This window comes from Dasypus novemcinctus, chromosome 26 (assembly GCF_030445035.2).
Source record: "Dasypus novemcinctus isolate mDasNov1 chromosome 26, mDasNov1.1.hap2, whole genome shotgun sequence".
Lineage (NCBI taxonomy): Eukaryota > Metazoa > Chordata > Mammalia > Cingulata > Dasypodidae > Dasypus > Dasypus novemcinctus.
The window spans coordinates 56,895,281-56,956,228 of record NC_080698.1 but is presented as its reverse complement, the minus strand read 5'-3'; the positions used below and the strand labels follow the sequence as shown (position 1 = coordinate 56,956,228).

General features: G+C 58.0%; 1 protein-coding gene across 4 annotated transcripts; it reads left to right on the top strand.

Moving 5' to 3' along the window:
* Nucleotides 1-1,149: 1,149 nt before the first annotated feature.
* Nucleotides 1,150-16,192, top strand: TPRA1 (transmembrane protein adipocyte associated 1). 4 transcript variants are annotated; one of them, XM_058288121.1, is made up of 12 exons: nt 1,545-1,811; nt 4,933-5,072; nt 8,820-8,961; nt 9,092-9,224; nt 12,681-12,767; nt 12,883-12,955; nt 13,072-13,151; nt 13,632-13,742; nt 13,868-13,928; nt 14,133-14,235; nt 14,317-14,397; nt 15,563-16,192. In XM_058288121.1, the coding sequence occupies exons 3-12, from the start codon at nt 8,837-8,839 to the stop codon at nt 15,825-15,827; spliced, it is 1,119 nt and encodes a 372-aa protein (XP_058144104.1). In that variant the 5' UTR covers nt 1,545-1,811; nt 4,933-5,072; nt 8,820-8,836; the 3' UTR covers nt 15,828-16,192. The 4 variants fall into 4 exon arrangements, with proteins under 4 accessions (XP_058144102.1, XP_004461238.2, XP_058144104.1 ...); XM_058288119.2 differs by lacking the exons at nt 1,545-1,811; nt 4,933-5,072 and adding an exon at nt 1,150-1,319 and having other exon boundaries at nt 13,632-13,718; XM_004461181.5 differs by lacking the exons at nt 1,545-1,811; nt 4,933-5,072 and adding an exon at nt 1,153-1,319.
* Nucleotides 16,193-60,948: the final 44,756 nt, after the last annotated feature.

Here is a 60,948-nt window from a genome sequence, read left to right as displayed (position 1 = left end):
CCTGGCAGCTGTAAGAGCCGTCCGGGGTTTCCCACGGCCCACTTCTGGCCGCCGTCTTTGATGATCATGAAGGCATGGATGGGAGCTCAGCCTTCCCTGCCTAACGCAGAAACGGAAACGTACACAGCGCACCCCTGACTGCAATCCAGGCTGGAAAAGGCCCCGATCCACCAAGTCCCAAAAGATCACAAGGGGGTGGCATCCTAACCTCCCCGTTCGAGCACAGGGGCTAGAAGACTGGGGCCCACTCTCACTCCAGCCTCGATGTGCCATCACAAGGCGTGTAATCTCGGGTTACCGCCATAATCGGGCACTTACACTTTGTGACAGACACTGAGTGAACCCTGGGCTGCGGCCGGGAGTAAGACAAGCTCAGCCCTGCCCTTGCAACACTGAGGATGAACTAGGAAGCAAGTACATCCATCCAGACCATCATTTTAGATAGCATAAGTGCTCTGAAGGCAGTAAAGGAGCCTTCCATGACAGGGGCTGGACAGCTACTTGAGGACGGGTGGCAGGACAAGATGGAGGTGGCCGCCCTGGGGAATTCCGTGTGAACACGGTCCAGGCAGGGGGGGAGATGCAGAGTCCCGGAGGCAGGAACTAGCTGGTGGTATTCAAGGAAAAGAAACAGAAAGAGGAGGAGGCGGACAGGAGAGAGGGACTCAGAGGCAGGTGGGGCCAGATCCTGCTGGGCCAGTGTGAGAAGAGCTAAGAGGGTAGGATAGATAAGGGAGGGGGGCAAGGGCAGCGTCAATCAGGGAAGGCTTCCCGCAAACGGTTGCGTTGGAGTGGAGGGCTGAAGTTTGAAATTGGGGTGGTCATTGTGTGCGCTTCAAACCCTGGCGTCCTGGCTTTGTCACTTCCTAGTTGAGTGGCTTTGGGCAAGTTATTTAACCTCTCTAAGCCTCAGGTTCCTCCTCCAAAACGGGACTCATTAAAACCACCCGGAAGGGCTGTAGTGAAGATGAGTGCTCCCCGAAAGCAGGCGAGTGGCCCTGGGGGCGGACGCTCAGGCGGCGTGGGCACGCTGAGGGCAATGCTCCTCCAGAGGGAGGGTTTCCCGCACTTCCTCCCTCACCCTCGCGGCCACAGGTCACCAGGAAAGGTGCCACCGTGCCGCGCGGCAGGCGGCACGCGAGGGGCGGTCCCCTGGGGCTCCTCCCAGGACTTCTGGGGGCACGACTCCCTCTCCCGCCCGGTTCCCCGGCAGCAGCCCGGCTTCCTGGAGGAGGGGCGCTAGGGGCAGTGATCCGGCCGGTGACAGCTGTTGGCAGCGTCCTCGGCTCCAGGGCCCGGGATGCCGGCCCGCGTTCCGGGTGAGAAACGCCGCCGCTTCCCTGCCGGTTCTCCCGGGGCTTCCCGTCCCCGCGGGGCTTTGAAGCGGCCTCTTTAAGAGGCCAGCGAGGCGCCCCGCCTCCTACGAGTCTGATTGGCTTCTTCCGTCCTCTTGGCGGCGGCGGCCCATTCCTATAGGCTCCCGGCGGGCGCGGGGCGGGCCCGAGTGCTACGAGGCGGGGGACTGTGGCTGTTTTCGCAATTTGGGCTGGACGAAAAAGTCGGTCCTGCCTTCCGGGTCGCCGCTGCCCGGAAGGGCGGCCCGGTGTCCAGGCCCGGTGTCCAGGCGCCTTGCCTTGCCTTCCCGGCCTGTACCCCAATTCCCGCGGAGCCGGCCGCCCGCCGCCCTGGGGCGACGCTGCCCAGCCCCGCGTCTCCTCCGGGCGCTGGGACCGGAGCCGCGGGTCCTCGGAGCCGGTGGCGGCGGATGGGCGGCCCTGGCGGCGGGGCCTGAGCGCGCCCGGGGCTCTCGGGTAAGGAGGGGCGCTCGTCCCCCACTCCCCCACCGCGAGAGGAGCCCGGCCGACAGGGCGCCCCCTCCCCTGCACCCCGCGCTGGGTGGAGAGCCCGCCAGGCTCCCTGGAAGCCCTGGGGCCGCCGCCAGATAAGCCAGATAAGCCCACAGCTGACGGGGGCCCAGCGGTTGCCTCTCCTTCCTGCACAGCCTCAGAGGACACCCCTGGGAGGTCCGAGGGCCCCTGGTAGGAGGACCTGAAACGGAGGACCCCAAGGAAGAGGGGACCCTGGAATTGCAGTCCCATCCGGGTTGGGGACCGTGGAGTGACCCCCCAGCCAGTGGCTTCGCTGTGGCCTCGGGCAACCTCAGAGGGCGGGGGTGGGCGTGTGTTCGCCCGCTGGGGCTGCAGCTCCGCCAGGGCCATCTTGAGGCTTCAAGGTCTCTGCTTCTGCAGGACTCAGGAGGGTGGGGGGTGGCCGTGCCTTCCTGCCCCTTAGTGGGGAGGGAGTTGTGGGGTGCTCCCAGGCAGCTCCTTGCCCTACTGCAGGGCTTGGCCACACTGCGCTCGGGGTTCATTTGGTCACAGCTTATTTCCCATTTTGTTGAGAACTTCTTACGTGCCAAGCCCTGTCCTAGGGGATTGGGCTCATGAATAAGACTGACAAGGACCCCGTCTGATTTAGACAGACAGTAAACAGGTGAACTGACAACCAGGGCAACTTCAGACCGAGGCAGAGAACACACACACGGGTGGGCTGGCCTCTGGTGATGGTCAAGGAGGGCTTCTCGGAGGAGGTGGCTACAGAGCTGAGCTAGAAAGGCTGGGGGAGGGGCAGGCAGAGGGAACAGCCAGCCCAGAGACCCTGAGAAGGAACGAGCGTGGCAAACTTGAAGGCCAAAGAGAAAGCTGGTGGCTGGAGAGTGGACCGCAACAAGGCGGGGGCCAGCCCAATGGGGCTGAGCCTTGAAGGCCAAGGGCAGGGGCCCAGGCCTCCCCTTCTTCCTGGGGGGGGGGCTCCTGCTTGTGCTGCCCACAGCTTACCTAGCAGCAGCAGCCTTCCTACGACATGCCAGCCTCCCCCCTGCCCACGGCTGAAGGAGGTGTGTGTTACAGGGGACTTGGTCTCTGTCCTGCGGCGCCTTCATCCTGCTTCCCTTCCACGCTTCGGAAGCTCACCTCTCTCTGGGGACCATCCAGCCACCATGAATAAGTCCAGCCCCTCTCCTCTGCTATTTTCTCCAGGGTTTTCCCTTCCCCTAGCCCTGGGTGAGTGGGGGTGGGTTTCAGTCTCACTGCACAGATGAGAGACAGGAAAGCGGAGGCCCTGGGACGGGACGGTCCGGCCATGGCCCACAGGGTCCCCCGTGCACCTGCATCCCACTGCCGGCTTCTGAGACTTTCTTTTCTGACGTGGTGTCCTCGAGGCTGGCCACTTCCCCTTCCCTTGCTGGTCTTAGCTGCCCCGCTCCCTGTTCCCGGCCTCAGCCAGCCCTCCCAACTGCCCCCTTGTCCTGAGCCTGTGGCCCCTCAGCTCTAGAGGGGCCTGCCCGCACCCCACAGGTGGAGAAACCGATGCTCAAAAGCGGGGCACCTGGCAAGGTGTTGATGGGGGGAGGATGGGCGGCAGCCTCTGGAGACAGAAAACTGGATTCCAGGCTGGGCCGGTGATGCCCCCTGTCTAAGCGTCTGTACAGCGGGGGTACCATGAGGCCTTCCCTCATCCAGCTGTTTGTCCCGTGCGCCGGGCCGGGTCCCCTGACCGCCTGCTCTGCTCTTGTGGAATCAGCAGCGGGGGTGGGCTGGGGCCGAGAGCGGCTGACACCCCTCCTTCCTCATCTCACACACCCGGCAGCAAACTGGGGCTTCGAAAGGCGTCCTTGGGCTTGTGGGTCCAGTGCCCGCACGGACCCCCAGCCCTGCGCTGGCAGGAGGCAGAGGTGACCCTGGTACTTTGGAAGCAGCGGTGACCTTGGTACCTGGGGTGCTTTGGAAGCAGCAGTGACCTTGGTACCTGGGGTGCTTTGCGGGCGTGGACTGCTGGGTCTTGTTTGCACCTTACAGCAACCTGGTTAGATAGGAGCTCTGGTCCCCAGGACAAGGTGAAGTCACTCTCCCAAGGTCACACAGCTAGTATGTGCAAGAGCCAGAAGTGCAACCAGGTCTGCCCCACTCTGTGACCTGTGTTTTCACTGTAAGTTAGAAAAATCAGACTCAAACGGACAGAAGCAGGAAGGGGAATTTGTTGGGTTAAATATGTGAAAATTCCGGGCGGTAGGACTGGCTTCGGGTGTGGCTGGCTCCATGGGCGCCAATGTGATGACCGGGACCTGGCCCCCTCTGTCCCTCAGTTCCACTCCCTCCGTGCTGGCCTTCTTCTCAGCTGGGCTCTCCGACCGCCGCCTCCGCCATCTCAGCAGAGGGTAACTGTTTCCCATAACTTCACCCGAAACCCCAGGGCTAACTTTGATTGCCCAGGGCGGTGGGCCCCCTGATTGGCTGTCTTGGGTCACATGCACATTCCCTGGGCTGAGGGGGCGGAGTCAGCTCTTCAAACCCTGGAGGCTGGGACCGGCAGGGCCCACCCTGCAGGACCCACCCTGCCCCTCACCTCTGGACATGCTCCCTCGCTTCCCCACCTCCCCCGGGTTTAGGGGCCTCTGATTCCTCTCTGTTCCGGTTGGGGGCCCAGGAACCCTGCCCAGATATAGGGGTTGGGTGCGTGGCCGGGTCCCCCAGGCCTGGCGACTGGGCTGCCAGGCCCAGAAGTGACTCTATCAGGCTCGGCCTTGCCGCAGGGCGGTGGGGAGCGCGCAGGAGGAAGCTTTGGGTCAAAAATGTTCTCAACTCAAAGTGACTTGGGAAGGGTCATCTCGTGTCCCCAGAAATCCAGAGGGAGACGGCCATACACAGAGAGGAAGGTCCTTTCTCCCTGAGGGTGTCTCTGCTCTGGGGAATCACGTTTTCCAGGAGCCTTCTACCGTGTTTCCCTGGCCGGAATGGCGCCACGGGCCCCTGCTCTGGCAGGAGGAGCACCTGCTGGCCTCCCTGCCTTGACCGGGTCCTCTCTGCAGGGCCCCACGTTGGCGATTTGGGAAAGGACGGTGGTTCATTTTGTGACGTGTCCCCCAAATAGCAGGGCGTTTGGCAGCCCTGGGCCCTGTACGCGAAATAGAAACACCTGCTGCACTCCCTCTTGCCCCGCTTCTGCAGTCGTGTCACACTGCCTTCCAGAGGTGGATGGTGCTGCTCCACGCCTGCCCTGGTCCCCCACACAAGGTTAGTGGAGTCAGCTCTACGCCCGGGTGGGGCCTTGTGGAGATTTCCTTGATCAAAATACCAGCTTGATAGCAAGGAAGAAGGGGGGCAGGGTCTGGTGGGGATACCACCACCTGCATCCTCACAGTTTCAAAATATCCAGTGGCTCAGACCAGAAATCCTGTGACCATCATCCTCCCCTGCTCCCGGAATTTGATCTGTCAGCCATCTCATTGGCCCACCCTCCAAAAGGAGCCCCACACCAGCCCCCACAGCGCCGCTCCACTAGCTCACGCTCCTTACTATGAGCTCTTACCCGGACCTGTGCAGTAGCACCTCGGAGGGGTCTCCCGACCTCCACTCCTCCCAGCTTTGGCCTCCACGCAGCAGTCAGAGCGATCCTCTCCGCCGGTAAATCAGACCTATGACTTGCCTTCTTGCTACATTGAGAATTAAGTCACACTGCGTGGGGTCATGTGGCCCACGTGACCTGGATCCTGCTGACCTTTCTGATTGTATCACAGCCACACTGGTTCAAAGTGTTTGTACCTCAGGACCTTTGCATTTGCCATTCTCCTCCTGGAATGCAGCTTATCAAGGTCTTTCCAAGGCTGGCTCCTCCACTATTTAGATCTCAGATCAAATGTCACCTTGTTGGAGAGGCCTCCTCTGGCCTCTGCATTGGGATTAGGGCTTAGCTGTTGAGATTAGGGCTTAGCTGTTGAAAGGAAGACCGAGATAACAAAGTGGAAGGCTATTTCAGTCTGTGATGTGACAGCCTGCTTGTGAGCTGCCCAGGCTTTGCATGACAGCTCCGTCAGGTCGGGGCCTAGACAACTTTCTTTGGTTGTTGCTATTCTAGAACTGTTACTGCTGGGGGAGGTGGGCTTTAGACCAGTACCAGAGAGAATTAATATCACAGGTCCTGTTCTTTTTGTTTTTTAAGCAGTTTTATTGAGATATATTCACATACTGTACAGTCTGTCTAAAGTGTGTAATCAGTGGCTTTTAGTAGAATCACACTATTGTGCATTCATCACCACAAAAACTTCAGAACAATTTGATTACTCCAAAAAGGAAAACTCCACATCCCTTAGCAGTCACCTCTCAATCCTGCTATCCTTCCTCAGCCCTACATAACCACTGATCTAATTCATCTTTATAAATTGATTTATATTTACATTTATGTAAACGGAATCATATAACAGAGTTGCTTAGCATAATAATTTTTTTGTCTGATATTGACATGTAACATTAACATACATTTGGTTTCAAAGAAAAATAGTCTTATATGTGCTATATTATCCATGTTCATATTTCCCATGAGGATTTACTATGCTATACAATCCCACATTACATTTTTAGCTTTCCTTTTAGTAATATACATGACCTTAGACTTTCCCTTTCAACCACTGTCAGACTCATATAATAGCAGTGTTAGTTACAAACATTATGTTGTGCTTCACCTTTTCATTTCCAAAGATTAACACACATCTTTTTTACCAATTCTGCTCAACCCTCAGCTTTCCATTCTCTAACCTCATAGACAATTTATACTCTTATTACCCTCAACTCATGGCTTGTCTCGTGGCCTCAAATGGCTGCTCCTGCTCCTGCCCCCACATCCTAGTGCCTATTCTAGGCAGTGGAAAGGGAGAAAGGTGCAACCTGAAATTGGCCAACGTTACTTTGCTCTCATCCCATTGGATAAAGCTTGGCCATGTGGCCATACCCAGCCGCAGGGGCAGCTGGGGACAGCAGTCGTTATTCCTGGAAGCCACGAGCCAGCTAAAATCCAAGGGTTTTACTTAAGGGAAAGGTGGACGTTGGGGCACCCCTAGCAGTCTCTCCTGTGTTCTCCACCATTCTGGTCCACTCCTGTTTTACTTTCTCCTTGGCACTTATCGCCAGGAGAAACTTGCCTTTCAGTAAGTGGGGTTTCGTGCTCGTTACCAGCTTCATTCTCTAAAGCGAAGGCCCGTGAGCATGGCCTTGTCTGGCCTCGGCACCTAGACCTGCACCTGGCTTGCAGAGAGGAAGAATGAATGAATGAACCACCTTCTTTCTTTGGACCTACTATGCGCCAGGCACCTCTTGTCCTCTTGGCTGCTCCCTGTCCCCCGTGGAGGTGTCCCGTCCTCATTCTATGGAGGGAGATGCAATCGCACGGGTAGCGCAGGCCCTGCGGGGGAGAAGAATGGAGGAGGGGGCTGACTGGGCCCTGGGGCTCCAGCCCACCCCCTTCTTTGGAGGCTTTTCCTGCGCTCAGCTGGGGGTGGGCATCACGAGCAACTTCCTGCCTGGGGTCAAGCCGTGAGAATGTCCCTAAATCTCCTGCAGTCCTGGTGCAGCTTGGGCTGTTGCTCGGGGCTGGGTGTGAGCAAAAAACCTGGGAAGGGCTCCTGCTGGGGCGCTGCCAGCTCTTCTGGCCACAGGGTGCTCGGCTCCTGGGACCGCTGGCCGCCAGGGAGGCTTGCACTGTCCATGGGTGCAGCGTTTTAATTCTCTGTTCATTCATCGCACCCATCATGGGTGTGTGGCTTAATGAATCAGCCCCCAGTAAACACACCTGGGCACCGCCCCCCAGCCCAGGCCGGACGATGGTAGGCTTCCCTCCGGGACTGCCGCCTCCGCCCTCCGCAGAGGGGCCAGGGTCTACGCGGGCCTGGGCCTGGCTCTGCTCAGCACCGTGCACGCGTGCATGCTGCAGCTGAGGGGCTCTGGTGACCCTGACCGTCCCAGTGCCCTCTCTGGCGCCCCTGCACGTGCGTCCCCGTCAGGCACGGCGGGGCCATGTCACCAGGCCCCCGTTCTTTCAGGCCACCCATCGCAAGCGTTAGCACCTGGAAAGCCCTGGCGCCCCGGCCTGGCCCGGCTTCCCCCGCCGGGAGCCCCACTGCTGTCCTCTGAGAGGACCCCTGTGTCCTGGCACAGTCCCCCAGGCCCCAGAGCCTCGGCTCTCCTGTCTTCCAGGCTGCACCCCCGACCCTCTCCATCCCAGAGTGGACGTACCTGTGGGCAGCCCCTGGGCCTTTGCACACACTGTTCCCTGTCCTCTCGCCCACTTGGAGACCTGGTGTGCATCTTCCAGGCGTGGCCATCGTCCCCTCCATCTGCGTCGACCTCCCCAGAGCAGCAGCCTAGGGGGGAGGAGAGCCGGAGGGGGCGCTGAGGGGCACTTCACCTGCCAGCTGGCCGAGCCCACTTCCGCATGGAGGGGGCCACAGCCAGTGGCCACCGAGAACCTAACGTGCGTGGGCGCTGCGGAGGTGCCCACCTGACCCTCACTGCAACCTCGGGGGGCGGACAACTGTCATTCCAACCATTCCCCAGGGGGAAGCAGGAAGTGGGGGGCCGAGCTGGGGCGCAAGCCGGGGGCTGGCCCCAGAGCCCCTGCCCCTAACCACGCCGCTCCCTTGCTCCGGAGCGCAGGGGTTAAATGGGGGCGACGCCAAGGAACTTGGATCGCTGTGCCGGGCACAGGGGCATGCTCAGTCAGCGGTGGTGGCTTCGGTTTTCATTGGGAGGTCAGGAGACAGGGCCTGAGAGGAGGGTGGGGGCTCCTGCCCAGGGACTGCGTGGGGACTGGGTGGTGACGCACACAGAGGCTCCGTACCCGCCCTGCACCCAGCAGGCCCTGGAGCTGGACTGCCCCGTGGGGCGTCAGGGGCGTTTGCCTGGGCTGGGAGGGTTCTGCTGGGGGCCAGGGACCCTGGCTCCCGCCCCCCAGCCTCTGCGCACTAACCCGAGTGGCTCTGCCGTCCCCAGGGCTGGCTGCTGGCTGGATGGACACCCCGGAGGAGGTGCCACGGGCCAACGGGAGCACCACGCGGCCCCCACCCCTGGCGCCAAACATCAGCGTGCCTCACCCGTGCCTGCAGCTGCTCTACGAAGACATCGGCACCTCCAGGTGCGCGGCCGGCCCTGCCGGGAAGCTGGGCTGTACGCGCGTGGGCTTCCCAGCGCGCGTGTCGGGGGGCTGCGGGGGGTGGGGTGCGCATGTAACCCCGCTGCTGAGCCAGCTCCGTGCCCATCCCCAGGGTCCGGTACTGGGACCTCCTGCTGCTCGTCCCCAACGTGCTCTTCTTCATCTTCCTGCTCTGGAAGCTTCCGTCTGCTCGGGCCAAGATCCGCGTCACCTCCAGCCCCATTTTTATCACCTTCTACATCCTGGTGAGTCCATCCCAGTCAGTGGCAGCCAACCCAATTCCAACTGGCTTAAGTGAAAAAAAGAGAAAAAAAAAGGGAATTAAGTGCCTCGTGTATGGAAAAACTCCAGCTTCAGGTATGGCTGGATCCAGGGGGTTAAATGATGCCATTAAGAGAATGTCTGTCTGTCCCTCTGGTCTCTGCTCTCCTCTGGTCTTGTCTCAGATGAGCTCTTCCGTATGGTGTCAAGGATGGCCAAGAGTAGTTTGGGGCTAATATTCTGCCTCCCTCCTGCTGCTACCAGAGAGTACCTCTTTCCCAGTAGCCAGTACAGGCCCTGCGTTCCCCCTGACTGGCCCAGCTTGGGTCACGTCCTCACCCCTGGCCTGGCCAGTGTGACCAACAGGGAAAAGGGCACTTTTGGGGCTCGGAGGGTGGGGCCAGCCCAGCCAAACCAGGTGGACCGCATTGGAGAGAGGCAGGTGGGCCTGGAAAGGAAACAGGGGAAACTGTTTTTGGAGAGAAGGGAAACAGATGCTGGGCTGGGGGAGATGTCCAGTGCAGCCTCCCTCTGTCCACCGTCCCCTGTGTCCAGCCATCTATACATCCCACGAGACCTCGTGGTGCAGGCTCCTTTCCAGTTGGGTGAGCCCGTGTGTCCGTCCTCGGGCTCTGGATGTGTGTCCCCTGCTCTTCGGTGAGAACCCGTGGATACCACTGGCCGAGAGCTGACCGGCTCCCAGGGTCCCCCTCTTTGTAGCCTGGCTCAGAACTTCCCAGGTCGGAAGGCGGGTGGTGGGTGAGCAGAGAAGCAGGGGAGGGGCTGGGGGGCCCTGGCGGCCATGGGTGGGGGCTCCTGGGGCCACTGGCAGCCTGGAGTCCCCTCCCACCCCCTCCCCTGCGATGGTGTGGCAGGCACGGGGACTGAGGTCTGCTCTCTTCTCTGCTCCTCTCCTGCCCTTCTGACCACACCCTCGTGTACGTGTTTACTCCTCAGACACTGGGCACCTCCGCAGGCCAGGCAGGGGCCGCTCTGGAGTCACGGGCCGCACCTGCCTGAGCTGGTGGCGTTCAGGGGAGCCGGGAGGACGGTGGCGCTCAGCAGCTGTCAGCCTCCCCAAGGCCCAGCTGCCGTTTTCATGGCACGAAGGGGTGGGCGGCGTATGAGTCTGGGCTCTTGTTTCAATATGCCGGGAAACCCCGCTTAACCACACGGAAGCCAGAGGGGAGGAACTGAGGCAGAAACAGCGGCCCCCGGGCTGCAGGCCTGGCCGCATCAGGGCGCCCATCTCCCTCTCAGCTGGGTCTCTCTCCGACATTACTCTTTGAGAAGCTGCCCTTGTGGCAGCAAGACAGTCCCAGGGGTCCCAGGCTGGTACCCCATCAGCTTCCTTTCCCCAGGGACGGGGGGCGGGGCTGCACCGGATGTCCTGGGTCTGCCTTCCACCCCGTATCCCTGAACCGCGTCTGAGGCCAGGGGAGCGGCGAGCGCCAACTGGCCCGTTCCCAAGGCCAGGCTCGCTGGGAAGCACAGGGACAAAAGCGAGGCCTCTGAAGGCCCCCTCCAGAGCCGCCCTCTCCCCAGCCCCCTGTCTCGGGATTAGCGCATCAGTGACAGCGCTGAGGCCAGCGTGCCCTTAGTCCTCGCTGGGTGCCAGGCACTCTCCTGCTGCATGTATTTCCCCCCTTGCTACCCCAGCAGTCAGACGCGGCAGGTGCTCTTTTTACCCCCACTTTCACAGATGAGGAAACTGAGGCCCGAAGGTGCAGTTTACTTGCCTGAAGCCACAGAGCTGGGATTTGAAGCCCGGCAGTCTGGCTCCACCTCGTCAAACTCTCCTCCCCCTTCTGGCCCCTGTTTCATTTCGTCGGCCTGGGATCCAGGATGTCAGCTTAGTGGGGAAACTGAGGCCCAGAGGGGCGGGGGGCTGGGCGGGAACGGGCAGTCCTGAGGCCGCAGAGGGTGTTCGAGCCTCACCTCCTGGAGACTCCTCCTTGCCTCCCTGCCTCCCTGGAACCAACGTGCCCTCGGGTTTTTGGCTGTTTAGGTTGAAATCCTCCTGTGCTGGAGGACGGGTGGCTCCTGCAGGTGCGGGGGTGGTCTGTGGCCTGCGATGCCCAGTGTCCCCCATCCCCGGCCCCGTCTGGCCTGCGATGCCCAGTGCCTCCCACCCCCGGCCCCGTCTGTCCTGCGATGCCCAGTGCCTCCCACCCCCGGCCCTGTCTGTCCTGCGATGCCCAGTGTCCCCCACCCCCGGCCCCGTCTGGCCTGCGATGCCCAGTGCCTCCCACCCCCGGCCCCGTCTGGCCTGCGATGCCCAGTGTCTCCCACCCCCGGCCCCGCCTGTGGCCTGCGATGCCCAGTGTCTCCCACCCCGGCCCGTCTCTCGCCTGCGATGCCCAGTGCCTCCCACCCCTGGCCCTGTCTGTCCTGTGATGCCCAGTGTCCCCCACCCCCGGCCCCGTCTGGCCTGCGATGCCCAGTGCCTCCCACCCCCGGCCCCGTCTGGCCTGCGATGCCCAGTGCCTCCCACCCCCGGCCCCGTCTGGCCTGCGATGCCCAGTGCCTCCCACCCCCGGCCCCGTCTGGCCTGCGATGCCCAGTGCCTCCCACCCCCGGCCCCGTCTGGCCTGCGATGCCCAGTGCCTCCCACCCCCGGCCCCGTCTGGCCTGCGATGCCCAGTGCCTCCCACCCCCGGCCCCGTCTGGCCTGCGATGCCCAGTGTCTCCCACCCCCGGCCCCGTCTCTCGCCTGCGATGCCCAGTGTCCCCCACCCCCGGCCCCGCCTGTGGCCTGCGATGCCCAGTGTCCCCCACCCCCGGCCCCGCCTGTGGCCTGCGATGCCCAGTGTCCCCCACCCCCGGCCCCGCCTGTGGCCTGCGATGCCCAGTGTCCCCCACCCCCGGCCCCGCCTGTGGCCTGCGATGCCCAGTGTCCCCCACCCCCGGCCCCGCCTGTGGCCTGCGATGCCCAGTGTCCCCCACCCCCGGCCCTGTCTGGCCTGCGATGCCCAGTGCCTCCCACCCCCGGCCCCATCTGGTCTGCGATGCCCAGTGTCCCCCACCCCTGGCCCCGCCTGTGGCCTGCGATGCCCAGTGCCTCCCACCCCCGGCCCCGCCTGTGGCCTGCGATGCCCAGTGTCCCCCACCCCCGGCCCTGTCTGGTCTGCGATGCTCAGTGCCTCCCACCCCCAGCCCGTCTGGTCTGCGATGCCCAGTGTCCCCCACCCCTGGCACCATCTGGTCTGCGATGCCCAGTGTCCCCCACCCCCGGCCCCGTCTGGCCTGCGATGCCCAGTGTCTCCCACCCCAGCCCGTCTCTCGCCTGCGATGCCCAGTGCCTCCCACCCCCAGCCCGTCTCTGTCCTGCGATGCCCAGTGTCCCCCAACCCCGGCTCTGTCTGGCCTGCGATGCCCAGTGCCTCCCACCCCGGCCCTGTCTGGCCTGCGATGCCCAGTGTCCCTCCCCGGCCCGCCAGGTGTTCGTGGTGGCGCTGGTCGGCATCGCCCGGGCCGTGGTGTCGATGACGGTCAGCACCTCGGACGCTGCCACCGTGGCTGACAAGGTGCGTCCGGGCCGGCCGCGCAGGGGTGGCGCGGGGGAGGGCGCGGCCGGGGGCGCCGGGTGCCGGGGCGTGGGCTGGCCGGCCCGCCCGCTGACGCCTGCCCACCTGTGTCCAGATCCTGTGGGAGATCACCCGCCTCTTCCTGCTGGCCATCGAGCTGAGCGTGGTCATCCTGGGCCTGGCCTTCGGTGCGTGTGCCCTGGGGGCTCGGGCCCGGGGCCCGCGCTCTCCCTCCCCGGCGGGGGCGGCCCCTCCCGGCGGGCCGCGGGCAGCTGCCGCCCGCTGACTGGCGCGTTCCTTCCAGGCCACCTGGAGAGCAAGTCCAGCATCAAGCGCGTGCTGGCCATCACCACGGTGCTCTCCTTGGCCTACTCGGTCACCCAGGTGAGGGGACGGGGGCCTGGAGTGCTCCCGAGCCCCCCGCTGAGGCCGGGTGAGGGCGGGGCCCGGGTTTGAGGGCTTACCAGGTGCAGTGCTCCTGACTCTGAATGCCAGAGAAACCCCCTGGGGTGCTGGTAAGGGGGGGCCCTCAGGCCTCCCGGGGGCTCTAGCCAGCAGGCCAGGTGGGGTCCAGGAACCATCCGGGCAGTGAAAACGTGGGCCCGGTGGCCCCTCTCTCAGGGGGGAGCGGAGGCCACACCTTAACCTTCTCTGCTCCCCCCTGCCCCCATCACGCGTGACTCAGGCGGGCAGGGCCTGGCCGGAGAGCAGGCTGGGCAGGTAACCGAGCCGGGCCCCGCGGAGCTGGAAGGCCAGGCCGAGAAGGGTGGCCTTGGCGGATAGGGGCCCTCGGGGCGGGGCCTTTCCCGGGGGCAGGGCCTGGCCACACCCTCCCCTCGCCCTTCCCCCCGCCCGCCCCCACAGGGCACCCTGGAGATCCTGTACCCAGATGCCCACCTCTCCGCTGAGGACTTCAACATCTACGGGCACGGGGGCCGCCAGTTCTGGCTGGTCAGCTCCTGCTTCTTCTTCCTGGTGAGGGGGGCCCTGGTGAGCCTGGCTGCCTGGGTGGGCAGGGTGAGCCTGGCTGCCTGGCCCTGGGCTTGGGGTCCTCCTGGGGTGCCCCCGCCTTCCCCCTGAGCCCTGCCCTGCCTCCGCAGGTCTACTCCCTGGTGGTCGTGCTCCCCAGGACCCCGCTGAAGGAGCGCATCTCCCTGCCGTGTGAGCTGCTGCGTGGCTCTGGGAGGGGCGGGGGCGGCTGGGGGCTCCGTTGGGGCCGTGGAGCCTGCAGCCGGAGAACCCCGGCCAGGGCGGGGGTGGGGGAGCCTCCAGGGGACCCCGGAGAGCGTCCCTGATCCCCCGCTGGACGGGGGGAGGCAGAGCCTGGCCCGGCACCTCACGGCCCCCTCCCCTCCGGGTCCGCAGCGCGGAGAAGCTTCTACGTGTACGCGGGCATCCTGGCGCTGCTCAACCTGCTGCAGGGTCTGGGGAGCGCGCTGCTCTGCGCCGACATCATCGAGGGGCTCTGGTATGTGGTCGGGGGCGGAGGGGGGGGGGGCGTCGCGATGGGGATGGGCCCCCTGACCCGCCCCCTGTCCCCACCCTGCAGCTGTGTGGACGCCACCACCTTCCTCTACTTCAGCTTCTTCGCGCCCCTCATCTACGTGGCCTTCCTCCGGGGCTTCTTCGGGTGAGCCCCCCTCCCCCACCCAAGGACGGGGTGCGGGTGCTGGCCTGGCCCGGGTCCTTGCTCCCTGCCGCCCTCCGGCTCGATGGCCGCGGCGCCCCCGTGTGGCCTCCGGCGGGACTGCACCTTCCGCTTGCTCCGCGCGTGCGCGCGCGTGCGGGGCTCCCGGCGCCGGCCCGGGCCAGGTGGCGTGAGCGCGCGGTGTGTGTATATAAATACCTGTACATGTGTCTGTACACACACACCCATGCACACGCAATCCACGGAGCAGCCTTGCACACTCTTCCGCCTTGCTGCATTTCACTTAGCCGTGGATCCCCTCCCGCACGCAGCAAGCAGGCAGCCTGCACACCCGTGCCAGGCACGGCGAGGGAAAGTGGGCACAAGTTCTGGCCCTCACGGGGCCCGTGTTCTAGCTGGGAACGCCCGGGGAGGAGAGCGGGTTTGGCGTGGGAAGGCCAGTGCAAACTAGAGGAGGTGGGGTTGGGCGGGGGTGCACTTTCGTACGCATGAGCGCGGGGATGGGGGCGTGCCGGGAAGCTGGGGTGCTGCGGAAACGCGGGGCGGGGGTCTGGCTCCCAGACTCCACCGGGGAGTTTGTCCCCCAGATCCTTCGTTTCCCGCTTGCCGGGCCTGAGGCTGCGGTGGGGGGCGCCTGCCTCCCTCGTGGGCCGCGAGGCGGCCTTAGAGCTGGGCGGGTGCGGATTTTCGGGTGGGGGGCGGACTTGATGGACCCAGCCCCTCCGCGGCCCTGGTGGGCTTGACCTGGGGCCCTCGCCTTTCTCTCCCCGAGCCGCAGGTTCCCTTTTGTAGAAGGGTGCCACCCTCCCTGTTGAGTGACAGATGGGGCGCCGAGTGCGCAGTGATTGGGGGGCTGGGGCGGTGGGCACGCTGGGGCGCTGGTCAGAGGCTCCTCGTGTGCCTGCGCCTGCCCTGCACCACTGCGCCCTGCCCCACGAGGCTGGGGAGGGAAGACACCTGACACCACGTGCCCCAGCTCGCCGGCAGAAGCGGGAGGGGCCAGGCCTGGAAGGAGGCCTCTTTGACTCGCTGGAAAGCCCAAGCCACGGGGGCCGCGGGGGTGGGCCTCCGACTGCTTTCCCCGCCCGGCGCCCAGAGGGAGGCCCCGTCCCAGCTCACCTCCCGCCGCCCCCCTCTTCCCCACCAGCTCGGAGCCCAAGATCCTCTTCTCCTACAAGTGCCAAGTGGACGAGGCGGAGGAGCCGGACGTGCACCTGCCCCAGCCATATGCCGTGAGCCGGCGGGAGGGCGCAGAGGCCGCGGGCGCCGGGGGGGCCTCGGCCGCCTGCTACTCGAGCACGCAGTTCGACTCGGCCGGGGTGGCCTACCTGGACGACGTGGCGTCCATGCCTTGCCACACTGGCAGCATCAACAGCACAGACAGTGAGCGCTGGAAGGCCATCAACTCCTGAGCGGCTGGCGGGAGCAGGCCCCTCGGGGGAGCACATGGGCCTGGCGGAGAAGGGCGGGGGCGCGGGCTGCCGTCACCCCAGGCTGCGGGCCTCTCCGGCCCAGCCGCCCCCGGCCAGCGCCCCCTGCCCCTCACCTGCTCGGGACCTCGGCCCGGGCCCTGACGTCCTAAGGCCAGGCCTGCTGCAGCAGCCCCAGGGCCCCTCCTCCCTCCCCAGTGTGGCCCTGCAGGACTGGTCTGGCCTTCCTCGCCCCCCACCCCGCTCCCCACGGTGCATCGACCTCCTCAGAAGCCCGCCGTGACTGATGGGCCAAAGCGTGTATATTTTCTTGATCTATTTTTTAATAAAAAGAAAAGGAGCAGGAAGCGTCCACGTGGAGGTTTGGATGGAACTTGGGGCTGGTTCCCTTGGGCGGCCTCAGGGCTGTGGCATCCCGGGGACCCCAGCACGCCCCTCGGCGTCCTGAGCCCTGGGAAAGGCCGGGGGGTCCCTTCGTTGCCGGATGCTCGCTGGTGCCTGGGCCCTGGGCTGGCTGCGGGGGAGGTGGGGGGAAAGCAGGTCTGGCCAGCCCTGCCCTGCGGGCCCTGCTTGAGCGGAGCAGACGGTGGAAGGAGGGAGCCTCGGCTTTCGGGGCGGAGGCCTGCCCCGCCCTGTAAGGAGACGGGCTTTGGACCGGCCAGCCCAGGCCCGGCCTCTCCCTTCCACTCAGTGATCTTGGCCCAGCACGTCCCCTCCCTTGGCTCCCGCTCTGCCGCCTGTGAAATGGGGATAAGCACACCTGTTTTAAGGAGTCTGTAAGGATCAGAAGACGGAGAGCAGAGACAACTAGCACTGGATAATGAAACAGTTGGCGCCAACTCTCTTTATCTTTGTCACCCAGTCTAGCACTTGGCACATCGTAGGCACTCACCACACGCATGCGGCCTGGGGAGTGACGTGTAGAGCCAGGGTGGGCCGAGGAGCTGAAACGGGAATGAATGAGAATGAAGCCCGGGGGTCTGTAAAATGTAAAAAGGCTGAGAAAGGTATCTTGCTATCGTAGAGGCTGCACCTGCAGTTCCGCCTGGAGTTTTCTGGCAGCCGCAGGGAATGGGGGACACACCCCAGCTTCCCAGAGGAGGCTGCTCGGTGGGCGGTGGGGTACTGAGGGCCAGCCCTGGGATCTGGTCCCACGGCTGTGGTCCTGTTCACCACAGCGTGCCAGCCCCTGGGGTCCAGTGCCCGAGGACTGTCGATGCCCGCAGGTGTGGGCTCCCGGCTGGAGAGGTTGCTGGCACGGGCAGCTTTCACTGACCTGAACTGAGCTGAACTCCTGGGCAGCGAGGACTGGAGAGGAAAGGATGGGGCTGCCAGAGTTTGCTGGGAGACTTCTCCCAAAGGGCATCTTAGCTAGGGCCTCGTTGCTTATGTAGGAGCTAGTTAGGCAGGGCAGGCAATCCTATATCCTTTCTGAGCAGGGCGTTGGGGGTGTGTGTACGTGAGCAGAAACAGTGGGTGTTGTGAGGGCAGAGTCTTGAGCAGTTCTGAGAATGCCAGAGGTGGGCTCACCATCAACAGCCTTTGACCTGCGGGCGGCTCTCTTTCCAGATGTCGGAGTGCAGCCTAGATTTGCTTAATGCGTGATTACTGAGGAAAGAGCTAAGTCAGCAGGAACATGTCCATGAAAGTGGGTACAGGGGAAACGGACTTTGGCGCAGTGGTTAGGGCGTCCGTCTACCATATGGGAGGTCCGCGGTTCAAACCCCGGGCCTCCTTGACCCGTGTGGAGCTGGCCATGCGCAGTGCTGATGCGCGCAAGGAGTGCCGTGCCACGCAAGGGTGTCCCCCGCGTGGGGGAGCCCCACGCGCAAGGAGTGCGCCCGTGAGGAAAGCCGCCCAGCGTGAAAAGAAAGAGCAGCCTGCCCAGGAATGGCGCCGCCCACACTTCCCGTGCCGCTGACGACAACAGAAGTGGACAAAAGAAACAAGACGCAGCAAATAGACACCAAGAACAGACAACCAGGGGAGGGGGGGAAATTAAATAAAAAAAAAAGAAAAAAGAAAAAAAAGAAAGTGGGTACAAGTCTGCTATTTTCCTTTGTTTCAAAAAGTTACATTAAAAAAAATAGATAATATATATATACATGGTATATTTCATACAGTACAAGGGGTGTACAGTGGGAGATGAATCTCCTCTTCCTTGACACTGTTTCCCTTTCTCCCTCCCCCTGAACTACCAGCCAGAGATATCTGGAGTGTGTACACACATCGGTATATGGATTACCTTTTTTAAAGAAACATGCTCTGTAGCTTGTTTTTGTCACTTGCTGTTTGATCTTGGAGCTCATTCCATGTCACGGTGGGAGAGCTGCCTCACTCTTTAACAGCTGCGTATATTATGGATATGTAGCAATATTTTTCACCAATCCTCTTATGGTAGACATGTAGGTTGTTTGTAATATATTTTACAACAGCAGACATTGCAGCCACAAATAGCCTTACAAAATATTTGGTAACTCATGCAAGTGGGAGTGCTGGAGCACACAGCTCTACTGGCAGAGCCTAATACTTGTCACCAATATTTGTTCTCCTTTTCTCCTATTGCCATAGCCTCCCTGATTTTTAGCTGGATGCAGAGGTGATGGAATAAAGACTCCATTTCCTGGTCTTCCTGCCAGGTAGGTGTGACCAGGTGACTAAATTCTAGTCAATGGGATGTAAGCATGTTTGCAACTCCCTTAAAGAGAGGGTAAGTTCTAGTCTTCCCTGCTGACTGGGATGTGGTTGTAATGGCTGGAGCTACAGTAGCCATTTTGGGCCGTAGGGTAATCTGGGGAATGGCAGCCTCTCTTGGCAGCACAAGACAGAAGCAGCCCGTGTCCCTGACACTGTGGTGATCCCTAATGTCCTTGGACTTTCTACCCTCAGGTAACTTTTTGGATGTGTGAGAGAAATAAACATCCATCTTTTAAAAACCACTCTGAACCTAATATGAACCAATTCACCCTTAGAGGAGGCAGCAGCAGTTTTAATTCCTACCTGCACCTCCTCACTGCCACTGCGTGCTATTTAAACGGGAGTCTTGCTCACGTTTGCTCTGCTTGGACTACACGCAGTGCTGCGTATGGGTGGGCAGAGACGTCGCGCAGAGGAGCGGCAGGACGTGGAGGGTTCTGGAAGCCCGAGGAGGGTGACCGCTTCAGCACAGTGGGCCGGCTTCTCGTGCTGCCTCCCTGCTGCTGCCCACTGGCCCTCCGCGAGTCACGCCTGCTCTCTGACGCAGTTTTCTTATCTGTAACGCGGCAGATGGCTGGTGTCCGTTCCTCCTTAGTAACCACACCTGGCGTTTCACGGATCAGGTGGGGCACCCAGCTGAAAGGTGGCATTTCCCAGACTCCTTGCGGCCAGGTGCTCGTGCGATGTTCTGTCCCGTGGGGTGTTAGTAGAACTACGGGAGCCTTTCTTCATCAGAGGCCGCTTACGGGAGCCAGGAGGTGTGCTTTTTTGTCCCCCCCCACACCTTTCTCCTTCCTGTGCCTGGAATGCAGATGTGAGGACAGAATCTCCAGCAGCCCTCTTGGACGATGAGGCAATTTTGGGAAGCTCTTCACTGAGGATGATCAAATGGAAAGACAAAGCAAGTCTTACCTCTAATATTGGTGTTAGAATGCTACCACTAAGGTTTTTTTTTTTTTTTTTTCACATGAGAGAGAAACTATTTTATTTAGGGCAAACACATGGTGGTAATAACACGCCCCTGTTTTTGTTTGCTAAAGGCTGCTGGAATGCCTTGTAAAATGGCTTTTACGATAGCGATTTATTAATTGAAAAGCTTACAGTTTCAATGCTGAGAAAAATGTCCAAATCAAGGCTTCATCTGGCGATGCTGTCTTCTTCCTGAAGGCCAGCTGCTGGCGCTCTGGACTCCTGCCACACGGGCGGGCACGTGGCTGTGTCTGCCGGGCTCCCCCCTGCCTCCGGGCCTCCTGGCTTTCGGCTTCCCGCTTCGTGGCTTGCTCCCTGCTTTTGTGTTCCATTGATTTCAGCTTCTGGGGCTTTCCCTGTGCTCCTGGGTCTCTGTGGCCCTCTTTCTCCATATCATCCCGTTTATAAAGGACTCCAGCAAGAGGAGTGAGACCCCCCCTGGGCACGCCTCGCTGGGGTGATCTAATCAAACATCCCACCTGCAGCGCGTCCACACCCACAGCATGTGCCACCTTCAAGACCAGCATCTCCTGGGGTCCACACGTCTCATCAGGGCCCTCACGGGGTTGCTGGGAGGAAGCTGGGTACTATTTCAAGATGTCAGTCTGCTCTTGCCCCCTCCGTTTCAGCAGGAGGCTGGTCCTGGGCTTCCTGCCTCCAGGTCGGCCTGCAGTCGGCGGGTAGTCGCGCTACCTCGGCCTCCTGACTCTTGTTTCCAGGGCACCGAGGGCAGAAGGGGCTGGTGGGAAGAAGCAGGCGGGGGTCCCTGTGGGTGAGAGGAGAGGAGGTCTGTGCCCTGAGCCGCGGGCACTCAGCACGGGCAAGTCCAGGCTCCAGGGAAGGATGGCACCCTCGTGAGTCTGGGGAGGCAGAGCCCGGCTGGTGTGTCCCTGGCCCCGGCCCGGGGTCTCCCAGCCGAGGCCGGCGCCGAGGCCGCAGGGTGCACTTGGCCAGGAGCTCTGATGACCGACGTCCTTAGGGAGCCTCTCTCCCTGACCTCCTGACACCGTGCAAGGTCCTGGCACCTTGGCCAGATATACCCGTGGAACAGGCAGGAACCCCCACGAAAGCCCGTGGTTGAATCTTCCACCCGCTCGGCAGAGTGGGGCCAACTCAGAGACCAAGCAGAGTCCTGGAACATAGCTGGCTCCTGGACGCCTGGGCTGTCACAGCTTGTCTGTCCTTCTGCTGGACATATGTAGGATTGCAGGTCCCTGCCCTCTTTGAAGACGGGCACGAGGCCACGTGATTGACGTTGGCCAATGACATATGAATAGAAGTGGCGTGCGTCACTTCCAGGTAAAAGCTCCTGATTGCCAGAACTTTGCTCTGTCCTGCCATGGTCTTGGTGGGAGTACGTGTCAAGATGGAGCCTGTGTCACACTTGGTCCCCAAGAGACCTCAGCGAGAAGAGCTAATCATGTAGCCAGAATGAGAAAGAAACCTCATTCTTTTTTTTTTTTTTTTTTTAAAGATTTATTTTTATTTATTTAATTCCCCTCCCCTCCCCCGGTTGTCTGTTCTCTGTGTCTTTTTGCTGCGTCTTGTTTCTTTGTCCGCTTCTGTTGTCGTCAGCGGCACGGGAAGTGTGGGCGGCGCCATTCCTCGGCAGGCTGCTCCCTCCTCCGCGCTGGGCGGCTCTCCTTATGGGTGCACTCCTTGCGCGTGGGGCTCCCCTATGCGGGGGACACCCCTGTGTGGCACGGCACTCCTTGCGCGCATCAGCACTGCGCATGGGCCAGCTCCACACGGGTCAAGGAGGCCCGGGGTTTGAACCGCGGGCCTCCCATATGGTAGACGGACGCCCTAACCACTGGGCCAAAGTCCGTTTCCCGAAACCTCATTCTTTAAGCCGCTCCGATTTGGGGAGTGTTTGTTACTCAGCACCTCCTAGCATATGCTGATGGATACAAGGGTTAAAGGAGATATACCGCTTGGTACCTCGTAGGTGCTGAATTAACAAATCGGGGAAGCATGGCCTGGCCTGGGGGAAACAAACGGGGCTTGGGCTCACGGTCCATCCCGTCCTCCCCAGGTCGCATGGGCCTCGTTTTCAGGTGCTGAGCTTTCCGTCGGCTCTGCAGCAGAGCTGCTCCCTCTCACTCGTGGCTTTCCTTCCTCAGATGCTTGGACCAGGCGCCGAAGCCAAATGCCCCAGTCCTTCCCCTCCCGGCAGATTCCAGAGGCCTCACCTCCTGGGAGGCAGGGTCTGCATGATCCAGGGGAGGAGCGACCACCTTGGGGTGATACGGGCTTTCCTTTTTTTTAAAATGGATTATTCTCCCCCCAATGTCTCCCTCACGTGTTTCCTTATTGTTTTTGCTCGTTGTTTGCACTCATTGTCTGCTCATTATATTTTGCTTGGTAATTTTGCTCGTCATCTGCTTGTTGTCTGCTCGTTGTTTTTGCTCAATGTCTGCTTGTTGTTTGCTCCTTGTTTGTCTTCTTTCGGAGGCACTGGGAACTGAACTACGACGTCCCAGGTGGGAGCCGGGTGCTCAGTTGCTTGAGCCACATCTGCTCCCTGCTTGCCTGATTTTTTGGCTGTTGTCTGCTTGCTGTTTTGCTCATTGTTGTTTTTGTTCATTGTCTCCTTGTTGTTTTTTTCCCCCAGTGTTGTCTGCTCATTGTTTTTGCTCAATATCTGCTTGTTGTCTGCTCCTTGTTTGCCTTCTTTAGGAGGCACTGGGAACCAAACCCAGGACCTCCCATGTGAGATGCAGGTGCTCAACTGTTTGAAGCACATTTGCTCCCCAGGCTTTCCTTTTGAGCTGGCTTGTGAAATAGGGGACGTACCCATCTTCACGGCTGCTGTTTACGGAGAGGACTTCAGAGGCAGAGCCGAGCTGCCTTCTGGAATGCCGGCTTAGGAAGCTTTGTCCCTCTTCCCTGACGAGCTGTCACTCTGCATTCCTTTCGAGCATGGAGCAGACAATCCAGCTCCCAGTCCCAGCTCTGCCCCTTCCCCACCCGTGACCTTGCAAGGTCCCTCAGGCTCTGTGCCTCAGTTTCCCCATTTGTAATGAACCTGGAGCCGATCACGCCTCCCTGGCCTCCGCCTCCCCGTGCGGGGCCTGGCACCGAGCCAGCTTTCCATCCACGGAGGGGGGCAGCCCCCCCTCTGAACAGGACCTGCGCGTGGAGCCTGGCCTGCTTTCGGGGGGTGGCGGGGTGGCCCGGGTAATTGCTGCTGAGACCAGCAGGCGCCCGCTGGCCGCCCGAGCGTGCCCGGCGTTTTATTTCTCATATTGTTTGGAGACGGTGTCTCGGCTGAACGCATACAGCAAATCAAGAGCCAATCACCTGCTGTGAAGGATGCTTAAACCCGGCTCCAGCCAAGATCCCGTTAGGTGCTCGGAGGCGCCCTGGGAGACGAAATCAGTTCCGCTCGGCTGTGCGAGCGGCATTCTGGGGAAGAGGGGGCCCGGGCGAGGGGGGAGACGGAGAGCCATCCTAAGGAGGCCCCTCCCGCGGCCCTCCCCACGGGCTGGGGGCTCCCCGCGGCCCTGGCCTGGGGGACAGGCGCCCTCGCCTCGTCCTCGGAGCCGTGCCTCTGAGGGCGAGCCTGGGGAGGGCTCTGCTCTGCTGCTCTAGTTCTCATCCCCATCAACCTCGTCCACCGAGTTGTCCCCGGGCGGAATTCCAGCTTGCCGGTCTTTGGTTTGCACAATGTTAAACATTAAAAAAAAAAAAAAAATTAGTTGTCAGAATTTAAATATTAGAAGAATTCACATCCAGATTTTTGGCTTCTTGAAAAAACGAAGACAAGATCTGACCCTCCCATATTGGGGCGTTTTTTTCTCGCTCTAGTTTTGACCAAACCCAGCCCTGCCCCTCGCCTGCCCTGCTCACAGTTGGCACTTCCTGCCCGACCCCAGAGGACAGCTCCCTGCCGCGTCCCGCCCTCCCACTCACAAAGACCCTTCCCAGGTCCCCAACCTGCTCCAAACACAGCAGTGCCCGGGAAGGGCGGGCGGACTGGGAAACCGCGGGCAGCTTTGTGGGGGTCTTCTGGTAGAGTACCCCCACCCCCACCCCACCAGCCCATTTCCCTTCGGGGAGCTGGTCCCCCCTTCCTCAGGCCATGCACTTTGAATGGGACCAACTCTCCCCCTACCTAGAGGCGACTGGTTTGGGGACACATATGTGATTCAAGATATGATCAGAATCTCCTAGCTGCTTCCGGAACTCTTGAGAACCACGTCTCTTTCTGCAGGGTTTGCTGAGCTGGTGGAGGGTGGTGAGACTTTCCGAGGATGAAGCCAATCCAGGGGGAGGCGCACGCCTCCTTCACCAGGCACCTGAGAGCACATGCTGGGGTTTCAGGCAGCACAGCCAGCACGGCTCCTTTTTTTTTTTTCCGCTCAAGCTAGTTTGAGTTGGGCTCTTGTCACTTACAACCAGAAGAGCCCTCATTGGCAGGAGCGTGGGAGAGCTATGGCGGCTGGACCCCCAGGGGGCTGCAGGCAGGGAAATGGAGGCTGAGCTCTGCCGGGACAGGGAGGGGGTGGGCAGACCATCGCTTCCACTGGGGTTGAGTTTGGTGAGTGGTCATTAGTGAAGCAAAGGGAGAACGGGGAGAGGAGGAGAGTTTGGGCAGGGGGTAACCATGAGCAACACTGATACACTAGTGTTGATTTAAATGAGAAAAAACCCTGGGAATCTTTCTTCAAATAAAGAAACTCCCAGAGTGATGGCTTTTTATTAATTTACAATGGTCTCTGCAAGTGGCAACAGTCTTCTTATGGGCTGACAAAGAAGTTTCAGAAAATAAGAGGTGCCCAAGAGCAGGGCAAGAAATCAGCGGTGCGGCTTCCTGGGGTTTGTAGGTCGCCTTTCATGGGGTGTGACAGCAAGGCCCAGAGTCCGGGCCGATTAAAAGTCTCGTTTGTACAAATAACACTTCTAAGGCCACTTTTCTACTAACAGAAAATAGAACAGGATTTTACATTTTCACACCAGTCTCCACGGTGTGGAGGAGAATACTTTTTTCGCATGTGTGAACATTCTTGATTCACCACTTTATCGGAACCAGCTTTGTGATTCCAGACAGTGTCTGTGTTTTTGCAGTGGTAAAGGAAGAAGGAACATTTTTCTGTCCTTATCTTGCTGAGATTTCTTTTACCAACAGTAAGAAAGGTTTAGAGTTTTTAAGGCTGCATGCTGAAATTTCATTATTTGGCACCAAGAGGGAGGGAAAAAATGGCAGGTTTAACAAGCTCAAAACTTAGACTACGGAAAGGAAAAGAACGAAATAGGAATTAGTAAGAAATAGAATTTGGGGCATATGTTTTTGCATGTCTCAGAGAGAAAGTGTGTACTGAACATGTTTGGGGAAGTAACAATAGTTCAGCTCTGCCAGAGTGGTGTGTGTGCAAAGGCATGTGGCTACCGGTAACAAAGACCAGGACCAAGTGGCTTAATTAAATAGAAGTTTAATTCCCCTGATGTACCATGAAGCCAGGAGATGGTAGTCCAGGGCTGTTGCAGGGGCCCCACCATCCTTAGCCTTGAGGTTGCCTCAACAGCTGGGGGGGTACTGGGTTCCTGGTCGGGGGGTGGCTCTGTCGTGGTCCCTAGGGGAGCAGTGGCAGTCCCCCAGGTGCAACGGCAAGGACCAGGAAGGAATGAGGGTCCAACAGTGAGCCCCTGATACTAATGACTATGCTTGTGAGCCTATACACCTGAAATAAGAACAAGGCCTAGAGCAGCACTGTGCCTAGGAGTTCCCTCCTGACAGCCTCCGTGTTACTCAAATGTGGCCAGTTTCGAAGCCAAACTCAGCATGTAAATGCAATGCCTTCCCCCCAGCGTGGGACATGACACCCGGGGATGAGCCTCCCTGGCACCGAGGGATCACTACCAAGTACCAGCTGATGATGTAACTAGAAAATGACCTTGAATTAAAGGTTCAATGTGGACCAGCAGAATATCCCTGTCTACATATAATAACAGGAGTTAAAAATGCTGTTTGACCTAATGTAAGGGGGAAATGGAAAGGACAAATGAGTTTATATGGCTATGAGTCTCTAAAAAAGAGTCTGGAGGTTGTCATAAGGATTGCCCTTATGCACATCCGAGCAGAGTCTCAGAGACAGATAAAGTAGATACAACCCCAGGTATTGGTTCTTTCTTTCGAGGGCTAAAGAGACCCACAGGTTCTATGGTCATGGCAAATGGAGTTCTCTGCCATGTCAGTTGGCCCTTCTTTGGAGCTGAGGTTTCTGTGTGATGGAGCTGGACTCAGATGGGATCTCTTTTCACAAGGCTTTCATGCTACTTTACTGGAATTGTAGTTGGTGCTGGGGTTTAAGATATATCTAGGGGATTTGAATCTCTGGACTGACAATATGATAGCCAGGCTCTGAGCCTCAACAGACTTCAACTCCTACACTCTGATTTATTGGACTTACCCCACTCAACTAACAGGGAGTTGAAGAATGTCAACCACCATACCACGGAGCCTAGAGTGCCTACAACTGAAAGCAGGAGGATTGCATCCAGTATCCATGTGGAATCTGAGCCTCCTCTTGACATAGATGTGGAATGGACACAACCAATCCAAGGTCCACAGAGAAAATGTGGCATTGGTATGGGAAAAGTGGCCATGGTGGCTGCTGGGTGTGGGGAATGGGAGGAAGAGATGAGATGTGGAGGCGTTTTCGGGACTTGGAGTTGCCCTGGGTGGTGCTGCAGGGACAATTACCAGACATTGTAGATCCTCCCAGGGCCCACTGGATGGAACGTGGGAGAATGTGGGCTATGATGTGGACCATTGACCATGAGGTGCAGCTATGCCCAGAGATGTACTTACCAGGTGCAATGGATGTGTCATGATGATGGGGGAGAGTGTTGCTGTGGGGGGAGTGGTGGGATGGGGGCGGTGGGGGTGAATGGGGACCTCATATTTTTTGAATGTAATATTTTTTAAAAAATGAATAAAAATATATATATTTAAAAAAAAGAAAAAAAAGATAGCAGCTGTGACTCCAGCTATCATGTCTTAGTTCTAAGAAGAAGGAAGATGTGGTGAAGGGTAAAAAAAATGGTGCTGTCACGTGTCACCTTTCCTGCATGAAGTGCTTTCCCATAAACTGCCTGTATTAGTCAGGGTTTTCTAGGAAAACAGAACTGACAGGAGATATCTGTAAATAATATGAGATTTTATAAAAGTGTCCCACACAACCGTGGGGATGCACGAGTCCAGATTCCACAGGGCAGGCAGCAAGTCAGGGGCTCCAGTGAAGGTACTCATTGAGTTCCCAGGAGACGCTGGCTGTCTGACGTGGAGATGGGGATTCTCCCCTGAATGCTGAAATCACTTCCCTTTATAAGGCCTTCAACTAACTGGATGAGACGTCCCTCACTGCTGACACCTGAGAGATGAAAGCAGATGCCATCAGCCGAGGAGGCAGTCAACTCACTGATGATTAAAGTCCTTTGCATTACATTTGGCCCAGGGCTTGCCTGACTAAACAATGGCACCTCCACCTGGCCAAGTCGACACCTCAGCCTAACCATCACCCTGCACTTAATAACTTCCACTTTTTGATCAATAATTGGTCATATAACCAACACTCTGCAAGTGAGGGGGGAAAACGTAGGTTTTATTTTATTTTTTTTAACTGGACACATTGTGTCCTGACCCCCCAAATAAGTAAGAAACAAAATGAGTATTAGGTGGGCTACACAAACTAAAAAATATGAGGAAGAAGTTCATGAATTCTTGGGCACATACTTGCCATAGTTGTACATTTCCCATCGCTATTCATATTGGCATTTTAAAACTTTTTAAAAATTCCTACCTTCAAAGCATTATTTTCATTGACATTCATTTTAATCTTGTCTTATGAATTAAAACATCGGAGACACAATTAAACTTGGCTGTGTGTGCCTCCCTGCCTAATTCCCTCTCCTTCTCCCAGGAGGTCACCGCGATCTTGAACTTCGTGTTTATCGATACAACCTCTGTATGTTGCATCCACAAACAATGCGCAGCATTGTCTTGCATGCTTTTAAGTTAATCGAATGGGCGCGTATTGATCATTTTCTTCTACAGTTTGTGTTTTTCTTTTCATTCAGTTTTGGGGTGGGGACTTATCTTTGTTGATACTTTTAGCTCCTGTATAAACAGAGCATAATTTATTCATCAATTCCCCCACTGACCAGCATTCAGATTGTTTCCGAATCGTGAAAGCACAATTTAGACGCACCCCTGTACGTGACTCTCTTGTGCACCTGAGCAGGTGTATCTGGAGGAACAGAATTGCTGGGGTCATAGGCAGGGACACAGTCAAGGTCATTCGCTGCTGCCAGCTTCACTGCCGAGTGGTTCGGCACTCACCGGAACGTGAAGCAGTGATGTCATATGGTGGTTCTCAAACTGTGATCCCTGAGCGCTGGGGGGTGGGGGTGTCTCTGGAAACCTTTAAGGGAGTCTGGGAGGTCAAAGTTATTTTCCTAACAATGCGAAGGCCTTGTTTGTCTTTTACACCCGTTCTCTCCCAAGTGCACAGTGGAGTTTCCCGCGCACGGTGTGTCAGGGCGTCATTGCTCCAACGCGTGTGCGTTTAATTTCGAGTTTGATAAATATTGATAGATAAACCCCCCGTAAGAAAGCTCTTAGGGGGTCCTCAATAAGTTACAAGAGTGAAAAGGGGATCTGAGGCCACAGCGCTGTCTGCTCTTAGGCTCCTGGGGCAGCAGGAGCCAGGCCCAAGCTGGTGGCCCAAAGCAGCGCAGCGATGCCCCCCCCTGAGCCGGCAGCCCAGGCCGCGGCGCCCGCAGAGCTCGGCGCCTCCTGCAACGCGGGGAGCCGCCCTCCCGGCCTCTCGCCGCCCCGCGCGCGCCCTGTGGAAGGGCCCTCGCCTCCGCGTGCTCGTGCAGCTTCTCCCCGGCATCTGCCTGTGTCTCCTCTCCCCATCTAACAAGGACACCAGTCATTTTGGATTAAGGGGCTGCCCTACTCCAGTACGACCTCATTTTAATTTAGTCCCATCCGCAATGACCCTATTTCCAAATAAGGGCCCATTCACAGGTAGGGGGGATTAGCACTTCAACGTGCCTTTTTTTTTTTAGATTTATTTATTTATTTATTTCTCTCCCCTCCCCCCTGCCCTGGTTGTCTGTTCTGTGTCCATTTGCTGCGTCGTCTTCTTTGTCCACGTCTGTTGTTGTCAGCGGCACAGGAATCTGTGTTTCTTTCTGTTGTGTCATCTTGCTGTGTCAGCTCTCCATGTGTGCGGCACCATTCCTGGGCAGGCTGCACTTTCTTTCGCACTGGGCGGCTCTCCTTACAGGGCGCACTCCTTGCGCGTGGGGCTCCCCTACACGGGCGACACCCCTGCGTGGCACGGCACTCCTTGTGCGCATCAGCACTGCACATGGGCCAGCTCCACACAGGTCAAGGAGGCCCGGGGTTTGAACCGCGGACCTCCCATGTGGTAGGATGGACGCCCTAACCACTGGGCCAAGTCCGCTTCCCACCCCCACCCCCGCCCCTTTTTTTTTTACTTGTTTCTTCAATCGCCCCTGCGCCCACTGCTGTTTGCTTTTGCACTCATGGTTTGCTCTCTGTGTCCATTCACTGTTTTTTCTGTGTCTGCTTGTCTTCTTGTCTTCTCTCTTTAGGAGGCAACGGGAGCTTATCTGGGGCCCTCCAGTGTGGGAGAGAGGAGCTCAAATGGCTTGTGCCACCAGCTCCCTGGTCTGCTGCGTCTCTCACTGTCTCTCCTCTGCGTCTCCCTCTGCTGCATCCTCTTGCTGTGCCAGCTCTCTGCCGGCACCGGCCGCCAGCTCACCTTCACCAGGAGACCCTGGGAATCAAACCCGGGGCCTCCCATATGGTAGACGGGAGCCCAGTCGCTAGAGCCACGTCCGCTTCCCTCTGCATATCTTTTTGGGAGACATGATTCAACCCACAGCAACTGCTGAGAGACAGGTCGACTTCTTCAGAGGGAAAGGAGTGTGTTGTTTCGGGGCTGCGGCAGCTGCACATCCTCTGCCCGCTCCTCTCCCCACTTCTCCTTTTTGGGACGCTGATGACAAAGGGGCTTCAAACTGCTGCAGCTGCAAACAGACCCACGTTTTGCAGGCTGGCCCCCCGGCTCGAGCCTCAGAGAGCGGCTCGTGTTCTGAGAGCGCCTTCTCCTGGGGAGCGGCTCCTCCCCAGCCGGCACCTCTAGCCCCACTGCAAGCTGCCCGCTGGGGGCCTTGGGTGGTTGTGACAGATTGAATCAAGCCCCCTCAAAAGGTGTGTTCTCAGTCTACACTCCCTTCATCCAAATCCTGTAAGTGGGACCTTTGGAAGGAGTTATTTTTGTTAAGGTGTGGCCCAGCTGAATCAGGATGTGACCAGGAGACCGGAAGCCGGAAGCTGGAGCAGCCCCCGGGGGAAGCTGGACGTCAGCGGAACCGGAAGAGCAGACACAGCGGGGCGGGAGCTGTGGGCCGAGGAACCCCAAGGACGGCCGCCGGCGGTGCCGGGGCGCTCGGGCCGGGAGAGAGCGTGGGCGCCCCTCCTCGAGGCTGGACGCTTGGCCTTGTGGCGCGGGAGCCGCCGCGCTCACAGCCGCACGCCGCGCGGTTATGCGTCACAGCGGCCGAGCAAGCCCAGACGCGGTGCCGGGCGCTCCGTCGCCCTGACCTCGCGGACTTCCCCCCGTGCCGAGAAGCCTTACCTAGGCCAACAAGGTCAACACTGAACAGAGGGGGTGAGGGACAGAAGTCGGACAAGCCGAGTTCAAATCGGACTCTCCGGAAATAGGAGTTCTCTCTAGAAAAGTTGGAGCATTTGGGTTACCTCGCAAATACCTGTGTGTGCTGTGGTGCCAGCCTCGCGTCCACCAGGGGTCGGCTGCCGTGAGGAGGACAGCAGGCTGGGCCGACAGGCGGAGGCTCCCTTCTAGAGTACGTCGGTGGGCCTCGTGCGGGATGGGGAAGGTGTGGCGAGACAGTGCTCCCTCTGGAAGAAGATCTTCGGGTCCAAGGTGGCCACAGGCTCTTTCAATGGAAGGTCCAAGCTGATGATGGGTCTAGAGAACTGGACATGCGCGTGTGTGTGGGGAGGACGGAAAGTGGCTATTTCGCTTGGAGAAAAAACAGTCCGGGGCAGGGTATGTATTGCTGATCCACCCCACAAGGGGCCACTGCAGCCTGGCTCAGAGAAAAGCTGGGGGTCCCCAGTTTCTAGCTGATGGTGGGGGCAGCTCTGCGGAGCGGATCATTTTCAAGGGAAAGTCTCAGAGTTGAGCTGCAAGAGCAAGATGACAACCGCGAGACGGAATTCTGAATTGACCAGCTCCTATCTCTGGCTCTGGCTCTGTTCTCCTGCTGCCTCCCCCAGGAGGTCCCCCCCGAACATCCCTGCGAAAGCAGCCCTCTTCGTTTAGCAGCTACTTCTCTAGCTTCTCTGGAGTGTCAGGGGCCCCAGTGGGAAACAGTAGTGAATTAAGCAGACAAAAGCCCCCGGCCTTGCTGCGCTGATATCCTCGTGGGAGGAGGTAGCTAATAACCAGGAGTCTGCATAATGTCTGCGGCCTCTTAGAGAGCGCTGAGGATGGAGGAGAAAACTCAGCGGAGAAGGGGAAGGCTGGAAGTCTGCAGGCGGCCCAGGGGCCAAAAGTGTCTATGAGGTGGGCAGGGAAGGCTTAGGGCAAAGTGACGCTGCAGGATGGACCCGAGGAAGAGAAGGGGAGCCTCGTGCCCTCGGTGGAGGTGGGCAAGCACCAGTGAAGAGGGACCCGCAAGCACAGGGGCCTGGCGTGGTTTCCCCAGAGGGCACTTCCGCGCCACAATTGGTTTCTTTCTTTGCACAGCGTTTGCGCATCTTCCATCCTTGAGGGTAAACGCTACGAGGGCAGGGATTTGGGGTCTGTTTTGTTTCCGGCTCCATCCCCAGTGCCTGGCATTTACTGGGTGCTCAGCGGTCACTGGCTGACTGCATGGGCGCTGTGTGGGTGGGGACCCCGGCTCGGCAGCGGGGAGGCTGCACCTGACGATGGGCAGGGAAACGGGAAGCCCGGGCGACCGGGACGCGGTGCCGAGATCCCCGGGATTCCTTGCAGTCGGGGTGTAACCTCAGCCAGCGGGGCAGGCAGCTGGGGGGAGACCCTTCCCTGGTGGGTGTGTGCACGCGGCCTGAACCCCTCCTTCCGGGGGCTTATCTGCTGCCTTCCCGCCAGCCACCAGCCGACACCCCTGCCTTCTATGGCACAGTGGGGGGGGACGCTGGCAGAGGCAGAGGGACCCGGGGCTCTGCCCGGCTCCCGGTGGGCGGCTGCTGCACGCGCGGCCACCTGGAGCGTCCTGCCTGCGGAGGCGCAGTGACAGAAGTCAAGTCAGACCAGGTCTGCAGAAGGGAAACCGAGGCAGGGGCTCCAGGTGGGGGCAGCGCTGGGTTCCAGGGAAATCAGGAGGCAGAGCCCAGCTGCTGGGTGGGCGAGGGGCTTCCAGGGCTTTACCTCGTGGGCAGCGCGGTGGGGAGGGCCCGCCTCCCTTCACTGCTTCCACCTCTCTCCTTCACGCTCTGGTCTCAGAACCTCGCGGCAGGAGGTGGGCAGGAGATCTGTTTGGAATCGGTACATCCCCACTCCCTCTGGGCTTCAGTTTCTTCATTTATAAAACAGAATTGCTGGGCTCGATGGTGTCTCAGCCTCTCCGCCCTTTAAGGTGAGTTGTCTTCAACATCACGTTCAACCATTAGACATTCATTCCTCTAGCATTCCATGAAAGGACTCAGCTCAGGGTTTATGGTGCATAGTAGCGCCTCAATAAATGGATAGAGTGGATAATTCTTAATAATTTTGTCTGCCCAGTATCTGAGCCTGACTTTTTTTTTTAAAGATTTATTTATTTATTTATTTCTCTCCATCCCCATCCTGGTTGTCTGTTCTCTGTGTCTATTTGCTGCGTGTTCTTCTTTTCTGTCCGCTTCTGTTGTTGTCAGCGGCACAGGAATCTGTGTTTCTTTTTGTAGCGTCATCTTGTTGTGTCAGCTCTCCGTGTGGGCGGTGCCATTCCTGGGCAGGCTGCACTTTCTTTCTCGCTCGGTGGCTCTCCTTACGGGGCGCACTCCTTGCACGTGGGGCTCCCCTACGTGGGGGACACCTCTGCATGGCGCGGCACTCCTTGCGCACATCAGCACTGCACATGGGCCAGCTGCACACGGGTCAAGGAGGCCCGGGGTTTGAACCATGGACCTCCCATGTGGTAGACGGACGCCCTAACCACTGGGCCAAGTCCACTTCCCTGAGCCTGACTTTTATGTTTGGGAAATCCTGCCTCCCCCTTATAAATCTTGGTGGTCAGGAGAGACCAGTTTCCACAACAGAAGCTGAAAATGCCAGGTACTTGCTTTCCAGCTTCCCTTGTTGCTAGGGCACATGCTCCAGCAGCAGAGGGATTAGCCAGCGACAGTGCTGGTGCTGGTGATTGAGATTCTGATGCAGAAGTGGTGGCGAGGCAGAGAGCTTGGGGGCGGGGAGGGGCAGGGGCTGAGACCAGGTGTGTGGGGTGCCCTGGCAGCCACGGGGCAGCGGAGCTCCAGTCTGGGCTCCCTGAGTGCTCGAGAGCCTTCTCCACCCCTCAGTTTTATCTGTTTTCTTCTATGTATGCATGTATGTATATATATATATATTTATATATAAGTATGTGTGTGTGAATTTGATATGAATTCAAATCAAAATTCAAAAGACAGCCAAGGGGACTCAGCAAACCCCACCGCCCTTCGCCTGCCTCCCTTTTCCACTCGCTGGAGGCAACCAGTGCGGTGAGTTTTGAGGAAATCTTCTCAGGTATGTTGTCTGCATATAGGAACACATAAATATTTATCTAAACCTCCTTTTAATAAACCATGCCATCTTTTATTTTTTTTTAACCAGAGTCCACTCTGGGGCAATTTAGAGCCTTGACTGATACAATACGATTTAAATCCTGTTGAAAGACAGCTATTCCACCCTGGAAGGGGCATCCCTTTTGAAGGGCACGGAAGTTTTCAAGGACTTTCACTTCTATTTTCACATCGACGTCCGCGGAGCAGGTGGAGGTGAGTCCATTGTGCAGATGGCAGAACTGAGGCCTGGGGAAGGGAGAAGCCTCGTGGGGAAGGGAGAAACCTCGTGCCAGGGCCCTGGGGGGTTGGAGCCCAGTGAGGCCGGGGCTGGGTATTCTCTGTGCCATGAGACCTTGCTGCCCCGGCTGTAGGGGACTGGTCTTGGGTCAGACACCCCAGCCAGAGGTGGGCTCTGAACTGGCCAGGGCTGTTGCCGCCAGGTCCCACAAACCGGGGGCATTCCCACTGCAGCACACATGGCCTCAGGGGAGGCCACGGGTCTGAAATCTGACGTCTGTATGGGGAACCCCTTCCTTGCCTCCTCCAGCTTCCCGGCCCCCGTCTCCTTGGGCGTCCCTTGGCTCGAAGATGCCTCACTCCAGTCTCTGCCCTTGGCCTTCTCCTGTGCTTGCCATGTCTCTTCTCCCCTTTATCCACAGGCACGATTAGGGGAAGAGGCCTCCAGTTTGGCCTCATCTTGACAGTCACACCTTCCAACACCAGGACTGGGGGGCACGACTTGAGTGTGCCCTGGGGTGGCGGTGGGTGGGCTGGGCGAGGTGGCCGCTGCCTGGCCGGGCAGCCCGTGCCGGGGGGCTGAGCCCAGGCCCACACTCCATCTGGGGCGCCTGACGGTGAACAGCCCCCGGAGCCGGCGCTAGAGGAGGGGCAGGTGGGGCAGGGCAGGGGTGGCAAGTGCTTCCCTCTTGGCAAGGCGTGTCAAGGACCCCCGTACCCCCAGAGGCCCGGGTCAAAGGGGAGCGCAGGCTGTGCCTAAGCCTCGTGGCCAGGATGACTCTCTAATTTATTGTCCAGCCCAATACCCTTTTGTGCGTGTGGAATGTTAAAGGTAGTTTTTATTTTGGGAAAAAATTTCAGACCTACAGCAAAAGTCCAAAAATAGTACAAAGACCTTTTTTCCTGGCCCCTCGGATAGCAAGCTGTGGACGTGGCATCCTGTAGTGTGTCTTCCTCTCGAGTTGAATCATTCTCTATTAGACCACGACACGGCCACACGGATCAAGAAAGTAACGCCGACAGGAGGCCCCCACCTGGCTCTCAGGCCCCATCCGAGTTTGGCCGTTCATCCCAATGATGTCCTTTCCTGGCAAGGACAGAACCACGCTGCACGGAGTGGTCAGGCCGCTGGAGTCCCCGAAGCCGGAAAGAGCGCCGCAGCCTTTCCCTGACCTTCAGGGCTTGGATACTTTTGAACATTACCCGCCAGGTGTTTCGAAGAACGCCTCTCCACGTGGGGCTGTCTGATGCTTCCTAGTGATTAGATTCAGGCGCTGTGTTTTCGGGAGGAACATCGCAGGAGGGACGCTGCGAGCCTCCCCCGGCGCCTGACCAGGGGTCACGCAGTGACATTGGACTCAGGGTCGGCGGTGCTGATGCTGCTCACGTCCTAAGAGAAGCAGGTGTCTGCCAGGCTTCTCCCCTGGGGCCTGCTCTGCTCCCCTTTGCCAGTGGAGAGGCCATTTGAAACTATGTATATATATATACACACACGCACACACACATATATATACACCACTTAAGCTTTCCACTGCCAAGACAAATGCCCCCCGATGGGTTGGTTTAAACAGTGGGAGTTTATCGGCTCCCGGTTTTGAGGTTAAGGAGTCCAGGACGGAGGTGGTCGCAGGGTGGGCTGCTCCCCAGAGCCTGCGATTGTCCGGGGCTGGCTGCCAGCCGTCCTTGGGGCTCCTGGGCCTGGACCCTGCCTCGGTCACTGCGGCTTTCTCTTTATCAAGGCCCCCAGGCGCCCACGTGAAGCACCCCCCTCATCCAGTCGGCCACAGCTTCACTAAAGGTCACATCTCCGAAAGGCCCCAGGTGCAAAGGCTCACTCCCCCAGGGGCACAGACGACGGCGAAGGGCGAGTCTCGTGGGGGCAGGACCCATCCCCCGCCCCAGACGCTGCCCCTGTACCGCCCACCGCCTGCCTTTCACCTGCTGGTTTCTGCGTCTTTTGATTCTTGCCTCAAACAATTGCTCCCAGCTGGTTGCCAAATGGGGATTTTTCGGTTCCATCATTCACCCCTTCTACATTTACACCTTGTCTTTGACTGGAAGGAAGAGCTTTCTTTCCCCCCCAGTCATTCATTCCTTCGTACCAGTGAGAATTCATGAATTCCAATTTTATTCAGAGGAACGCAGGGGCACTTTTGAGAGTGAAACGAACACAATTAATAATCACCGGGGCGCAACGGGTACCAGCTGGGACTGTCCCCGAAAAAGGGGGCGTGCCTGTGACACGCTGCCTGCCCTGGCTGGCTGGATGCTCAGGAGAGCTCTGCTGCCACAGGGGCCCTCGGGGACCCCTGCCCACCTCTGGAAGCCAGGTCCCGGAGGTCCTCCTGTCACCCCCTCACTCTCTCACCCATCCCAACCTCCACTCTATCCCCAATCCTGTGAGTTTTACTTCCAAAATATAGCCTCGAGCTAGCTGCCCCTCCCCCACTGTCCCCCCCCCCCCCCCCCCCCCCGGCTCCTTCTTATCCAGACCAAAGCTGTCCCTTCCACTCTGCCCCCTCTAATCCCCTCTCCAGACTGGAGCCAGAGCGCTCTCTCTCTTCTTCTTTCGTTTTTTTGACCTTGGTAAGATGAGATTAAAAAAAAATAAAATTTAATTGAAGCATATCATTCGTACAAGAACATATATAAACAATAGCGTATAGTCACAGTTGTGAATCTACAAACTAACAAGCATATCATCACGCAGGGCTCCCATTCACCACCCCACCACCAACAGCTTACAGTGCTGCGAACTATTCGTTACAAACTACTCAAGAGCGTGGTCAAAATATTATTACTAACGATAGCCCATGTCTGACATTTGTCTATTTTTCTCCTACCCCACCCAATTATTGACACCCCATTTTAGTATTATATATTTGCTATCGTTCACGAGAGAGTGCTCTCGTATTTGTCCGTCACCCAGCGCCGGCTGCCCTGTGGCATGCGGTCCCAGGCTCTGTGCCGGCCATTTGAAGTGTGCACTCGAGGCTCAGGGAGCTCTTCTAAACTGCAGCTCGGATCCTGTCACGGCTCTCCTCTACCAGGGTCCCAAAGCCTCACCAAGGCCTCCAGAGGACTCCCCTTCTCCAGGCTGTGTCTGGACCCACAATCCCCTGTCTATACTCCAACCACCCCCTTCTCTCCGTTCTCCAGCCCTGAGCTTTCCCACACTAACCCGTGTGCGGCCATACATTGAGGTCTAGATTATTTATATACAGTGGTAAACTCACATAACTTTGACATCATTTTCATACAACCACTCAAGATGTACAAGAGTTGAAAGGGCACCTAGATGTTCTTTGGGGCCCCGTGGGTTGACGTTCTCGGGGCGGCCACTGAGGGCCCCCTGCAGCAGTCTCCCAGGGTGGGCCCGCCCCTCCCTCTGGCACCATCTGCCCAGGAAGCTTCTCACCCATCCTTGCTGACAGTCAAATACCCGAAGAGCTCGTCAGTGAAAAAACTCTCCTTTAGGGACTGTGACTTCCTATCTCAGGCACGAAACCGGTGCTGGTTTGAGGCTGAACGGACCCCAGAAAATCATGTTCCAAAGCAGGTTCCTTTCTGTGGTGGTGGACCTCTTGTAGGTGGGGCCTTTTGATCAGGTGACTTCAGTATGGCGTGGCCCAGGGTGGGTCTTGATCCTCTTAGTGTTGTCCTTTATAAACGGGGAAGCATGGAGAGAGGAGGGAGAACCGGGCAAGCAAGAAGCTGAGGCAAGGGAGCGCCTCGCCACGGCGGAGGAGCCCAGGCCCGCAGGGAGAAGGCGTTGCCTGCCGCTGCTTTGATTTGGACATTTTCACGGCCTCAGAACTGTAAACCCGCAAGCTAATAAATCCCCGTTGTAAAAGCCATCCTGTTTCTGGTACTGCTTTCAGCAGCCTAGCAGGCTCAAACAAAACCTGAGATATTGGTGTAAGAAAAAAGTTACATTGTTGAAGCCAGCTCCAGGTTCATTTACATATCCCACACTATTTTTATTTGGGAATTTAATGCAAATCCAATATTGAATATCACCTTCAAACACTTCTTCTTTTATTCTTCTTGCCATACTTGATAATACCAGGGAAGCATAATCCTATTTTCGCCAGGCTTTGCGTAGGTGCTCCTGATCCCCTTCCAGCTCATTCTTCCCTGGCTGAGCAAAGAGCAGGAGAAGCCTCAGATGCCCAGGTCTGGGGCACCAGCTAGCTGGGGACTCTGCACGTGGCGTTCGCGCTGCTTGGAACGCTCCACCTCTCATTCCTGTACTCGTTCCTACTCAGCCTTCAGCCTCTGCCCAAACATCCGCCTTGGGATGGGACAGGAGCTATTACCTTCCCTATTTTGCACATGAGAAAACTGAGGCTCAGAGGGGTTTAGTGACTTAGCCCATCACCCCGCTTTTAAGTGGCGCGGTGCAGATTCCGACTCAGCCACCCTGGCTCCAAGTCCATGCTCTGCTTTCAGCCACTGTGTTGGGGTGTCTCTCCTTGGCGCACCACACTTCACGAGAGGCCGTATTTATTCCTGGGATCGTCTGATAACAAGCCTGCCTCAGGTTTGGCTCCAGATCACTGCAATAAAGTGGCTATTGCAATAAAGCGAGTTCCACACATTTTTTGGTTTCCCAGCGCATGCAAAAGTTATGCTTACACTAGACCGTAGTCTATTAAGTATGCAATAGCATTATGTCTAAAAAAAGACAACAAACCCACCGTCATTAAAATGTGACACAGAAACACGAAGTGAGCACGTGCTGTGTGGAAATGGCGCTGACCGGCCTGCTGGATATAGGGTGGCCACAAAGTCAAAATTTGTCAGGAACTCAGGGTCTGCGGAGCTCGATCTAGCAAAGTGCAGTGAATGGAGGTGTGGCTGCGCGTGACCTCCGGGGGACACGAGCACAGGGCCTGGGCCCTGGGGGGCTGCGTTCTCTTTATACGTGGGAGTTAAACGAATGAATGGAAACAAGGATTGTCCCTTTTGGTGATCAAAATATCCACCCTCCCCTAAGTTCCCCTTCCAAGGAATGAAGGGCACGAGGCGGGGGCAGGTGGGGCCCTAGGCCAGCCCAGGGCTGGGCTGCTGGGGACTGCTGCTCTGAGAGCAGAGGTGGGCCCCCCTCGACCTGCCCGGGGAGAGCCAACCTGCCGCAGGGAGCGGGCAAGGGCTTCCCCGAGGAGGTGACACTGGGGTAGGCGTTCCAGTTTTTAAATTTTTATCATAGTAACATAAAACGTCCCATTTTAGCCACTTTCAAGTGTGTGCTTTGGTGGTGTTAGTTACATTTACAGTCTCGGGCTACCAGCACCGCCATCCATTACCAAAACTGTCCCATCACCCCAAACAGTAATGAAGCAGTAAGCCCCTCTCCCTTCAGCCCTGGTAACCTCTAACCTACTGTCTGTCTCTATGAATTTGCTTTTTCTAGATGGTTCATGTAAGGGGGATGATACAATATTTGCCCTTTTGTGTCATTTTGCTAGTTTCACTTAGTATCATGTTTCCAGGTTTCATCCAGGTTGTAACACACATATTGGGGCAGGTTTTGAAGGAGGCGTAGGAATCTGCCTTAGCACAGAAACTGACAGGGTCTGGAGGTGGAAGCATCACCTGCGGGGGAGACTGTCTCAGCCTCCAACGGCTTCCTCCCTCATGCAGCGTGGGAGCGACAAAGAGGAAAAGCAGGAACAGCCACCAGGAAATGTGTAGATGGAGTTAGTGACTTTCATAGAAGAGCAAGCCGAGCCTTTTTCCCTCGGACCTCTCTCACTTGACATGGAGACTTCTGGGCTCCGGCTCCTCTCCGCTCCTTTGGCAGGACACCTTTTTTCCCTGCAGGTCTCCTTTAATTCTACCCATAAGTGTGTTGGCTGCTGACACGAGATGAGCGGAAGCAGGTGCTGGGATGGAATGGCGGATGGGAAGGGTCCAGGGATTGAGACTAAAATTCCAGTTAGACCCAGAGTCAGGACACAGGTGGTATCAGCTGCAGCTGCTGCCCTGTGGAAGCTTCTGCCCTTTGGGGGGCGGGGGGAGCAGGGCGCAGCTCCAGGGGAGGGTCCAACAGGGGTGGAGGCAAGAAGTCAAGGCCAACCCTGTCTACAGCCCAGGCTATTGGACCCCAGGCTGGCCAATGAGAACATTGCAGTCCCTGGGATGCAGTGATTGGTGCAGGGATGGGCAGGTGATCTCTAGCTGGTCCAATCAGAGGAAGTCCAAGTCCTGGATGGGAAAAAGGAGTGAATCAACGAGAAGCTGCAAGTTTGGAGCCACTGGCAGGCCTCCTCCGCTATCAGGAGGGGAGGATGGACCTGAGAGTGAAAACACCAACAGAGAGATTCTGCACGGGCTTCTTTGCACAGCTGAATCCAGTGGGGCTTGGAGTTTGGACTTTTCAATTCCTCAAACGGATTCCTGTATTGGTTAAGGCCATCTGGGCTGAGTTTCTGACCCTGGCTGTTGAGAAGACCCAGGGCTGAGGAGTGCTAGTTTAGCTCAGGAACCAGGGTGAGGTTTGCAGACTCCCTAGAGGGAAGGAAGCCGGCCCAGGCTCGTGGGGAAACCCCTGCATTTCCCAGCTGCTAGACAGACGGGGGCGCAGCTCGAGCGGCTTGTGGTGATCGAGGGTGGAGAGAAAGCACATGCCCATTTCTGCAAAGCCTCTCGACAGACTGGCAGGAAGCTACAAGTACAGGCTCACAGACATTTCAGATGGTTTTCAAAAATGTGCCACCACAACAAAATATATATTGTACTTGCCTTTTGACCTCAAATTCCATTTCTGGGAAGTTGTCCTCAGGACAAAATTAAGGATGGTATGCCAAGATTTAGCTTCAAGGAATTTCCCAGCAGTGTAGTTTGTAATAACGAAAGTTGGCAACAATCTAGATTTCAATCAGGGAATGGTTCGTTTAAGTCTGTTGTGTTGGAGAACACAATGGCGTGTTGTTCAGTCCTTAGAATATAATGCAGAACTATTTGTTCACGTGAAGGATGGGCTTCGTTTATTGTCCAGTGGGGAAAAAAAAACCCTTAAAAAATAGCCTGGAAAGTATGAACCCATCTATGTAAAATAGAAGTCAGAATCAACATGGAAAAGGGTCTGGAAGATTTACCCTGGAGTGAACCAAGGTTGTTTTTATTCCTTTCTGAGTCTTGGGATGGTGGTCCTCTTTCGGTTCCTGAAGGAATTAAATATGGCTTTGTGGGTGGGAAAAAAAACAACTTCATTTTGAAAAGGAATATGAATTCCACACACATACACCCTCATGGGTGTGAAAATGAAGCGTATATAAAGATCAAGATGGCAACATTGTTTATAAAAGCACAAAGTCAGAAGCAAACTTCATATTCAGCAAGATTGAAAGAAATTGAGGTCTGGTCATTCCACGGAATACTATGCAGCCATTAAAAAGAACAAGGAAACTCAAGATACACTCTCTGATTAGGAACGGTCTCCAAGATATATCAAGTGGAAAAAAAGAGTGTGGGGCAACATTTACAGTATGCGATCATTTGTATAAAAATGGTTTTATGCCTCTATAAACTTGAAGTAGCTCTGGAAATATCCACAGGACACTGAGAGCTGTGCTTGTCCGGGGGAGGGGATGTGGTGGTTTTGTGAGCAGGGTTTGGGTGGGGACGTGAGGTTTATTTTAGCCACCAGCCTTTTTGTACCTTGAGTTAAAACATTATTTGCGCATATTCCCTATTTGAAAGCGGAATTTTAGAAATAAAGAAAGCACAGATGCACATAGGTGAGCACAAAGGAGAGTGTCTGGCAAAACACCTGCTCATCCAAACGCACAAACGCTGTCCACCCTGCCCCTCACCTACGTGTGTGCCGATGAGGACGTGGCAGAGCCCTCCCCTCCTTTGGGCAGGCTTTCAGGGGAGCAAGGCCACAGGGGGCCGGGGTGCTGATGGCGGGCAGCACTGGGGCAGGTGGGAGCAGTGCCCGTTCAGTGCTCTGCCATTTGAATTCTCTCTGGCTGAAATGTCAATTTTATGCTAGGCTGGCCCGGCTGCTGCAGAATCGCTTCAGCTAGCAAACCGCACCGAGGAGCTGAGCAATTAAGCAATTAAACGGTTTTAAATTGAATTTAGCACCCTGGTACTTCTCTGGGAGGGCGACCTCCTGGTGTCGCCTCTGCCCCGTGCGGTGGTGATAGCAGTGAGGACGCCTGATGGAGCTGCTCAGGGCAGAGCCCAGAGTGGACCCCGGCCCCCTGGCCCCACGGGGACGCAGCCGTTCCTGACTGGCCCGGCACTCTCGTGGTTGAGGCCGTTCATTCATTCATGCACATGTTTATTCAACACCTATGACGTGCCAGGCACCGTTTTGGGGCCTGAGGACCCCTGTCCTCCTGGAGCTTATGTTCTACTAGGGCTAACAGACAATACACCAAGACACAAATAAGAAAGGCTATTTCAGAATGAAACAGGGAGACGGCAAAGGGAAGGAAGGGGCGCTATCGTCATGGCAGGACTGGGCAAAGGTCTGTTGGAGGAAGTTACAGTGCTGCTGAGAAACTGAAGGTTGGGAAGACCCCGACGCGAGGGGGCTTTCTGGGCAGGGGCAGCAGCAAGTGCAAAGGCCCTGAGGTCTGCCTGGGCTTGGCTGACCCTGAGCAGAACAAAGGTTCGTCTGGTGAGGACAGTCCAGCCGAGTCCCCCGGCAGGTCAGCTACAGGCTGGGGGAGCCTCTTGGCATGGGCACGTCCTACTCCCCCGGGGTGCTGCCTCTCCCCAGGGGGGTGCATGGGATGCACAGCTCCCTTACCTTCTTGGAGGGGTAAGAAATCATGCTCCCCGGGGAACGACCAGCCCTTCTGGTTCAGTGGCTCATGGCAGGATGATAAGGGAGTGACCCCAATTGCTCGACCCTGAGAACGGCGCCAGCGGTCCTGGTCTCTGGGCTCCAGGCTGGACCAGCGGCTGTCCCTGGCAGACCTAGGGCCAGGGAGGCAGGTTACAAGTGACCCTGCCCGACCTGGCAATGGAATGGGCGCCTGTAAGGTGGTGAGCTTCCCGTCCTGGGAGGTATTTGAGCAAAGGCTGGGCAACCGGTCGAGAGGATCCCAGCATTTAAAGGTGTTGGACAGAGTCAGTGTTTCCCAGCTGCTGGCCTGGGGGGGCCATCTTGGGGGGAATCTGATGACCTCCTTTTGGCAACTTGACAAGTCAAATGATGGGGATGGGGGAGGGGGCTTGAGAGCCCCCACTCTTCTGGACCAGTGATCTTGGTTCTCTCACCACTGCGTGACCTTGGGCAGGCCCCTTCACCTCTCTCTTTTTTAAAAAAGATGTATTTTATTTATTTATCCCCCCCCCCACTGTTGTTTGTGCTCGTTGTCTGCTCTCTGTCCGTTTGCTGTGTGCTCTCTGTGTCTGCTCATCTTCTCTTTAGGAGGCATTGGAAACCAAACCTGAAGCCTCCCACATGGGAGAGAGGCGCTCAGTCACTTGAGCCACCTCCTCTCCCTGCTTTGTTGTCTCTCTCATTGTTTCCTCTTTGTATCTCTTTGTTGCATCACCTTGTTGCATGAGCTTGCCACTCTAGTCCGTCACGCTAGCTCAATGCTTTGCTCATCTTCTCCAGGAGAAATCCAGGACCTTCCATGTGGTAGGCAGGAGCTCAATCACTTGAGCCACATCTGCTTCCCCTCAGTTCACCTCTCTGTACCTCACTTCCCTGTCTTTAAATGGAGATCGACACAGTACTAGATGCATTTGGGGGAAGCTGCTGTATTATAACAACCACAGGCTCTCACCTCGGGGATGGGGATATCTTTGCAGAGATCCTCCTGTTACCGTAAGCACGGCTATTTCCAACAGAAGGGCCCGCCCGATCCAGCACTGCCTAGGGGAAACATCTCTCAGGGAGAAGGTGATTGACTGCAAGTGACAAGCAGGGAACTGGGAATCTTCCCCCAACCCGTTCAAAGCAAAAACGGGAGCTGGAGTTTTTATAGGGAAAGAGAGGTGGAGGATCAAGTGAGACTGTGATGCATTCCTACCATGTATGATGACTCCGGAATTTTTTACAGGGTCTCCTGGGGGGCATGTGGGTAAATTTCTTAATCTTGCGTTATCTCCTATATGCAAAACTCCTGCCTGATGTCCCAGTTCACAGCCTTTTGTCCTTGAGGGAAGTGACAGATGTCCTGGGCTGGAAGGTGCCCTGGCACTGCGCTGAGGTTTTGCTAGCTTATTCCTGAGTTTCCAGGGAGTAGACCTAGGAAAGTCCGGTTATTGTCCTTCCAGGAACTAAGAACAAAGAGTAAGCTACTAAGATATCTGAATTGTTCAGAGGTGCTTAAAAAAAGAAATTTTTAATAAGCACATTTTCCAGCTATCACTCCTCACATATAGAAATGCTCCTTTCCCCACCCAAATTTGTAGCTTTTTAGATATACTTCTCTGCATTTGCTTCCTTTCCCTCATCTCTGGCCAGAGCCATATACAGTGATTTTTAAAAATTCAATGTCTGGATAGAAAACATATTCTCCCAGGGTTTGAAATCTAGAATGATAGTGAGAATTCTTTCTCCCCATTCCCTGACAGGCAACTGTTTGCACTGGTTTCTTATGAATCCTTTTGGGGCTTCTTGATACCAATACAAACACACACAGATAGGCGTTCCCTATTTCCCATATCCATCTTAGACAGAGGTCTTGTGCCATATACACAGTCCTGCATATTCTTTTTTATCTCTTAACATATCCACGTGTAGTTTTTTTTTTGAGGTCCTGGGGCTGGGGATTGAAACTGGGACCTCGTATGTGGGAAGCAGGTGCTCAACCGTGGAGCCACGTGGGCTCCCCTGAGTTGGATGTTTCATTTGTTTGCTTGTTGTTCGCTTTTGTTTTTAGGAGGCGCCGGGGAATGAACCCAGGACCTCCCAGGTGGGAAGCAGGCGCTCAGTCGTTTGATTTCTCCCTTGATTTTTCCTTGCCAGCACACGGAGTCTCCTCATTCCCTTTAACAGTGTGTGAGATTCCACCGTGTGCCTGAACCAGAGTTTCTGTAACTGGTCCCTCGGAGGTTGTTTTCCATATTTTCACTATTAATGAACACAGCAGCAGTGAATCCGCTGGTGTGCCTTGGCATCCGCATCGTGTAATGGGACCTGGTCTGCTGGGTCCACGGCTCAGAAGGGGAGGTTGGGTCACAGGTAAAGACAATGGATGCTTCTAGAGACGACCCAGCTTCCCCTCTGGAGGGTGTGCCTTTCGCGCTCCTCCCAGCTCTGTGTGCCAAGGCTGTCTCCCTGCGGATTCGCCAGCAGCGTGCCATCGGCAAGTGTGGGAATTCTCTCCCCTTCTGATAGATGAGACGTGGCGTCGTGGTGTCATTTTAATTTCCGTTTCTCTTATTACCTGTGAAGCCAGGCATTTGTCGTCTGTTTAAGAAAGGCCTTTTGAGTTTCATGTTCTGTAAACGGTCTATTTGTGTTTCCTGCCCAACTTTAAATTGGGTTATTGCCCTTTTCTAGATTTCTGGGAGCTCTTTATATATTAGATTAGACCAGAAATTGGCAAAGTATGGCTCATGTGCTGAACTGGACTCAGTGCCTGTTTTTTGCTTTTGTCAACAAAGTTTTACTGGGACAGCTGTGTTCACTGTCTGTGGTCGCTTTTGTGCTTCAACAGCACAGCTGAGTAGTTCTAGCAGAGACCACAAGGCTGGAAAGCAGAAAATATTTACTACGTGGCCTTTTACAGAAAACGTTTATAAGACCCCTGGACTAGATTTGTGTGCCTGAGTTGCAAATATTTTTCCCAGTTTGTCATTTGGATTTTTTCCCCTTTATGTGCTTTTTAAATTTAAGATAATTCTTTGGTCTTTTCTTTTCTTTTTTAGGTACCAGGGGCTGAGGTTGAACCCAGGACCTCATATATGTATGTGGGAAGCCCGCACGCAACCGCTGAGTCACATCGGCTTCTCTGAGTTGGTTTTTTCATTTGTTTTGCTTGCTTGTTTTTGTTTTTTCAGGAGGCACCAGGAACCGAACCCTGGACCTCCCGTGTGGGAGGCAGGCACTCAACCCCTCGAGCCATATCTGCTCCATCTTATTTTTTTTTTAAATTTTAGAGTGGTAACACATATAACATTTGCCACTTTAACCATTTTCGATGTATAACTCAATGGAATTAATTCCATCCATGTTGTGCACCCCTCACCGCCATCCATTACCAAAACTTTTCCATTGCTCCAAACAGAACTTCTGTACTCATTAGGTAACAACTCCCCGTTTTCTGCTTCTCCAGCCTCTGCTAACCTCTCATCTACTTTCTCTTTTTATAAAAATGGTTATCCTTTAATAGGGCTAACATCTTGACTTTTGGACGGGCTGGCTTCACGTCTCTACATATCAGACCCTGTGGTTCAAAGCTCCTTGTACTAACAGGAAGTGTTGCAGCATCAAGATTTTCATGGTCGGAGAAGATCCCACCCCAGGAGCGGGCACGCCGGTTCCTGTTTCACAGACGAGGAAGCCGAGTCTCGCGGCTTTGCGGGCCCGCGTGGACACCGCTCGGCGCCCACCCCGCACCGGGCGACCTTGCCTGCGTCCCACGGGCGCGAGATCCCGGGAAGGGAGGCGCTCTGCCAGGCCCCAGGACGAGGCCGCGCTCGGGTCTCCAGGCCGCGCCGCGCTCCCGGCAGCGGGGGGCGCCTACGACGTCTGGGCGCTGCGGCCCCCCCCCCGGGCCTCGCGCGGCCGCAGCCCCCCCCCCCCGCCTCCCCCCCCGCCGGGCCCGCGCGCTGCAGTGCTCCGCGCGGGCGGCAGGGGGCGGTGCCGCACCGGCCAAGGCGCGGGGCTCGGGCGCAGGCCGGCGGGGGCGTCCCGGCGGGCGCAGGCCCCTCCCCGGAGCGCGCGGCCTGGGTCCCGCGGGCGCCCCGCTGCCCGGCCCAGCCCAGGCCGAGCGGTCGTTCTGGATCGTGCCGGCACCGCCCCGCTCCCGCCTCCGTCCCGTCCCACCCGCCCCGGACCGCGGCCCCCGCCCCTCCCCAGGCCCCCAGGCCCTCCTTCTCGCTTGTTTCCCGCCTGGAGCCTCGGGTGCTGCAGAGCCCGACGCAGGTCCGAACTGTAAAATGGACAGCCGGCTGGGAAGCCCCACTTCAAGCCGCAGGGGCGCCTGTCACTCCTGAGACGGCATCGCTGCCCACTGCCGGCCCCGAGGCCCTGTCCACCTGCGGACACACCCTGCTCCTCCTCCCCGGGACAGCAGGCCGCAGGCACTGACCTCCTTCCATTCCATCAAAGCGCCAAGGCTGCCCCTGCCTCCAGGCCTCTGTACCCGCGAATGCCCTCCCCTCCAGGAACCCTCCTCCCTTCCTGCCGAGCTCCTTCCCTCGGAAAGGTCTCCCCTGACCTGCAGATCTGAAGGAGTCCCCAGTCAGTTCCCACCAGGATTCTCTGCTCCACTCCCGTTGGCATGACCTTAGGCGAGGGGGAAACGGGTCAGCTGACAACACTGTCTCTGCTCACATTCACTGATTGGGTGCTGGGTGCTTTTGTGAGTCATCTTATAGGATGATCATCAGAACCAGAGTGGTTAAGCCACCTGCCCAAGGTCACACAGCTAGAGGTAGAAGCACCGGCATTGCAACCCAGAGAGACAAGTTGCTTTTCTACCGAGATGATGTGCTAAGAGGGGCCTCAGAGAGCATCACGCTGACCCCATTGGTGAACAGATGGGGTAAAAGGGAGCTGTTGCCCTAGTCTCACAGCTAAACAGAGGCAGGGCCGGTTAGGCGAGCCAGGGCTCTTGGCTTCTGGCCCAGGGTTCTAGAAAGAATTAATTTCTTTACAATGGATGACAGTTGGGCCTCAGTTTCCCCTTTGCAGATGGCCCCACCCTGGTCTCTGGCTATGACGGCCTCTGAACGCACATCTTGAAAGTTGGGGTTGGGGGCGGGATGGGGGATGTGTCAGGGCCTGTGGCAGGACAACGCGCGGTCACGGGATTGGAGTGGAGGCCAGCTGCTTCTGAGAAGCCCTAGATGCGCCCCTCTGCAGCTGGCGGAGAGCTCGGAGCAGCTCGGGGCTCCAGCCTGGGGCAGCCCCGGGTGGCATCTTCTGATGCGGCCGGGGGCAGGTAACACAAGAGAGAAGCCGGCCTGGTACCATGAGTTGAGGGGTGGCAGGGCCGTGCCAAAGGGCAGAGCCTGTGCCCGTCTAAAGGGGCACCCTGGACCCAACTCCAGGGTCGCCATGGGCTGATTTTCCAAGAGAATCGGGAAAGCCTGAAGAAGCGTCCATGCGAAACCCACCCGTTCTTAAATATTGGCAACTGCCTCAAACATTTTAAAGTATGCAGGTTAAACGGAAGTTGTCTCTGGGCCGGCTTCAGCTGGGCTGGCTGGACTTGAATGCCTGCTCCCTCAAGTCCTGCTTCCGTCACTTCAGCTCCCCAAGCCTCAGTTTGCTGTCCCATTAAATGGGCACAGCTGTGCTTCCTTGTGGGCTCAAGGGTGGGAACGTGGCATCCTCATCACGGCAGGGGCTGCGACTCATAGCAGATTCAGCTCATGTCCTTCCCTCCTCCGTGCCTTCCAAGGCTCCCCATGAACTTGGCACAAACCAGATTCTCCTACCTCTGCGACAAGACCTTACCTGGCCGGCACCTGCTGAAGTCTCCTTGCAGGCTCTCCCACGCCTCTTTGCTGTTCTTTAAATGGCCCCTCACGTTCAAGCGCGCCCCGTGGCCTTAGCACTTGCCGTTCCTCTGCCTGGAACCTCTCCCCCGTGTGACGGCAGGGCTGGCTTCGTCTTGCCAGTGAGAGCTCGGCTTCCAGGTCCCTGGGGAAGCTCTCCCCGACCTCGCCATCTAAAATAGCTTCCCTGCAGCACTCGCTCCCACTTCACCGTGCGTCTGATCTCTCCCTCGTGCGTTTATCGCGGGCCTTCCCCTGGGGGCTGTGAGCGCCATCTGTGTAGTGCTTTATCTTCCTGCTCGCCCCAGGGTTCCCCAGAGCCCAGCTCAGTGCCCCCCCCCCCAGTCGGTGCACTGTAGACAAGGAATTAGTGAATGGATGAATGAATGAATGGGATGGCTGGGGGAGGAGGCTCTCCTTCCCCGGGCCCTTTCCCCAGGGATCCAATTAGTGGAAGGTCCCCGAGTGCCGGTGTGGCAGCCGGCTGGGGTAGCGCGGGGGCGTCCAGCCCTCCCGGCAGCGCGGCCCATCTGGAGGCTTTGTTTAAAGATGCTGAAAATCGGCTGCCACCAGTGCAGACGCAGCTCCCCGGGGCTGCAGCGCTCGTCCGGGCCGCGTGGCGGGGAACGGCGAGGAGTTTGGGTGGGGGACCTGCTAGTCCAAGATTAGGAGCCGTCAAGGGTGACAGACGGGCCCTTGGAGAGCCCGGGGTTCAGCCCCTCCATCAAGTCCCAGAGAGGGCAGGGGGCTTGTTCAAGGTCACAGGATCAGGGCCCAGGTGAAGTGACCTGGGGTCACTGCGACAGACTAGCCCTCGTCCGGCCCCGGCGCAGGTCACATCCCCTATCCCCTAAAAACTCCCCTCTCCCCTTCCCAGAGCTCTCTGTCCTTTCTGTCCACTTGCCCCCAGAGCTGCCAGAGGGCAATTTCTCCAACAAAAATCCCCCCTTGAAAGTCCTTTAGAGGCCGCGGGTGGCCTCAGGACCCCCGGTCATATTGGATCCACCCCCGTCCGGTGTGGCCTCCTCGTAACTACTCATGCCTCCCGCCCCCTCTTTAAAACGAGGGTCACATGAAGATGGAGGCCCACAAATCAACCCACAACGCCGAGGTCTGCATCCACTAGGCAGGTTGGGAGTGGAAAAAGGCTTCTCTAGACCTGAACTTGAGCTGCTTATTCTTTTCTTATATGGCTGAGCTACAGTTTATTTACTTATTACCCCACTGGTAAGGCCTGTGTCCAATTTCACTCTTACAATTTATGCTGCGACAAGCATCTTCCGTTTTCCTGCCCTACTCCCCTAGCCCTGCCAAAAAGAAAAGAAAAATGAGCGACTGGGGAATTGACGGCGTGTGGGGCACCTGGAACCCAGCGGGCTCCCCCCACCTCCTCCTTGCCTCTCTCCTCCCCTCACACCCCACATCCCGTCTGTAGAGAAACCCCGCATCTCTCCTTCCAGAATACACACAGACTGGGCCCCTCTGGTTTGAATGGCCTCCTCTCCGTCGCTTGGGTTAGTGCGGCAGCCTTCTCACTGGCCCGCCTGCTTCTGCTCCTACCCCCACGAGCAGCCAGGGGTGTCCCATTAAAACCAGAGCCAGGAGAGTCCTTTCCACCCTCTGCTCTCCACCCTCCTTGGCTCCCACCTTCCTCAGGGGAGAACTCCTGTGCCCACCGTGCCCGCGAGGCCCTGCCTGGTCTCTGGCCCTGCTTCAATCACACGCATCGCCTTAGCCGTGCCAGAACATGCCAAGCACAGCCTTGCCCCGGGACCTTTGCATGTGCTGGCCCTGATGCTTGGATGCACTTCCCCCATGGCTCCTTCATTCAAAAAGTCTCCAGGAGGCATTCCCTGCCACTCTCTCGGGGTCACGCCCGCCCGTATCCCCTTTCCTCTATGGTTTTTATTCTTTAGCATTTTATTGTCACCCGACAGGGGATGCATTTATTAGTTTATTATAGTCAACCTGCTCCCACTAGAATGTAGGCTCCCCGAGGGCAGGCATTTGGCTACTTTGTTTCCTGTTGTATCTCTGGCTCCAGGACAGCGTTTGGCATGCAGATACCCATGCAAATTTGAGAAAAAGTTAAAGAAGTACGCAGGCGGGGCGGGAGGGACTGGGCGAGGCTGGGCTGCCTCCCTGCTCTCGGTGTCTGCGATGGGAGCCCCCGCGCGAGGTCCATGGGCCCGGATGCCTCGTCTCCTGCCCGGCCGTGCCTCATTGAGCCTGATAAACCGCTTTGCAGCAGCCAAGCTGGTGCTTGTTTAGCCAGCACGGTTTGCTCCTGAGTTGGAAGGAGGCGCGGAATGTCCCCAGTTTGGGCGGCCCTCGGTGACGGCCAAGCGCCACGCCGCCCTGGGGCGTGCAGGGGGCCTGTGGCAATATTGGTTTAGCAGGCTGCAGCGAGCTGAGCAGCGCTGAACGCAGAGCTGCCGAGCAGGGGGCTCTCCCGCCGTGGCTGGGCGCCCTGCGGGGGCGAGGGACCCACTGTCCCTGCTCCAGTGTCCGGCCTGGCTGCCGTGACCCCGGCCTGGCCCCTTGTCCTTCCAGCCCGGGTGCAACCCCTCTGTGGACTCCGCCGGGGGCCACAGGGCGCCCCAGCCTTCCCGCCTTTCTGGAGCAGGACGGGGCTAAGAGCTGCGGGGCCAGCAGGCGGGGCTCCAGCTGTCTGTCCGCCTGGTCCAGCTCTCTTGATTATCTGTCCTGCACTGTCCGCCCGTGTCTTCACTGTCTGTGTGTCTGCCTAACTGCTTCCCCGACTCTCTGCAAGTCCCTGTCTGTGAGTCCAGCTGTCTCTCCCAGCATCTCCCGTGTGCCAGGCTCGGTGGTAGGATCTGCGCACACAACTGTTGCTGGATACCCCCGGCACCCCCCGCGCATGAGGGGATCTTCTCCCCATTTCAGGGATGGGTGGGGGGCGCGTCCCACAGCCATCGCTGGCTGAATGGGACCAGCCCCGGGACCCCCGAGTCCAGGGCTCACCCCACGTGGCCTGTGCACTCCCAGGCCTCCCGGCACGGGCAGCCCCGCCTCAGCGTGCGCCCGAGCCCCCCCCCAGCCCGCCCCTTCCCCCCACCCCCACGCCGCCGCAGCCCCGCGGGGCTCCCCCCGCCTCGCACTCCCGCAGCTCCACGAGTCTGAAACACACAATTTAGCACTTAATTATACACTCCGCTCACTAATTATTTTGCGCCTTATCTCCATCACTCGCGTGAGCTCCTCGAGGCAGCGCCGTGCTTTCTCCTGCTCCTTGGCGGGCCCCTCCCCGCGCGTTCGGGCTGCGTGGGGCACCACGCGGGGTGGGCGGCCGCGACCCCACGCCCGGCTCCTGAGCCCCAGGCGCGGGGCGCGGGGCTGCCGGCTCTCCGGGCGGAGTCTGACACACAGTCATCGGCACCACCAGGGGCAGGGCCCAGGCAGGACCCCAGCCCGACCCCCTGCTGCTGGCCGAGGCGCCCGGCAGACCACGCGGGCCCCTGCCTCCACGGAGGGCACAGAGCTAGGGAGAAAACGCGGGAGTCCCTCCCGCCGGGCCGTCCTCGGTCCCAGGAGCTCAGGCTCAAACTCTAGACCCCTCCCATCGCTCCAAGGCCGGGCCACACCCGCTGACTGCCTTCCCGGTGCTCCTGAGGCCAGTGCTCACGGCCTCCACCCTCTGAACGGCATCCTCCTCACCTGGTGGAGGCAGCTCCTCACTGGCCTCTCCCCAGGTCCCCATCCGTCCGTGCTCTTCACCTGGTGGCCAAAGGCAGCTTTCTAATCTAAGTTAACTAAAAAAGTCATTATATACATATGTGCAACACAGCATTTCCATTTTCACCTCTCTCAAGTCTACAATTCGGCGACGTTGTGCGACCCTCACCGCCATCCACTCCCGAAACGTTTCCATCACCCCAGATGGCAAGCGCACCCATTAAGCTGTACCCTCTGTTCTGCTGGCCCCTGGCTCTGGGTGTCCTCTCCTCTGCTTGCTGTCTCTGTGGACTTGTTTATCCCAGGCAGTCCCTCTAAGTGGAATCACACACCTCTGTCTTTCTGAGTGTGGCTTATCTCACTCGACACGCTGTCCTCAGGCTCGTGCCGTTGTAGCAGGGTCAGACCTCCGTTCCTCTCGTGGGCTGAGTCTTATCCCATGCCGTGTATATGCCACCTTCTGTGTATCCCTTTGCCTGCGATGGACACTTGGACCGCTTCCACCTCTTGTCCATTGTGGAAAATGCTGCTATGAACACGGGTGTGCCGAGGAAACCTTTAAATCAGATCCGCCACTTCCCTTCCGAACCCTGTTAAGACTCAGGACAGAATTTCAGGTCTGTGTCGTGTTTACAAAAGCCCACAACCACCTGCGGCCTGGTGACTGCCCCGACTCAGTTTTCTACCACCGTTCCCCTCCTCGCCCTGTTCTGGCCACTCTGACTTGTTTCCTCTTCCTTGAACGCACCGAGCACCCAACTGCCTGAGCCCTCATCCTGCCTGGAACCCTTGAACCCAAACACCTGCATGGCTCTGCTCTCTCCCATCATTTGACTTCTGCTCAAATGTCACCTCCTCCGGGAAGCCTTCCTGATTAAACTGGCACCCGTGAGGCATGCTGGGATGGATGTTCACGTCCCCCAGATGAAACGAGGGACTGGCCCCCTGCCCCAGCTGCAGGGAGCCTCTCCACCCGAGGTCTTCACCCACACCTCATGACAGATCGATACGGACTCTTCCCCCATCTTGGGCCAGTTCTGAAGGGCCACCCATCTCCAGGGCTTTCCGTGGAGTCGGGTGAGGCTTCGTGGGGATGGCATCCTAGCGCGCCCTCTCCCTGCCGCGCCTGCCGCCGTTCCCTTCCTCTGTGTTGAAACCGAGGCCCCTTCCCCGTTCACCTCCTGCGCCTCAGAGTCGCTCCCCAAACCAACACCCGGCTGTGCGGCAGTGAGCACCCACACCCTGCTGGGATTCTTTCCACGCCACCTTCCCTGCACCTGACGTTCATCTATTGTTCTGATGATCTCTCCTTCAGTCTCCTGCTCCTGGACCTGGGGTGGGGGGCCGTGCTCTGCGAGGGCAGGGCTTTGTCAGTTCTGTCCACACTGTGTCCTCAGGACCCATGTGCTAAATGAATGAACGGATGACCAGCCCGCAGGGGCTGGAGCTTCTGCCCCGGGGAGGCCTGGGGGAAGCAGGACCTTCAGGCAAGTGGCCACAGCAGGACCCTCATTTACAGGACTGGGGAGGGGTGGCGGCTCAGCAGAGGGTTGACAGCGTGTGGTGCAGGCACTAGGGTGAGGCAAGCGAGGCATGTGGGGCGCTGTGTGGACGGAGACACTCACTTCCAGGCTTGCACCTGGCACCCGAGAGGCTGAGGCCTGGAGAAAAAGGAGTGTGGCAGGGTGGGGTCAAGGCGAAGTGGAAACTGAGGGCTGCCTGATCCCATGGCTCACCTCCACGGGTGGCTGGGGCTGCTAGACCCTAGCTGGATACAGAGAACCAGCCAGGGGCAGGTCTAGCCTTCAGGTGGGGGATGGAAAGTCGAGTGGGGAGACTGAGGCTGGAGCAGGGCTGGTAGGAGCAGGCGGAGGTGTAGCAGCTCTGCGCCCCTAGAGTAGGGAGCCTCCACCCCGGGCTCCCACCAGACAGGCGCTGGAGGGCCGTGGGAGCCCGGTTGTATTTTCCAAAGGGAGCCACAATGACATCTCCCATCCTCTGGGCTCTTCTGCAGTGTGACCTTGCCCCTGCCCCCTCAAGAGGCGATGTCCAACTCCCCTGGCCCCTGGGCCCTTGCCTTGACTCCGGGCTGGCCTTAGTGATTCGCTTGTGATCCACAGAACGGGCTGGAAGCGATGCTGCGTGAGTGCTGCCTGGGTCTCTGGGAACCCCCGTTCTCTGGGGGCCTCCTCTCAGGGTGGTCCCCTTGGAACCCAGCTGCCCCCACGGGAGGAAGCCCAAGCGGCAGGGAGGGGTTGCTCCCGTCAGCCACTCAGCCTTGAGTTGTCCCAGCCCAGGCGCCGGGCTCTGGAAGCCAAAACACCTCGAGATGATTTCCAGTCCCTGGAAAACGTCCTTGAGTCACCCCTCCTGCCCCCTCCCCCCAGGCATCAATCCCCAATCCAGCTGAGGCCACAGGCCTTGTGGAGCAGAGGTAAACCGCCTGCCGTGGGTCTGAATTCCCAACTCGCAGAATCACGGAGCATAATTAACACGGTTGCCATTTTACACGGCAAAGAACTAGACCAGAAGCCCAGCTCGCAGCCCCCCTGCTCACCTGGGGCCAAGGCTTCTACCTTGAGCGACCCGGGTGGGAGGAAGTCAGTCCTCCTACCTCTGCCCAGCTCTAAGTGAGGAAAAGGCCTGGAGGATTTGGGGGTGCTGGCTCGGGCTGTGGACTCTGCCATGACCCAGGCCCGATCCCACCCAAGGGGCCATGCACCCTGTGTCAGTGGGAGCTCCTGTATCTTCACCCACCGAACAGGACGTCATGAGGCCCTCTTGTTCCCCTGCTCAGGACAGGGGTGCCATCCACGGGAGCTCGTTCCTAGGCCTTCTCTCTGTTCTGGGTGACAACCCGCTGGGGTATGACACTTTGGACGCTCACAGCCCCTGGAAGACGCCTCCAACTTTCAGAAGAATGTGGGGTGGGGCTGAGAGGGCAGGTGGGTGTCCCCCAGGAGAGCACCAGCTAAGCCTTGAGTTTCTGGCCCTTCAGGGGAGAGGGGCACCCCTGGGAAAGGCCCTCTCCACCTGGCCACCTCCCTTCCTGGAAATGTCCTCTTCTCTCCTGCTCCACCCCATCATCTGGGTGTGGAGTTCAGGCCTCACTGTACCCTCTGCTTCCACATTTGTCTCCCCTCCCCCACCAGCCCTCTTCCCACACAGGTGCCACGGGGGTCTTAAAACCTCAACCCAGACCCCCCCATCTCTACCCCCAACTCTTCAGACTCCCTATTATCACCTTCAAGAGAAGGTCCAAGTGCCATGGTCAAAGTCATCCACGATCTGGCCTGCCCTGCTCCGAATCCCTCTTGCCCAGCAAAACCTTCCGCTGCATAAAGACCAGGCACGTCCTTCTGGTGCAGGAACCTCGCCAACAGCCAAGGTTAGCTCACCATGGAGATGCCACGGCGGCACCAGCTACTGCCCGGAACGATGCGATGAGAAGGGTGCTCAGCCTCTGTGGTCTCATCCCCCAGACTCCTAACTCCAGGCTCAGCATATCGGATGAACCCAGATTGGGTCACATTCTACAAGAAAACCGGCCAGGACTCTTCGAAAGTCTATGAGAGGCTCTCTGCCTGGAGGGGCCTGTACCCAACCTTGGTGTGTATTTCCTTCTTTCTCTCCCATTTCTTAGCCAGCTCTGTTCTTTCCCCCTTTTCCCAAATAAATTCTTTTTACTGGCCTAACTAAACTGGCATGTTCATAAATTCTTTTACGCATCATAGCCAAGAACCTAGAGGAATCCAGCGCTTCTCTGTCTTCATTTGGCGAGCCTCTGCCTGGAGAAAAATAAGTGAGTCGTGCTTCCTGAACCCCACCAGAAACTGCTACTAAAATTAAAGGGGGAAGCGGACGTGGCTCAACAGGTAGAGCATCTGCCTGCCATATAGGAAGTCCAAGGGTTCGATACCCAGGGCCTCCTGGCTCATGTGGTAAGCTGGTCCACACACAGTGCTGCTGCACTCAAGGAGTGCCAGCCCACACAGGGATGCCCCCGTTCAAGGGTGCCCCCATGCAAGGAGTGGCCCCTGCGCAAGAAGAGCTGCCCCACGTGAAACTGCAGCCTGCCCAGGAGTGGTGCCACACACACACAGAGCTGATGCAGCAAGATGACGCAACCAAAAGAGACACAGATCCCTAGTGCCGCCTGATGAGAATACAAGTGGACACAGAAGAACACACAACAAATGGACAACGGGGGGACAGGGGGGAAATAAATCAATAAAAATCTTAATTAAAAAAAAGACTGACTTAAAAAAAAGGGTTAAAGGGATTATTGCCAGCTAGGTGCACTTATCCCGAGGGAAGCCAGCTGCCCAAGGAAGTGCGAGCTCCCCTGAAGCAACTGACATACGGGTGCCAGTCATTGGATGGCCTAAAATACCTATTCAAGAGACAAAAAAAGGAAGTCTATGCTAGGCACAGAGAGAGGGAGAAAATGCCACAGCTTGCAGTAGACGGAGAAGACCCAATGACCAAACGCCGTGTGAGATTCTGGACCAGAAAAAGGACCTTAGTGCAAAAACCGGGCACAATCTGAACCAAGTCTGCAGTTTTGTTACTCATGTTGAACCGTGTTCCTTTCTTAGTTTTGGCCAATGTCCCTGTGATCGTATAAAACGCCAACTTTTCGGGGAAGCTGGGTGGAAGTGTACAAGGAACTTGATACACCCTTTCCAACTCTGATAAATCTAAAATGATTTCTGAATGAAAAGCTTAAAGAAAAACCCAGCTCCTTAGAAATTCTCTATTGTTTTTCTGATTATAACCCGTGCTCATGGGAATAATTCAAATCACCAGAAACCTAGTGTCCCCAAAGTAGAATGGATGGTGTAGATCCTTCCAGCCGCCATGCATATATTAACATAGATTATCCTTATTGCTTTGTTTTTATCACAAAAGGGGATATGAAGCACACTCTTTCCTGCCACGTGCTTTTTCACCTGTTATTCCAGCTCATGATCAATGACTGTGGATGGAAATCCTCATTGCAAAGACTTCTTGATGATTTCGTAATTTTTTTGGGGGGGCGACTTCTTGCCAGAGCTGGTTAGACGGACCCCGCGTTTACCTGGTGAAGTGCGGCTCCTTCCTGGAGTGAAAAGAAGTCTCAGCTTTGCCGGGTCTTGTTCTAAGCTCATGTTTCCATTATCGCCAATCCCCACTTCCTTTGCGGGAAACTTTTTAAGCCACTTGCTCATTTTGCTGGGGTTAGTTTAATTAAAACCAGAGACCATAATCCGCAAATCCACTTACCCGGGCGGGGTGCTGAAAGAGAATGAAGCTGCGAGAGCCAGCCTCTGTGTCCAGGCCTCCCGCCCGCCCCCCGGCCAGGCGCAGGGGGGCGTCTTGGCGTAAGGACCACATGAGGGTGTCGGGGTCGGCCTTTGAGTCAATATCAGCAAAGCTTGATATTGTCCTTTTTTGAGGAACATACAAAGAGAAGTTCTAACATTCTCTAATGTGCTCTTCTCACATCCTGGGGGTGCCTAGAAGCTCAGCATGGGAGATGCCAGGGACTGGTCCTGCACACCCAGGAGGCTTGGTGCTCCATTTGGGGGTCCGCGGAACACCGCTGGAGGGCCGGTGCTCCGTGTGGGGTCCCGTGCTAGAGAAGCCCTCCCCCAGCCCTCTGTCCTCCATCACCAGCTAGCTTGTCCTCCAGTCGCTGGGTGACCGGCCCTGCTCCCCAGGGAGCCTGGCTTGACGTCCCAGCCGAGTCAGGGTCCCCACGCAAGCCTCAGCCCCTTCGCCCATCGCCCCAGCCCCTGGCCCCCCGGCCCCCCCTAGCTCTCACGGCTGCCTCTTCTCCTGCTCCCGTGCCACCGCCCGACCTGGGCCATGCATGCCTGCCTGGTCAGTGCTTTGGCCTCCCGTCCCCACGCACGCCTGCCTGGTCAGTGCTTTGGCCTTTGGCCTCCTGTCCCCACGCACGCCTGCCTGGTCAGTGCTTTGGCCTCCTGTCCCCCACGCATGCCTGCCTGGTCAGTGCTTTGGCCTCCTGTCCCCCACGCACGCCTGCCTGGTCAGTGCTTTGGCCTTTGGCCTCCTGTCCCCACGCACGCCTGCCTGGTCAGTGCTTTGGCCTCCTGTCCCCCACGCATGCCTGCCTGGTCAGTGCTTTGGCCTCCTGTCCCCCACGCACGCCTGCCTGGTCAGTGCTTTGGCCTTTGGCCTCCTGTCCCCACGCACGCCTGCCTGGTCAGTGCTTTGGCCTCCCGTCCCCACGCACGCCTGCCTGGTCAGTGCTTTGGCCTTTGGCCTCCTGTCCCCACGCACGCCTGCCTGGTCAGTGCTTTGGCCTCCTGTCCCCCACGCATGCCTGCCTGGTCAGTGCTTTGGCCTCCTGTCCCCCACGCATGCCTGCCTGGTCAGTGCTTTGGCCTCCTGTCCCCACGCACGCCTGCCTGGTCAGTGCTTTGGCCTCCTGTCCCCCGGCTTGTCCTCCGCACTCGGGAGCAACCCTCCCCCTGCTGCCCTGTTCAAAATCCTCCCAGGGCTTCCGCCTCCCTGCTGGCCCCGCGGGCTGCTCCGACCTTCCCCCAGCCCTCATCCCTTCGCCTGCTGTGCACCAGCCACCCCGTCCCAGTGCGGCCCCGCAGGAGCCCCACAGCCTCTCGGCCCCCGGGCCTTTGCACATGCTTGAAATGTGCCTCTCCTCTACGATAGATAGCCGTGGTAGCTCAGATGTCACCTCCCCAGGTTATCCGCGCCCAACCAAGTCAGGTCCTCCTGCGATAAACAAGATGCGTTTGTCCCCTACTAGGCCCTAAATGTCAGGAGATCAGGGCAAGGCTGTTTTCTCTACAGAGGTGTCCCCAAGCAATGCGGAAATGAATGAGTGGGGGGCAGTGAGGGGCTGGTGAGGCCAGAGGTCTGTCTGCTGTGGGAGATGAGAACTGGACAGGGTCCTCGGGCAGACCCTGCCGTTCCAGGTGGCGCCTGAGGACCGGGGGTGGGCAGGTGTGCCCGGAGGGCACGGGGGTGTGGAGGGGCTGGACAGTGCCCCGGTACCCCTCTCCCGGGGGGCCCTGATGTGTCTCTGGCCAGGGCCGCCTCGTAAAGCCCCCGTCTCCCTCCGCGGCGCGGTGTGATTCTGACGAGGGCTGGGTGGCACCTGCGTGTGCGCGGGCGCCAAGCCCATCTGCCTGCGCTCCGCGTCGGCTGGATGCGCGTGGGGTGTGTGTTTGCGTGCGAGCCGTTTTGTTTTGGTACGACTGCAGGGGTGTGGGCGGGCCCGCGAGCGACGGGCCCTGCCGTGGGCGGGATCTGGGCCACCGCGCGTCTGCAGGGCCCTGAGTGGGTGGTTTGCGTCTCTGGGAGCATCTGGGTAATCGCCCCCCTTCACTGCGGGGCGCCTCCAGCCCCTGCGCCCCCCTTCAGCCTCCCCCCTCCACTGCGGGGCGCCTCCAGCCCCTGTGCCCCCCTCCAGCCCCCCCACCTCCACTGCGGGGCACCTCCAGCCCCTGCGCCCCCTCCAGCCCCGCTTCCACTGGGGGACGCCTCCAGCCCCTGCGTCCCTCACCAGCACCCCCCTCCCCCCCCTCCACTGCGGGGCGCCTCCAGCCCCTGTGCCCCGCTCCAGCCCCCCACTTCTCATCACCTAGCAACAGAAGGGACTGGAGAGCACGGTGGCCTCAGCAGACAAAGAAGGTCTCTCTGTGAGGGAAGAGCTGTGCTGGGGAGGGAAGGGGGAGGAGGGCAGGGACAAGGGGGGGGCGGGGGCAGCAGCAGGTCTCCGCGCCCAGCGGGAGCCTTGCTCGTGCCTCAGGCCCACCGGCTCCTCTGTCACTGAGCGGCGCTGCCTTCCTCCTCCTTCAGCTCCCAGACGCAACCTGTGGAGCAGAGGTGCAGGTTCCCTCCTGCGCCCTCCCCAACCAGGGAAGCCTGACCTCAGCTGGTTGGGTGCAACACCAAGACGGCAGCTGTGGGCGTGCAGTCCGGGGTATCCTATGTGGGGGTCTCTGTCCTCAGTCTGAGCCTCACCAGTTTGAAGCAGCTCCCCTTCCCCGGCTACTCCTGTTTTATGTTCCCTGCAGCTGGTGGCCCTCTCCAAAACGATCCTATTTACTCGCCGACTTGCTGATGTCGGCTGTCTCCCCTACCAGAACATACGCTCCCCGCGCTAAGAATAGCCAGATTTATTTCGCACTTACCATGTGCCAAGCACTGTTCCATGCCCTTTATATATTTTAACTTATCTTACCCTCAGACAACCACAAGAGGGAGGAGATATAATTATTTCTGTTTTACACTCAAAGACACTGAGGCAGAAGGAGCGGTTAATATCATGCCCCAAATGATAGAGGGAATTTCTACTTTCCTAGCCCTTGGCACATGGAGGAGACCCAGGGAATATTCTAGAAAGAATGGGAAAGTAGCAGGTGAGGAGAGAGTCCCCTCAGCACCGGGCAGAGGGGACCGGCTCTCCTCCCTGCGCACTGCCCTGTCCGTCGGCTTTGGGGGTGAGCCGGAGCCCCCGGCCAGGGAGGCGGCAGCGAGGCGGCCCAGCTTGCTGGATCCAGCTCGGCTCCTGCCCGGCCCGGAGGACCCTGGCTTTGAGACAGGAAGCTGCCGGCTGAAGCCGCGTTGTCGGGCTCTGCTGTAAACAGTTTGACCATGCAGAAAGGACTTGCTCAAGAACTGAACGAAAGAAAACCCACCAGCCCTGATCCCTCCTTCCTGCCAGCTTCCATGCCGGTGTCTGGTGGCACAAAGAGAAATCTGACCAAGCCCTGGTCTAGGGGCTCTGTCTTTGGCGGGAGGTGGAAACTTAACCAGTCACGCAGGTTGCAGTGGGCTCTTGTCTTTGATCCACGTCCAGCGATGTTCTGATGTGGGTCCCAGAGGCAGGCAGACTCAAGGACGTGCTTGAGCCCGCTTGGACCTGCCAGCCGTCTCTCTCTATCCCGAGATCAAAACGGGAACACCCGGCGGAGATGCGCGGGCTTGCCTGTCTCCTGTGGGTGATGCCTGAAGGTACAATATCTGCGGGTGGCGGCTCTTTGGATA

Bases quoted from the DNA above. Each gene is read 5' to 3' on its own strand.
- TPRA1 (XM_004461181.5), top strand. The intron at 13,152-13,631 runs GTGAGGGGACGG...CCGCCCCCACAG, and splicing joins TGGCCTACTCGGTCACCCAG to GGCACCCTGGAGATCCTGTA. The intron at 14,236-14,316 runs GTATGTGGTCGG...CCCACCCTGCAG, and splicing joins GACATCATCGAGGGGCTCTG to CTGTGTGGACGCCACCACCT.